The sequence below is a fragment of the Leucopleurus acutus genome, assembly GCF_964270905.1.
Source record: "Leucopleurus acutus genome assembly, chromosome: 6".
Lineage (NCBI taxonomy): Eukaryota > Metazoa > Chordata > Mammalia > Artiodactyla > Delphinidae > Leucopleurus > Leucopleurus acutus.
The window spans coordinates 89,106,256-89,178,344 of record NC_139149.1 but is presented as its reverse complement, the minus strand read 5'-3'; the positions used below and the strand labels follow the sequence as shown (position 1 = coordinate 89,178,344).

The 72,089-nt window shown below is 42.1% G+C and overlaps 2 protein-coding genes across 3 annotated transcripts; both read left to right on the top strand.

The window, feature by feature from the left end:
* Nucleotides 1–22,673: 22,673 nt before the first annotated feature.
* Nucleotides 22,674–67,626, top strand: CMKLR2 (chemerin chemokine-like receptor 2; the record flags this gene model as incomplete). Of its 2 annotated transcripts, none has more annotated exons than XM_082841103.1 (3): nt 22,674–22,768; nt 55,066–55,128; nt 66,531–67,626. In XM_082841103.1, exon 3 carries the CDS (start codon nt 66,559–66,561, stop codon nt 67,624–67,626), a length of 1,068 nt encoding a protein of 355 aa, XP_082697229.1. In that variant the 5' UTR covers nt 22,674–22,768; nt 55,066–55,128; nt 66,531–66,558. The 2 variants fall into 2 exon arrangements, with proteins under 2 accessions (XP_082697229.1, XP_082697230.1); XM_082841104.1 differs by lacking the exon at nt 22,674–22,768 and adding an exon at nt 37,364–37,452.
* Nucleotides 42,151–42,363, top strand: LOC309963333 (DBIRD complex subunit ZNF326-like; the record flags this gene model as incomplete). The annotated part of the gene is made up of 1 exon (XM_082841624.1): nt 42,151–42,363. One exon carries the CDS (start codon nt 42,151–42,153, stop codon nt 42,361–42,363), a length of 213 nt encoding a protein of 70 aa, XP_082697750.1.
* Nucleotides 67,627–72,089: the final 4,463 nt, after the last annotated feature.

The window sequence follows — 72,089 nt, the reverse complement described above, 5'->3', positions numbered from 1 at the left end:
TTTTTTTTCTTTCTTTGTCTGTGCTGCGAGGCTTGCAGGATCTTCGTTCCCCGACCAGAGATCGAACCCGGCCCACAGCAGTGAAAGCGCTGAGACCTAGCCACTGCACCGCCAGGGAGTTCCCAGTGCTGCCATTTATTAGCATGCAAAAGCATCGGAAAGATAAAACTGATGCTACTAGGGGAGTTCCCTGGTGACTTAGTGGTTGGGATTCGGGGCTCTCACTACCATGGCCCAGTCCCTGCAAGGCTGCTGCTCAGAGCAGGAGAGGGACTTACTGACTGTGTGTGTGGTGAACACCCGATGGAGGGAAATGGTGGGGGAGAGGAGGAGATAGAGACTGAGGAACTTTCCTAGATTAGAGAGAATTCAAACTATCCTTAAGGATTTATATCAAAGACAGAAAATAAGGGGGTGACAAATGCCATTTGCAGCAACATGGATGGACCTAGAGATTGTCATACTGAGTGAAGTAAGTCACACGGAGAAGGATAAGAATAAGGATAAGGGTATCGCTTATATGTGGAATCTAAAAAAATGGTACAAATGAACTTATTTACAAAACAGAAATAGACGCAGAAAACAATCTTATGGTTACCAGGGGGGAAAGGAAGGGAGGGATAAATTGGGAAATTGGGACTGACATATACACACTACTATATATAAAATAGATAACTAATAAGAACCTACTGTGTAGCATAGGGAACTCTACTCAATACTCTGTAATGACTTATATGGGAAAAGAATCTAAAATATAGTGGATATATGTATATGTATAACATTCACTTTGCCATACAGCTGCAGCTAACACAACATTGTAAATCAGTTATAGTCCAATAAAAAAAAATTTATTTATTTATTTGGCTGTGTCAGGTCTCAGTTGCAGCACGCGGGATCTCTGTCACACGGGATCTTCGTTGGGGCACGCAGAATCTTTGTCACGTGGGATCTTTCCTTGCCGCACGCAGGATCTTCCTTGCAGCATGCGGGCTTCTCTCTAGTTGTGGTGCACGGGCTTAGTCGCCCCGCGGCATGTGGGATCTTAGTTCCCCGGCCAGGGATCGAACCGATTCCCTGCGTTGGAAGGCGGATTCTTTACCACTGGACCACCAGGGAGGTCCCCAATAAAATTTTTTTTTTTAAGTAAAAGAAAATAAAAGAGCGACTAATGTCAAGGGGTCTCTAACATGGTCTCCGAGCTACGGCTCACTGCCTGGGAGAAGCCGGCATGGCCTGCATCCTAAGGTTCAGGAGGTGCTAAGATCCTCAGACTCTCCACGATCAGGTTTTACACAGCTGGGAAACAACCCTAAAGCTAAAGAGCTATTCAGACTCTCCAGTGATAGGTTGTTTGTTGTTGTCGTTTTTATGAGAGAGCTGTCATCCTCCAATCGTTCACTTTAGTTTGACTAATATCGTCTCCATTCATTTTTACATTTTCCAGTGTATCTTTTCTTTACTTTTGAAATTGGTGTTTTCAATGCTCAGTTTGATGTTGCCATCCTCTGACACCAAGGATTACAGTAGAATATATAAAAAATATATATACACTTTATTCAGTGAATCTTTCCAGGTCCTAAAGACCGAAGGCACAGCCAGCAGGCACGACGCACGGGGCCGTGTGGAAAATCGCTGACCTCGTCAGAAGACAGAAGACAGGAGCTCAGGGGGAGTTTAGGTCCCAGCTTTTATTGGGTTTGTTTTTTTTTTTTTTTTTTTTTTTTTTGCAGCATGTTACCCTTGCTTACATTGTGTACGATCAGGTCTCATAAGATGGCTGCTCCCTTGCTCTCTGTATATCCCCTGCTGGACCTGGCCCTGCCTCACCCTTACCTAGGTATATGATTGCCTCCCCATCCTAAGCTGAAAGGTTTTTTTCCCCTGTTTTAAGGTGATTTTATTAAATTGGCTTGGACATACTGAAGATCAAATAATATTTTCCGAAGATAAAAACTATAGACTTTAGGGGCTTCCCTGGTGGCACAGTGGTTAAGAATCTGCCTGCCAGTGCAGCGGGCCACGGATTCGAGCCCTGGCCCGGGAAGATCCCACATGCCGCGGAGCAGCTAAACCCGTGCGCCAAAACTGCTGAGCCTGCGCTCTAGAGCCCGCGAGCCACAACTACTGAAACCTGGGCGCCTAGAGCCCACGCTCTGCAACAGGAGAAGCCACGACAATGAGAAGCCCGCGCACCGCAGCGAAGAGTAACCCCCGCTCGCCGCAACTGGAGAAAGCCTCCGCACAGCAGTGAAGACCCAACACAGCCAAAAATAAATAAATTTATTTATTTTTTAAAAAAACTATAGACTTTAAAGCTTGACGTAAAATTAGTAGCTTCTAAAGTGTTAGTCACAGCATGATAGTTAAGCAACAGCATGATAAAACAACTATGTAGAAACAGAACTCTGGGACTAGCTGGAAACTCGGAAATCATTTAGCCTATTAGCCTCATTTTGTAAGTGAGAAAACTAGGCTCAAAGATTAAATGATTTGCTCAAGCTCACCTAATAATATTAAAGCTAAAGTAATCAAGCTAAAAATCAAACCAATTTTTCCTAAAACTAAATCCTATCATTGATATTCCAACTGGCTCTCTATCAACTAAAAGTCTAGATTTTCCTCTAATGTTCCACACTCCTGTGGCATGAAAAAGCGTTAAGACACTACAGTAAATCTTAGCCAACGAATTCAGGCCCGAAAGGGGCTTTATCAAATAACTGAGCCAGCCCCTTCTTTGTGAAAAGGAGGAAATGTGTGGGAAATGTGTGACTTCCCAATGGCTTGTTAACAGAGATGTCTGGATTAAAATTCAGATAGTAGCAAATTTACCCCCAAATCCCATCTCTAGTTTCATGGCTCACCCACTAAGTTATGTGCTCCTTTTACATCTCCTTTATACGTTGAGGTTTAGTTATAACCTCACTCAGTATTATCCCTATTCTTAGTATTCTTATTATTCTTATTACTATTATTTTTGGCCGCACTGCGCGGCTTTCGGAATATTAGTTCCTGACCAGGGATCGAACCCATGCCCCCTGCAGTGGAAGCGGGGAGTCCTAACCACTGGACCGCTAATATTATTATTGATTATAAACTGACATTTCCTTCCACGTGAACTGTGTAACTCATCAACACAGAACTTTCTTTTAGATCCTGAGCTGTCAACGTTCCAAGGGGCTCCCAAGGTGCAAACTTTTGCGTTTTTAAGCCTCTGGAATCTTCCGCTTGCAGAATAATGTCGTACTTCTCACTTGTAAAAAGACGACTACACGGTGTAGCAGAGGGTGAGATACTGCATGATGGTCTCGGTCCCCTGGAGCACCCCCCTTGCTGAGTCACTATGACATTCTGTCTGCTGCACATAAGACAGGAGCCCCCCACAGGGAGCAAGCCCCTTGGGTCCAGGTATGGCCATCCTTCCTTGTGAGGATTCCCTACACAGGTATTCCTCCAGTCTCTTTTTTTTATCTTGAGGATGGAGCTCTTATCTTCCAGAGAGATGTGTCTCTTGATTTGCAGATCTGGGTGAGAATCCAGCCCTTGTTATGGTCAAACAGTGGAGACGCCCAGCAGCTCTGCACTGGGTGTGCGAAGCGGTCCTCATGCTTGAGTACGATGCTTGTCCGGCTCTGCTGGGACATTAGGTGCCTCCAGGTAAGGAGCTAAAGTGCCCCAGGCTGTGGACTCGCACACCCACCCTCCCTCTCCTCACGGGACACCCTGTAGGTGCGCTTCCCAGCCTCGTGCCTCCAGGCATCTCTCTAAGCTAAAAGGTTGTTTGTTAGTTTTTTTTACCTTAATCAGCAGAACTTTATCCCCTCACAGTTCTGGAGGCTGGAAGGCCCAAATGAAGGTATTGAGAGTGTTCGTTTCTTCTGAGTCCTCTTTCCTTGGTTCGGAGACAGAAGCCTTCTCACCGCGTCCTCACATAGTCTTCCCTCTGTTTATGTTGACTGTTTCCCTGTTTCCTCTTTTTATAAGGACACCAGTCATATTGGGTTAAGGCCCATCCATATGCCTTCGTTTTAACCTAATTACCCCTTTAAAGGTCCTGTCTCCAAACGCAGTCACGTTCTGATGAATTTGGGGGATTCAATTCAGTCCATAACAAGGACTAACTGAATTTGTTCCTTTACATTATCTTTGGGGAGTTTGTTTGTTTCACTGCGTTAATTTTTTTTATTGAAGTGTAATTGATTTACAATGTTGTGTTAGCTAAGCTGAAAATTTCATCAATAACTGCCCACGTGATTGGCCCAATCCCCAGCTAACGATTGTTGTAGCCCTCGGACCAGAATGGCTCCAATCTGTTCGGTCATCAGCAGGAAACAGCGGCCCTCTCAACAGTTGCTAACCCAAAATGCCGTGGGGGAATGCGTTCCATCAGTCCCCTCGCAACCAAGGAGCCCCTCTGATGTCATGCCCCCCATAAGTGATCACCTCCTCCTCCCGTGTGTAGCAAAGCCTGCTGTGCTTTCCTACCTGCCAAACTCAGTGGAGCGTCCCTCCAGGACCTTTGCTTCTGACTTGTAAGATTCCCTGTTGGATAAATCGTTGATATCTCTGACTCTGACCCTGAGTTCTTTCTTCAATCTCAAGACTGGGAAGTTGCAAGTATTGCGGGACTGCGGGTCGAAGCTTCACACCTTGCTTTGCGTATTCTTTCCCAAGAAAACCTCCCTAAAGGCTCCAACCCACTCGATGTCCCCCTGCCTCTGCGCCCGGTCCCTGCCTGCTGACCTTGCCTGCTACCTCCCCAGGTGGTCCTGCATGACCAGCTGTGGGAGACTATGGTGTCATAAATATATTCTTCCTTCATGGAAATCATTTTCATATCTGTGTGTCTTTCTACCTCGGTTCAAAATAAGTCCAGGGTAGGTCTTTGAACTATTGGTATTTCGTCTTACCACCCGGGGCGCTGGACTCTAGCCTCCAACAGAGTGATAAGAACCTCTCCAAGAAGGTGTCTTTCCCTCTGTTGTCCTGTGCAGTGTAATGTACAAAATAACTTGTGGTGCTGATCAGGGGTCTTGGCCCCTTGACATATACACTGTAAAATGGGGTTGTATGTACCTGTGTCTCACGTGAACCTATCAGCGAGTATAGCTGCCACTTTTGAATTCTCTCTAAGATTGTCCTGAATTTTGCCACTTTGAAATGATGTGCTGAATAATCTCAGCAACCAAAAATCATTATCTGGGAGGATCTCTTGTGCCTGAGCTGATTTATTCCGATTCATTGTATCATTTTTAGCAGATCTTATATCCAGCTAGAAAATGAAATAGAAAGAGAAATAGCATTTCCTTTAAAAATGCTGGAGTGGGGCCATTCCTCGTAGAAGAGGCAGGATGATCAGACCTTGAGCATTTGAGGAAGTATTGTCCTATGCTTCATTTCTGGTGCATTTTGGTTTCCAGTTTTACATTGAGCTCCAGGTTTTCTACATTTGGAAAGCAGAGCTTTGGACCCTCTGAGTGACTCCTTTTTAAAAATATATATATTTATTTATTTTTGACTGCACTGGGTCTTCATTGCTGCGCACAGGCTTTCTCTAGTTGTGGCAAGCGAGGGCTACTCTTTTTTTTTTTTTTTTTTTTTTTTTTTTTTTGCAGTACGCGGGCCTCTCACTGTTGTGGCCTCTCCCGCTGCGGAGCACAGGCTCCGGATGCACAAGCTCAGCGGCCATGGCTTACGGGCCCAGCCGCTCCGTGGCATGTAGGATCTTCCCGGACCGGGGAACGAACCCACGTCCCCTGCATGGGCAGGTGGACTCTCAACCACTGCGCCACCAGGGAAGCCCAGCGAGGGCTACTCTTCGTTGCAGTGCGTGGACTTCTCATTGCGGTGGCTTCTCTTGTTGCAGAGCACGGGCTCTAGGCTTGCGGGCTTCAGTAGTTGTGGCACGCAGGCTTCAGTAGTTGTGGCACGCAGCTCAGTAGTTGTGGCTCACGGACTCTAGAGCACAGGCTCAGTAGTTGTGGCGCACGGGCTTAGGTGCTCCGCAGCATGTGGGATCTTCCCAGACCAGGGCTCGAACGCGTGTCCCCTGCATTGGCAGGTGGATTCTTAACCACTGCGCCACCAGGGAAGCCCCTCTGAGTGACTCCTTTGTAAGTGAAGAGAAAGGCTGGTTTTGCTGTTCTCGTTATTTGTTCCTAGTTATGTTGTTCTTGTTATTCCAAAAGCCCTGGTTTGGAGACTGTGTTCACATGCAGTTACATGCAATACTCAGCCTGTTCAGATGCAGTGTTCTTGAGAGGTGGGGACCTAATTATTACCAAAGTAGCAGCCAAGAGAGGAAAAGGTGTCAATAAAAAGGAAAACATGGTTTTTACCTGAAAAAAAAAAAATTTAGGGAGCTCGAAAAGAACGTTGAGCTCCCTCCTCTCGCTCTTCCTGACAGTGCCATGCAAAGTGCCGCAAAAGGAGCGGCTTGCAATACCTACGGACTGGGCCAAGTACGAGACACGTGCGATGCCATAGATGCCTGTTGCCAGCAATGCAGTTTACAGTGTGGTATGCGGTGTCACTCTAAAACAAAAGTTCAATGACAGTTGTTAAGGTGGTAAAACAGGCTTCATTCAGGACCGCAGCCCTAGGGATAGGGACCTTTACGATTGGGAGTACACTGCAATCAGCTCCAGATACAGCATGGGCAAGTGGGAACTTCCAGCCAAGAGCAGGGTCGGGGGCAGTGGATGTAAAATTATGAGGAGGAAACATCATGAAAAGATGTGTTCTGACTAAACCAATCCAACCGAATTCTTCTAAACACTCAACAGGCTGGTCAGACTCATCCTGGGGGCTGGAGAATGACAAACCTGATCAGATATCTAATGTGATCAGTTATGGAGGGTGGAAAGTTCTAGTGAAACTGATTAGCAGGGTTCTTGCCAGAACAGGATTCTAGAGGAATTGCACAGATGAGTCGAGAAGCTTCAGGGATCTGACTAAAATTAGGCAAAGCAAAGACTCACCAAAGAGTGCCTGGGGAAGGCCCCTCGTACCGAGCAGAGGTACAGGGCGATCCAGTAGGGAGGAAGTATTCAGCAGGGAGAAGTGATAGGAAGTATCACTTAGGGAGCCAAGGTGCAGAGTTCCATGAGACTCCGAGATCTGCACTCGCTCCAGGTGCTGAGGTCCGTGCGACGCTGCAGTTTGGCCGCAAGGTGTCGCGGTGTCCCTTGCGGTGCTGCCGTGAAGAAGAATATTCAGTGATGCTGTGTGAAATAAAATTCATATTTTATGGCAAGACAAGAAAAATTTAAACAAAAGAATTCTTGGGAGTTCCCTGGTGGTCCAGGGGTTAGGACTCAGTGCTTTCACTGCCATGAGCCCGAGTTCAATCCCTCAGGTCGGGGAACTGAGATCCCGCATGTTGCGGGAGTGGCAAAAAAAAAAAAAAAAAAATCTTCTTCTTTGCCCTTTGGTCTCCTCTCTCCGCACTGTCCACTGTATAGACATCATGCATCGACCAAACCTGCTCAACCAAAAAGAGCAACCTTCTCCTAGCATCGAGACAACTCCTCCAAAGATAACATTCCTCCTTGATCTTGTAAGGATCAGTGACCCACCATTGATGATGCTTAGATCTGGATGATATAAACTGTCGATAAACGTCATTTGATGTACAGCCCTCTGTCTCAAAAACGTATGTAACTGTGCCTTGACTTCTAATGGACGGAATAGTTCTCAGAGCTTTCTGAGATGCTCTTCCCGGGTTATAATCCTCAAATTTGGCTTGAATACAATTTTCCACTTCTTTCTTAGATTGACTGATTGATTTGTCATTGACAGCTTGTTAAAATGGGAAGACAAGCATTATTCAGGGCCGTAGCAAAGGTATGGGAACCTCTCCAGCTGGGACTTCACAGTGAAGGAGAGACTGCACTTAACTCTCAATACAGCATGGACAAGGGGAAATTTACAGCTATGGAGCAGGAGGGGGGACAGTGAAGGGAAAATTACTAAGAGGAAACATCAGGAATAAGGAAGGTTATGGCAAAACCCACCTAACATGATTTGCTGAAGACAGGCCAGGGTGATGAATCACCTGAGGGTGAATTCAGAATGAGGGTTCTGATCAGATATCCAGGGTGGTCAGATACGGAGGGCGGGAGGTTTTGGTGAAATTACTTAGCAGGATTCTTGCTAAAACTGGACTTTACAAAGAAGTGCACAGACGAGCCTAGGAGAACATTCAACAGCCTGATGAAAGTTATCAGGATCCTTTAATGAAGGTCAGTACCATGGCCCTCTAATGAGGGTCAGTACTAGGAGTGTCTCTGAGAATGATTAATCCTTTCAGTTCCTTTCTCCCTCACCAGTGGGTTCTCCCCCCAAACCAGGACCCTCTAAGGAGGGTCAAAACCAGGAAGAGAAAACAGGATTCAGACTCATGTACAGAGATACTCACACACACACCCAAGGTAAAAGCCAAACCAATTCCAAAAGGCTCACTTTGATATTACAGCACAAAAAGCCTATGCATAAGGAATTTCATCCCATTTGCTTTCCCTTTTACAAGACAGTTCTAGTTGAAAGATGCTGTTATAATTTAGAGAGCCATTAGGGGCTGTTGTTCTCCACATCCCAAGGAGTACTGAAGCTAAGCAGTGTTATGATAAAATACCATTTTTTTTATTTCATGGGAACCTAGCTGAAGATCCCCCAGCTTTGCAAAATACATGCTAGGGGACTACAAGATGGAATAGAACAATTGTTTCTATTCATGGCCGATATTACTAGAGGCAGAAAAACTGGCAGATCCGTATCCAGCAGCTTCTCAGGGTGGCAAGTTCCCTAGCACTAGAATGGAAAGTTTCCTACCTGCCATTCCAGACAGAAGTGCAAACAAGCCTTGGTCTAACAGGGAGTTTCCCAGTTACCACTCAAGCGGTGCCCAATGGCCAACGGACTCCTCAACCCGGAAGGGAAAATCCAGTTAAAGTGGTGAAACCATGCAACTCAGACTGGGAGTTGAACCCACAGTCTTTTAATTGAGATTACACACCTGGTCTAGGACTTAACGAAGCTCAGGTTCTTGATGTCTCCTCACAGAAAGAATTCAGTGAGAAACGAAGTGATAGGTAAGAAGTGGATTTATTTAGAGAGAAACACACTCCACAGACTGAGTGTGGGCCATCTCAGAAGGTGAGAGTGGCCCCAGGTTATGGAGGTGTCAGTTTTTAATAGGGGTGGGTAATTTCATAGGCTCATGAGTGGGAGGAGTATTCCAACTACTTTGGGGAAGGGGTGGAGATTTCCAGGAATTGGGCCCCTGCCCACTTTTTGACCCTTATGGTCGGCCTTGGAACTGTCATGGCACCTGTGAGTGTGTCATTTAGCTTGCTGATGTGTTACAATGAGCGTAGACTGAGGCTCAAGGTCTAGTGGAAGTCGACTGGTCCGCCATCTTGGACCTATATGGTTCTAATCAGTTTATGTCATGTTCTTGGGCTATGTCATTCTTTTAAAGATTGTGCCCTGCCCACTTCCCTCCTGTTTCAGAAATAGTTACCGAAGAAGAGACCTCTGCCCCAATTCCAACAAGTATCTTGAGAATGAAGTCTCTCAGGGGGGAATTGTTAGGGGTGTAACTGCTCGCCTGGCCAGGAACAATAGTAACCACTTGCATGAGTTATCTTAAAACAGGAGGTCTTGGTAAGGAACGAGGAACTGACAAGCTACCACTAACCGGAAGAATTCGGGAAAGGTCAAAAGGAGAGAGGAGATGCCAGTCCATATGTCCTACCAACCTCTCAGAATCCTTCTCGCTGGAATCCATCTTGGCTGAGAGATGTGCATGCCACCAGGAAGGACCTTGAGTCAGAGTGATTAGCCAGAGACAACCTGGAAACTAACCCCATTACCGTACAACTCAAGACTGCAAGCCACGTGGCAGAGCAGTTCTCCTGAGTTCCCTTACCTTCCTGCTTTCCGCCCGGGTGCCCCTTCTTAATAGAGTCTCTTGCTTTGTCACCATGTGTGTCTCCTCAGACAATTTATTTCCAAGTGTTAGACAAGAACCCGCTCTTGGTCCCCCTTCCTGCAACAGCAGCACTCCACTCAAAATCAGATGACCAAGTCTTTTGCCTTTCTTCCCACCCCCAACCCCCAAAAAAGGAAAATCCAATCAAGGCCACCCAGTAGGGAAAAATACATTGGTGTCATCCCACATGAGCTTCCACCATGCATTAGAAATGTTTCCTTCATCATGGAATCGAAAGTGCCGTGGGCCAGTGATGGTCTGCTGCAGGCACAATGGTGGTGTGCAGCAAGTACTCAGGACTGTCTGTGAGGCAAAGTTGTTGCGGCAGTGCTGGAGAGGATCTGAGTGACACCACCAGCCAGGAGCCTATGTGCCAAGGGTAAGATACTCAGGATAGCTGTCCCTTAGTAATCACCAAAATTTTTTTGGAACTGAACTTGGGTCCTCTTGCGTGCTGCTCAGCAAAGCCAACCTACCTACACCAGACTGTGGCAAAGGAAAATACAGGTTTATTGCAAGGCCAAACAAGAAGAAAGGGCAGCTCTTTCTCAAAAGACCCAAATTCCTCAGTAGCTTTCAGGGCATCATTTGTGGTGAGGGTTGCAGCTCGTGGAATTTCTTCTGATTGGTTGGTGGTGAGGTAACAGGGTGATGTTTAGGGAATTTTAATCATCAGGTTCCACCCAGTCTGGGTTCTGCATGCTGTGGTCAGCGGGTCTTAGTTCCTGCAGAACACTCAAAGATATACATCAGATTGTTATGTAAATCCCTTGAGGAGGAACTAGCACTCTGTTTTATCGCTGAACATTGTTTCAACTATCATTACTTTTCTTGTTTAACTGCTTTTCCTTCGTTTCTGCATTCCCTCATTTCTCAAATTAGTAACTGCTTGAGTCTGCTTTTTGGAACTGGGGAAAGGCCTAAGAGACTAACGCCTTTTTTCTATAAACAAGACATGGGAGATGTGGAGGGGCTTTTGTACCTGAGAAGGCCCCGCACAGTTCTGCTTGGTTTCACACCCCAACCCCCCCACTCCCACCCCCACCCCCCCCACCCACCTCCCCCCCACCCCCCCACCCCCCCCACCCCCACCCCCTGCCGCCATTTCTTTGATACTTCTCAATCCTGAGGGGAATACATGGGTGGAACAAGAAAGGGAACAAAGTTTTGGATAAAGTGATTAGTCATAGACTCAGCAGGGGGAGTCAGTCTCACCCTCATAGCAGCTGCCTAATACCGCCTCACTGAAATAAACTTCTGCATCAGCAGTTCCACGGACACTCTCAGGGACAGAGCCTGCAGTGAGCTATAAAACAGGAAGAGCTGTTTTTCTATCCGCTGGAAAATATTTCTAAGACAAAGCCTGGTCCTCTGAAGCATTAGCTAGGATTTTATGCCATGGGCAAATTAATGGCATTCCTGCACAGTGGGGCTCCGCAGAGGGAAAACTGGGAGAGCCAGTACTTTACCACCGCAGTTCCTGAATTATGACATCAAGATTAAGTCAGAGGGCTTCCCTGGTGGCGCAGCGGTTGAGAATCTGCCTGCCAATGCAGGGGACATGGGTTCGAGCCCTGGTCTGGGAAGATCCCACATGGCGTGGAGCAACTAGGCCCGTGAGCCACAGTTACTGAGCCTGCACGTCTGGAGCCTGTGCTCCACAACAAGAGAGGCCACGATAGTGAGAGACCCGTGCACCGCGATGAAGAGTGGCCCCCCACTTGCCGCAACTAGAGAAAGCCCTCACACAGAAACAAAGACCCAACACAGCCATAAATAAATAAATAAATAAAATTTTTAAAAAAAAAGGTTAAGTCAGATAACAAATTCAAGATCCTGTATGAAGATGGGGAAGGAATTCCTAATATTCCATTATGATTGTTTCAGAGTTTCCGGGCCTGGACTGCATCAAATTTCCCAACCATTTTATTTGCCTTAAACATGTTCTTTGGGACTTCCCTGGTGGTTCAGTGGTTAAGAATCCGCCTTCCAATGCAGGGGATGCGGGTTCAATCCCTGGTCAGGGAACTAAGATCCCACCTGCCTTGGGGCAACTAAGCCTGCAGACCGCAACTGCTGAGCCCACTCACGGCAATGAAGATCTTGCATACCACAACTAAAGACCAGATGCAGCCAAAAAAATAAATAATATATTTTAAAATGTTCTTTGTTTCTTGTTTTTGTTTTTTTAATTAATTTATTTATTTTTTGGCCACACCACATGGCATGCAGGATGCAGGATCTTAGTTCCCCAACCAGGGATCAAATCCATGCCCCCTGCAGTGGAAGTGCAGAGTCCTAACCACTGGACCTCCAGGGAATTCCCTTAAATATGTTCTTTGAATGCTTACCAAGTCCTCTACACACTTCCTAAAGTTTGGAGTGTCTCATCCTGCTTCCTGTGACAAGATATGTAAAAACCTTCTTTGTAAACACAGAAAAAATGTGTTTGTCTAATACATCCCACAATTTGTCCTCTCCATGTTGAGTCAAGTGTATGTAAACCATATACAGTGAGTCAAGAGACAGACTTAGGAGCAACCAAACAACCATCTTGGTGTTTCCAAAGTCCATCTAAGTGGATCAAACATCCAGCTATCTCCCATCCAATTCTTTCTGAGTCTGAAGTTGCTATTTGAGCCATGTAGATCTCTCTTATGATTTTCTTAGGAGTCATCCTAAAGAAGTACTCTTCCTCATGTGGTACATATATACAATGGAATACTACTCAGCCATAAAAAAGGATGAAATAATGCCATTTGCAGCAACATGGATGCAACTAGAGATTATTATACTAAGTGAAGTAAGTCAGAAAGAGACAAATACCATATGATATCACTTATATGTGGAATCTAAAATATGACACAAATGAACCTATCTACGAAACAGAAATAGACTCACGGACATAGAGAACAAACTTGTGGTTGCCGAGGGGGACAGGGTTGGGGGAGGGATGGAGTGGGAAGTTGGGGTTAGTAGATGTAAGCTATTATATATGGAATTGATAAACAAAAATGTCCTATTGTATAGCACAAAGCACTATATCAGTATCCTATGATAAACCATAATGAAAAAAGTATTTTAAAAAAGAATGTATATATATGTATAACTGAATCACTTTGCTGTATAGCAGAGATTAACGCAACATTGTTAGTCAACTATACTTCAATTAAAAAAATAAATGTGAAAGAAGTTTTCTTCCTCAGGGGAGGACGAAAATCCCACCAAAGGTCGAGAGCCTCAAAATGAAACCTAGGGGCATATTCCAGAAGCTTGGAAACTACTTAAATTTTGGGGGTGGTTGAGAAAGAGGCTGGTAATTTAGCATATATATCAGGCATCTGTGGGGAGTTCTCCTAAACTGACTTAGCAGGATTCTTGCTAAAACTAGATTTTGCAAGAAAGAATCCTTGGTGAAGAGAGGGTTCAGGGGAGATGGAGTAAAGTTTGGTCAAGCAAAGAATCTTTGTCAATACATACATATACATACACACACGTAGATACATACATACACATACACTCTATCTTACTGTATGGTCAGACCACTCAAGATGGCTATTCTCTTGCTCCCTGTACATCCTCTGCCCTACCAGTGTCTGCTTCATCTGTACCTTACTCACATGACTGACATTCGTGTGCACTTGCCCCAGGCCCCAGCTAGAGATTATTGTTGTTGTTTTTTTAATTGGGGTATAGTTGTTTTACATAGAGATTGTTCTTACCAAAGGGACAGTGAGGGGCATGCCCCTCTGCTGGTTTCCCTGGTAACTAGTGAACCAACCTAATGTCAATTCCCCCCATAACTGGCAATCTTCCCTTCCCCTGGGTGTGAAGACTGCCACCATGTGCTGCCCACAGGCTGCAGCACACAGTGGGATGTCACTCCAGGACCTTGCTTCAGACGTGTAGGATCCCCCATCCATTAAACCATTGATGTCTCTGTTGCTGACTCCAGGCTCTTTCTTTGGTCTTGAAGCTGAGCAAGTGCAGGCCTTGTAGGCCTTCAGAGTATAGCCCAACACTTACTCAAAAAGTAGCATACTGTAATATAGTTCTGGACCCATCTTTTTTTTTTTTTTTTTTTTTACTGAAATTATCTTGCTGAACACTCTACATCAGTACGTAGAGATATTCCTTTTTTTTAAAATACATTTATTTATTTATTTTTGGCTGCACTGGGTCTTCGTTGCTGCACGCGGGCTTTCTCTAGTTACGGCAAGCGGGGGCTACGCTTCGTTGCGGTGCACGGGCTTCTCATCGCGGTGGCTTCTCCTGTTGCGGAGCACGGGCTCTAGGTGTGCGGGCTTCAGTAGTTGTGGCACCCGGTCTTCAGTAGTTGTGGCTTGTGGGCTCTAGAGCACAGGCTCAGTAGTTGTGGCGCACGGGCTTAGTTGCTTCCACAGCATGTGGGATCTTCCCGGACCAGGGCTCAAACCCGTGTCCCCTGCATTGGCAGGCAGATTCTTAACCACTGCGCCACCAGCGAAGCCCTAGAGATATTCTTTATTCCTTTGTCACCTGCAGAAGACTCCATTGTATGGAGGTGGCGTAATCTCTTTGATTTAGGTGTGTCTCCTGTATATACCATAGAATTGAGTTAGCTTGCTTTTTAATGTCATAAAACAATTTATAACATTAGAATGTGATTACCAGTTCTACACTATCTATGTATGAACTATCTATGAATGGCTGCCATAGAAAATGTTTCCTTCCACTTAAATTAGGCCATTGTTTGGAAAAGCAGGACAAAATGCTGCGAAAGCAGTAGTCTTATGTGCTTTGCACATCATCTTGGACACTGTGGCTTCACAAAAGACGCCTCATGACATGGCCAACAATTTTCAGAGAGGCCCGTTTCCTAAGTCCGGTGAGAATAAACTTAAGATGAGATAAATATACATCGACTGGGCGCTGTCTCTGACATTTTATTTCTCTTTTATAGCTTAACTGAAAAGAGTATGATGCTGAAACAGACTGAGCCAATTAAAAAACTTCTCCTCAGCATGTGAATTGTGACTTCACTGAGGGTTTTTGGCAATGACCATCTGTCTGAAAGTTTCAAAGTCACCCATTAATCACACTGACCACCACAGGTTAGGGAGACAATCTTTGTAGATGTTTCCACTGTTCAGAAACACACAGAGCCACTGAGTTCATTCCTGTTCTGTGTTGTGATATGCTGGTTGTATGACCAGCAAATAGGAGTAAAGCATCAGGCAGTGATGAGCCAAGCTCTCTGGACCAGGCACAGCTGTGCTTTTCTGAATACACATCCTACCTAGACATTAAACTGTGACATAATCAGTTCAGAGCTTAGATGCAGGGTACAAGGATACGTTTTCTCTCATAGACCAGAAACCCAATCTCCCATCAGGAGATTACAAATTGTGGCCTGGCATCATCTTTGACTAGAAAGTCACTCCTTTTGTGCTTCCAGACTCAGGAAGTCTATTGACCCTCCTTTATGACTTATCTTCTCAATCACTCTTGAACTGAAATCCTCTTGAATAATGAATTTATCAGACAAAAAAGATAATGATACATACTGTCAACTGATGAGCTATTAACATAATTGTCCCTGCTTTCTACTCCAAGGACAAGGCAAAGTTTTCTCAAGCCTGATTCCCTTTGGGATAGCCCTATCATGTTAGCCACTACAAACCAAATAATCACTGCATGCCAGGGACTGTATCAGGCAAGTCAATTCATGTGCTTTCTTTCTTTTTATTCCATCTTTACAACAACACTGTGAGGTATATTCCCAAAGTTTTTTGTTTGTTTCAAGACAAACTTACCCGGGTTACCTCACACAATGAGACTTTAATATAATTATAATGATTCCTTTTTTTTTTTTTTTGGCTGTGCCACATGGCTTGTGGGATTATAGTACCCCCACCAGAGATCGAACCCAGGCCCTTGGCAATGAGGGCGTGGAGTCCTAACCACCGGACCGCCAAGGAATTCCCTATAATGATATCTCGAATGATGAAGTTATTATTATTTTTTAAGGATTTTAGCATGGTGTTGTGTATGTGAGTTACAATTTGGTTTGGCAAAATATAATAACAACAAACTCAAAGTAGTAGTGACCCAAACACATAAAGGCTTATATTTCTAATGAACAATAAGTTTGGAGGTGGGAGATTGTAATACAGCCTCAAGAATTTCCAGGCTGAGGTCTCGAGGAGTCTAGGCTTTTTGTAACATCTCTCCTGCACTTTTCCTTCCCTTGTAGTTCCTAAAGAGCTGCTGAATCTTCAGTCATCTGGTCGACCTTCCAAAGCATCCCTCCAAAGCAGAGCCAGCTTTTCTTCAAGCCCCAGCCCATGTTTTCTACATAAATCCTAGTGGTCATTCTCAGCATCCGTGGAAGCTGGGAAATGTAGCGTTTTATCTGGATACAACAACAATATTTATTTCCTAAATAAAATTGTGGTTCTGAAGGTAAGAAAGAAGAAAGGAATGGATTTTGAGGAGGCAGTTATGGTCCCTGCCACAAAGTGGATAGGTAATAATAGCCCTTCATCAACAGATTGTATAAGTGAAAAGCACTTTGGGCAATTCATAGCAAGTAATAATAATATAAATGTTTATTGAGACCTTACTCTTTATGTGCTTTACTATACTGTCTTATAGAAATCTCACAACACTCTGATGTAGATAATATCATGATCCCCATTCTCCAGATAAGCCTGTGGCACACAGGCTTAGTTGCTTCCACAGCATGTGGGGTCCTCCTGGACCAGAGCTTGAACCTGTGTCCCCTGCACTGGCAGGTGGATTCTTAACCACTGCGCCACCAGGGAAGTCCCCAAAAATAAAATTTACTTAATTATGTATATGTAATTAAAAGTCAGAATAATCGTTGCAGGAAGGGGGGCCAATTCCAGGGCCTGAGATTGGGCTCTTGTCTAACGCTTGGAAATAAGTTGTACAAGGAGACACACTTGGTGACAAAGCAAGAGACTTTATTGGGAAGGGGCACCTGGGCGGAGAGCAGGAGGGTAAGGGAGCCCAGGAAAACCGCTCTGCCATGTGGCCTGCAGTCTCAAGTTGTACGGTAATGGGCTTAGTTTCCAGGTTGTCTCTGGCCAGTCATTCTGACTCAGGGTCCATCCTGATGGCACATGCATTGCTCAGCCAAGATGGATTCCAGCGAGAAGGATTCTGGGAGGTTGGTAGGACATATCGACTGGCATTTCCTCTGTCCTTTTGACCTTTCCCGAATTCTTCTGGTGGGTGGTAGCTTGTTAGCTCCTCGTTCCTTACCAGGAACTCCTGTTGTAAGATAACTCATGCAAGTGGTTACTATCATGCCTGGTCACTGGCAGGCAGTTTCAGTCAGTGGTTCCCTTAACATAATCACAGCAATATTTTTTAGAACTTAAAGATTTTAAAGAACTTAAAGATTTTTTTTCAGTTGTTTAGAATTGCTGGCACACAGTGATCACAAAAAGCAGAAGGGCTTTAGTTGGTTTTATTACTGGTTTAAAATTCACTAAAGACAGAGCTCTCTATTATTGGCTGCACGGGGCAGATCTCTTCCATTGCTCTTCCTTTTCACCCACCAGTGTTCCATAGTTAAGCTAGTTGAAGCCGGTTTTGTTGATTTAATCATACTTTATAATGCAGTCAGGTTTTAGAAGGGAAGCACTGGGAATTCATATTTTTTAAATGACCAAACCTAAAATTCCTTATGCAATAAAAATGATTGCCCAATGACTTACCTTTCTGTGTACGCAATTGTCCTAAACTGAAGAAACTCAAGAGGAAAAGAATCGGAAAGGGACATGAGGGTTGCAAGTGCAAACTCCCAGAAGATCCAGATGAATGTGGTCCATGAGTGAGTGAGTGAGGCAGGGGAGAAAAGTGTCGACATGGAAAGAAATGCCCTGCCGGAAGTGGCCAGGTGGCATGAGGCGCGGCCCCTACTCAGCCTCGTCCAAATGTATCCCCGTGGGATGCAGGCCCGTGGTTACCCTGATCTGGTAATTTTTTTCATGAGGAGCCAACAATCTGATGTCTGTGTAAGATCCCTTGATTTTTAAATGATGGAAATTAATTCAAACTCTAGAAAACACTGTGCACTGCAAACAAAACACATCTGCAGCTGCAGTACGCTCGCAGGCTACCAATTTCCTAATGAAAAATGCAAGCAGTGATTGAACCAGTTACAGAAGCCAAGAAAATATGCTTTATTCTTCGATCCTTTTCCTTTCCCCAAATGTGACATTTTAGAAAAATCCGGATACACTTACATCATATCCATAATCTGCAGCTTAACAAGAAAAGCAGCATAATTAAAGAGTCTGAACGTCCAGAGCCCTCCTTTCTCTCGAGTCAGAGCCAAGGATGGTGTCACCCAGATGCCTGTTAACTAAGAGACATACACCAGATTTATTTAACCACTGGCAAACCGCATTTTTTTTTTTCCCTAGGGCAATAAGTTAAAAGATTATTTACCTCCCTTGGTTACAAAAAGAGGAAATACTTCTTCCAAGACTCGGGGTAGCTGCGGCCAGTTCTCCCGGAGAAATTATTTTACCACAAAGATTCAGAGCACAGAGCCCGGAAGCCTTTGCCCACCAGCCTCCCTGCGGCTGCACTGCATGGGCACCTTCTGAGAAGTGAGTGTTTTATTAGCCTCCAAAAGTTTCAGGCCCTGAGCATCTGATAGTTAAGACATCATTCTAAATCCCTGTATGTAGATTTCATTTGATTTGGCATTTGGCATATTAAAAGAGAAGGTTTTTTTCAAATGAAAGACAATAGAAGCTGTTCCCCGCTCCCCACCCCCCATTTCCACAGGGAATTAAAGCTTTGTGTATCTTAATTAAAAAGCTATTTGCTAAATCCTTTAACAGAATTTCTAAGTATCCTCAAGGTTGGGTTCCTGCAGGGGCCAAACAGAATTTAAAGCAAGAATTTGATGAAGCCTTTGTCCTCTGTGCGCATTAAGAATTCTCTGGTTTAAGTTGCATGGAAGCTGCCCGGTATGGCCAGGTGGGCATGGCTTCTCTATGTGACCTCCCAGAAACACAGAGTCTGCAACTGTGAGTCCCGAGGAAAAGCTTTGCATGGTCCCAAGCCTTACTGTTAACCCAGTAAAGACCCCAAAGTCTAATCTCTGACTCTGTCTACCACAAAGAAACAGGCCTAAGAAGGGCATTTACACGTGAAGGCAGTCATCTCCCTGTATAAGAGGAAAAAAACTCAAAAGAAGTGAAGTCTTTCCCTTTTTCACAAATTAGTTTCTTTTAAAAGAAAATGTCCATCTGTATCATATTATCTCTTTTCTAGTGGTTATGTTCTGGGTCAATTTTTTTTCTTTTTTTCTTTTTTTTGCAAACAACAACAAAAAGGCTAGAAATGACCATTAACAAAAACCAATGTGACCTGATTATATTCTCCCAAATGTCTATTTCTGAAATTTCTATCATCAGAGTATTCAGGTGTTTGGGGCAAGTGTGCTATTTTAACATCAAACAAGAAAAGAAAAGAATAAAGATATTCTTGATCATATCGTAAGATGGGAGGCCAAGTTGCTGACCCCAATTTTTTCTGGAGGGGTTGGGGTAGGGAGAGGGGATGATCATCTTAAAATTACCCAGTCCATTCTAACTACTAGAGCTTCACTTGATTAATAGAAAGCCTGTCTTTTAAAATGGAACCTCGGGACTTCCCTGGTGGTGCAGTGGTTAAGAACCCGCCTGCCAATGCAGGGGACATGGGTTTGATCCCTGGTCCGGGAAGATCCCACATGCTGCGGAGCAACTAAGCCCGTGTGCCACAACTACTGAGCCTGCGCTCTAGAGCCCACAAGCCACAACTACTGAAGCCTGCGCACCTGGAGCCTGTGCTCTGCAACAAGAGAAACCACCGCCATGAGAATCCCATGCACCGCAGCAAAGAGTAGCCCCTGCTTGCCACAACTAGAGAAAGCCCCCGCGCAGCAACGAAGACCCAACGCAGCCAAAAATTAAATCAATAATAAAATAAAATGGAATTTCTTCAAAAGAACAATTTTCTAACAGTGAAATTTCTAGCATCAGTGGAGAAAAGCTATTTTTAGAGAAAGATCCCATTCCCCAAAACAATATGATAGAGGCACTGTGTATCTTCCCCTCTGAGCCCAGCTGGCCCTATAGACCTGCTTATACACATGTGCCCCTCTGGAAAGACCCCTTGAAACCCTGACCACACGAGGCTTCAGAGAACTTGCAGTGATTTAGAACGTGCTGGAACCGTCCTGAAAGCCTTTCATTTGGCAGAAGTCATTCCTGCCCCTTCCTCCTAGTCTCTCAATTCTGGAAACATCTCCTCTCATAGAGAGCTGCACAGTCTAATAGTTACGTGTCTTAAGAGCATGGTGTTTGGAGTCAGAATGCTCAGGACTGAACTCCAACTCTGCAATTTACAGGAGAGGTTCCCTTAACAGACCTCCAATGAACGGACTCACCAGCTTAACCAATGCAAGTAAGTTATGTCTAGCACACCTGAGCACTTCAGCTTTCACTACTTTTGAATAAAGGATCAACTATAAGGCAAACGTTAGGATGTCAGAGGGAGCTCCTCAGACACATAGCAGACTATAGACTATAGGGCTGACTAGGAGAGAGATTTTATTTAATGTCCTTGATTTGGGGGGACCAATTTCAAAGCTAAGTAAACTTCTGTTACAACTCGGTTGTTTTAGGTGGTAGGTAAAACGTAAAAATAAAAAGGCTGACATATTTTCCTGGGTTTCAGGGTGGGCTGTGTTTAAACTATGCTTGGCACACAGTAAATGCTTGTGAAATGTCATTTCTTTTGTCTTTCTCCGTCCTTTGCTGCTCAATGCTTCTCACTCCACTACCAGAAAATAAACCCAAAACCATCTAAAGTAACCAAAACTTCCTGAAATTCTCCTCAAAAATGTCTTTTATGGATGAAATTGTGCTTTTGTGTGATTACAGAAGACAGCATATAACTCAGTAAATACTAATATAGCTGATGCCAAGGGGTGGGAACTGGTGACTGGATATCACCTCCAGCAGATGGTTTACTATGACCTCCTTCACCAACTCAGATAACACTGACAAAAGATACGCCTTGTTTATTAATAGTGATTATTTCTGTGGAATCAAGGGACTAGGGGCAAACGTGGGCGAGTGTACATCCTTATGGTGCCGAGGGATATTTGTAATTTGAAGAAGCGTACCCACTCCCTCCCCCAGGGTTATTCTGCTCTGCTCCCACCCCACCCTCAGTGGAGATCGCTGCTTTCGATTTTCTAGACTTTGTCTTTTAGAGGAGGAAAAATAATTTTCCTTCTACCTTTCATTGTTCCTGGCTAAGTACCCCACTCCCACCCTGTAAAAAAGACAGAATAATAGAGGAAAAAACATTTTTTTTAATTAATTAATTTATTTCTGGCTGTGTTGGGTCTTCGTTGCTGCGCGGGGGCTTTCTCTAGTTGTGGCAAGCAAGGGCTACTCTTTGTTTTGTTGCACGGGCTTCTCATTGCGGTGGCTTCTCTTGTTGCGGAGCACGTGCTCTAGGCATGCGGGCTTCAGTAGCTGTGGCACGCAGCCCAGTAGTTGTGGCTTGCAGGCTCTAGAGCACAGGCCCAGTAGTTGTGGTGCACGGGCTTAGTTGCTCTGCGGCATGTGGGATCTTCCTGAACCAGGGCTCGAACCCGTGTCCCCTGCATTGGCAGGCGGATTCTTAACCACTGCACCACCAGGGAAGCCCTAGAGGAAAAGTTTTTTAAATTATATACATACAGGAGCCCCACTTAAAAGGTGGCCAGAAGATTGAGGGTTATATTCCATCCTGAGCTAAGGAAAGGGATGGGGTCTGGGGCTTAAAGGTCCAGGAAGGCAATTCACCAGAAGGTGAAAAGAGGAAATGTTCGGTAAACAAAGGCCGCTGGGTCAAGCAGATAAGTCTCTCAGATGAAGAAGTATAATAGCTGTCTTCCTGATACAGATCCCTTTTCTCATGTAAATTTTCTTTACAAATGTAAAATATCCCTTTACAAATGCGTAATTTCTGTTCTGTTTTCAGAGCTTCTTCTATGCCTGCAGTTCATTAAAATAAACAGCTCAAAATAATTCTTATTCTCCGAAGAGGCATATTTCGCAGTGGCACATTCTGCTAAGCCCTCAGCATTCACAGCAGACAAATGCAAATAGTGTGTCCTTCTGGCTGCTCAGCTAACGTGTTCAATTAGCTTGCCTAACAACGTTTTATGACCCAATAATGTTCAGTTTCTCAAGCTGACGTTAGAAAGCTGACATTAGAAAGCTGACCAGGGCTCGAACCTGTGTCCTCTGCATTGGCAGGCGGATTCTTAACCACTCTGCCACCAGGGAAATCTGGAATGAAATTTAAATTGACTTTTCATAAGCAAAAGTGCCTCCCCCATCACTGGTTTTCAGCCTGCGGCACTGCAGCCAACAGTAATGATTTCTATTCAAAAAACAAACCTCAGTTACACACGTGTACACGCTGAGTAAAAGAATTTGTGCAGTGTGTTCATTGCTTACTTTTCTCCTGGAATACATGATGAATTTTTATGGAGGGTAGGATAGGAAGGGAAGAACCACATTCAAGTGAAACCCAACATCATTCTCCTCTACAGTGTCATTTCAAAAGCCAGATAAAAGCCAAACGAGGAGACTGGGAGAAGAGTGTCCAACGTAGCTGTTCTGAAAACCACCCTCCATTTCATTCTGGAGCAGGGAGGTTACACCACACATCACAAAAGCTTCTCTCCTCGCAGAAAATTAACTGGTAAGTGCTTTCTTGTTTTCTTTGAACTGCCGCGTTTGGAACTGACCTGATGAGGATGCCTGCAGATGATTTATTTATAAAGCAGTATTTGGACTAACTACCAGCTGGCAAAAAAGGAAAAGGACTCCTGGTAGTTTATGAAAAGCTCTCTGTGCAGATTCATATTTTTGGTCCTGTCAAAAGTGTTTAGGAAGAGTGTAACAGGGTTTACAACAGCTGTGATTAAATCTAAAACCCTGAGAGAACAGGAGGAGGTTGGTAGGGTAGGGGTTGGGAGGGCACAATGAACTTTCAGTCATTTCCTCAGCTTTTACCTAGCAAATTACAACTCATAAATGTAGCCTAGACTCAGAAATGTCAAACATCATTAGTGGAAAGCCCACTGTAGTGAAATCGAGTAGGAGGAAATGGTACTCAAGATGAAAATTGACTTTGCCCTCCTTCAATTACAAGGCAGGAAAAAAGTTCTAAATTGAGTTGTAATGTGGCTTGGTTTTCTCCTGTCTTTTTAAAATGAATAGCTTGTGGCTCTTCAAAACAAACATTTCTTTGTTGTTGCTGCGTTTTTTTGAAATCTCCTAATCAATTACCTGTTAGAATAATTGGTATCTGGGCTCATCTAATGAAGGACAAATGGCTAATTGAAGGCAAGTACTTGGAAGAAAAGGTTCAGCTAACTTGACTCTTCTTTTGGTAGTCAGATAACTGGGAGTACCAATTGTTTTTTGTCTGATCGTTTATCCTTCCCTCCAAATGAAAGCTAGTGAAAACCAAATGAAAATTTGATAACGGAACTTTCACCAGCAATTATTCTCTTAAATTGGCCCTTCTCACTTAAAAAAAAACTCGTTCACCCAAGCTTCCACAAACTTGTTGCTAAATTAATCCACTAGTATGTTTTGTTTTGTTTCGTGAAAAATTCAAGGGACTGCTCTCGAATCTCAAATTACCTAGTTCAAATAATTCCTCTTTCTAAATAATTCTCATCATGTTTGCACTTCTTCCAAACACTAAATGATTTTTAAGTTTTTTCACGGCCTTTATTTATGATTTTACCCAAGACTTAAGTCCTTTAGTTTATAAAAGAAGGTCATACATTTTCTGTGTTACTTTACCACTGTCATCTCCCCGAGAGATAGCTATTTAACCCAACATTCCCCTTTCAAAGGCTACAGCAGTTGAAGCTAACTCATGGAAGTAATTTTAAAAGAAGAAAAAGTTTTATGCTAAAAGACTTTTTTCCAAATTGCTTATAATTTTAAAAACTCAGAAGCTATCTAAATATCCAACAAATATGCAACAAATAGCTTTCTAGTGCAACCCAACTCTATGGTTGCACTAGAAAGCTACTTAAGAAACATCTTGTATATTATCTCAATGGAAATATTTAGTAGTCATTAAGTTATAACTTGGAGGGATCATGGATGAGTACTCATAATACTAACAATAATTATAATTATGTAAAAAAGTAAATGGAGTTGAAAAAATTGAAGAAAAATATGCAAAATTGAAAATGGCTGTGTTAAGCTGATAGTGAACTGATGGTATATCAGGGAGGAAAAACTTTTACTCTGTCCTCTTAAGTTCTGGTTCTGAAGGCCTGTGAATTAAACTAACGAATGACAGATTAGCAAGAGATAACACAACAAAATTTAATCATGTATTTTTATTAACATACATAGGGGAGTTCACAGAAAATTGTGACTCAGAGGGAAGGCTAGAATTTGGAGCTTATATACCAACTTAAGGGGAAGGGGAGAGAGAGAAAGATACTTACAGGAAAACAAGTGACTTCTTAATAAGGGAAGGGGAGAGGGAGAAAGGGGACTTATGGGAAAACAAATGACTTCTTAGAAATATAAATGGGCTTTAGGAGAATAGATAGACGATACGATAGTTTTTGTGAGACTTCTCATCTACGGCGATGAGTCAACCTTTCCTTGTTGCTCCTGGGGAGGGGATTTATGACAATTGAGTTCTTTTGGGACCTCAAATGCCTTCTGCTCAAAATAATTTTTATGCCACAGTAGCATATGCTGGACCCCTTCAGATGATATCGCTCTTCTTTTTTCCCCAAATTTTCTCTAATAGTTCATTACTTGTATAATTTTAAAACTTCAAAATTTTGAAAAGTCCCATCTACTTTTTTCTTCAGGTCTCAATTTTCATATAAACCACAAAAAGTTAAACCCTCAATCTGGTGGGGGGTCTTCAGTTCTAATTCACCTGGTTTCTTTGGTGGCATTAACTTTAGTAAAGGTTCCTGCCTCATAAAACTTCTTTTTTAAAAAGAAGATTTATTGAAGTATAGCTGTCTTACAATGTTGTGTTTAATTTCTTTTTTTTTTAAGTTCATTTATTTATTTATTTTTGGCTGTGTTGCTGCACGCGGGCTTTCTCTAGTTGTGGCGAGCAGGGGCTACTCTTTGTTGTGGTGCGTGGGCTTCTTATTGCAGTGGCTTCTCTTGTTGTGGAGCACGTGCTCTAGGTGTGCAGGCTTCAGTAGTTGTGGCATGCGGGCTCAGTAGTTGTGCCTTGAGGGCTCTAGAGCACAGGCTCAGTAGTCGGTGGTTCACAGGCTTAGCTGCTCCGTGGCATATGGGATCTTCCCAGACCAGGGATCAAACCCATGTCCCCTGCATTGGCAGGCAGATTCTCAACCACTGTACCACCAGGGAAGTCCCCTTGTGTTTAATTTCTACTGGACAGCAAAGTGACTCAGTTATACATGTATATATTCTTTTTCATATTCTTTTCCATTACGGTTTATCACAAGCTATTGAATATAGTTCCCTGTGCTCTACAGTAGGACCTTGTTGTTTATCCATCCTACATGTAATAGTTTGCATCTGCTAATCCCAAACTCCCAATCCATCCCTCCCCCACCCCCACTGCCTCATTAAACTTCTAATGAAAGTAGTAAAAGCCAAGACCACAATAAAAACTGATAGTATAAAAATTTTAAAGATAGAAAAAACAGAACTAGCTAAATGAAGGTTAGTAATGCAGCATTATCTTAAATTGGACAATTTCCAAACATGCCCCCAATCTGTGGTCCCACAATATCTTTATATTTGCTGTTTTACTTCCGTCTGTCACCCCAGAGTTTAATCCCAGCTATGCCTCTAACTCGTTTCATGGCTTGAGGCAGAGCAAACTTCATGGGCCTCAGTTTCCTTTCCTCTTAAATAAACCTGACGGGCAAGGTTCCTTCCAGTACTCCAATCTCACCCCCTTCCCCTTTTTTCAACCTCTGCTTACTAAGTCATTGCTCAATGTGCTATATATAATGGGTTCCTAGCACATACAGTGGGTACCTAATAAGTATTTGGTGAGACAAATCTTTTATTCAGATTCTATGCTTTCATATTCTTCCGTTGTCATAGCATGTTCTGATTATTCCAAGATACCCAAATAAGATGAAAAATGCTCTTCATTGTTAAAGAAACTGGTGTCAGTAGGAACAAAGTAAATATAAGTCAGGCACAAACTTTTTGCTAGAAATTATTTGCAAGTCCTTCCTTCAGCCTAATGAATATAATGGGCAAGATGATTCATTAGAAGGTAGAAGGGCAGGGGTTAAATAGACCCTGGCTTTGCCTCTGGAAGAGTTTCTCTCTGTGTGAAGCATACTGACCCAGGCAAGAGCCAACCATCCAACCTTAGTCTCATTGGCCCCTTGTTCAGCAAACGCAATCAACCAGCCCATGTGAACGCGAGTATGTGAAACACTGCACACAGCAAGTCTTTGCAGGATGAGTACAAATAAAGAATTTGCTTGTGATAAAGGAATTTATCACATCAAATAAAGAAGGTATGTTAGGGCTTTCTGAATGATTTAAATTTTGTTTTGTTTTGTTTTGGAAGTTTGCTATTTTCCATTTTGGGGGTGGTGAAGGAGGTTGTTTGTTTATCATTAACTAAGAGAAACCATCTGACATATCACATTCAGTCAAGCAAATATTGAACCATCAGCTGATTTGCTAGGAGAGGACACAAGGATTTTAATGGAAAGTTCTTGCCCTCAGTAAGCTTAGAGTTGTGCTGCCTGGGAGACATAATTAAGTTATTAAACTAAGAAGTTTTAAAACTGGGCTTCCCTGGTGGCGCAGTGGTTGAGAGTCCGCCTGCCAATGCAGGGCACACGGGTTCGTGCCCCGGTCCGGGAAGATCCCACGTGCCGCGGAGTGGCTGGGCCCGTGAGCCATGACCGCTGAGCCTGCGCGTCCAGAGCCCGTACTCCGCAATGGGAGAGGCCAGAGCGGTGAGAGGCCCGCGTACCGCAAAAAACAAAACAAAACCTATGTAATACTTACAGGATATAGAGTTTAGAAAAGGGAGGGATGGAGGTGGATGCGAGTATGCAAGTTAACAGTTTATGCAAGAGGTGACACAGTGAGAGAGGTGGGTACTGGTGTCCCATCATGAGTCAAAGTGAGATGACAAGATTTGGACTTGACCGAGCAACTGATGGAGTGTACCCACCAGAAGTCCTTCTTGGCCTGAGGAAGCTTGTGGAAGAACTTGCTGGAGGGGGATCCCAGAACAGCCTATGACATCTGAGAGGAGAGGCGGTGTAAGAGCAGCATGCAATTAAAAATGCAGAGTTGGGCTTCCCTGGTGGCACAGTGGTTGACAGTCCGCCTGCCGATGCAGGGGACGCGGGTTCGTGCCCCGGTCCGGGAGGATCCCACGTGCCGCAGAGTGGCTGGGCCCGTGAGCCATGGCCGCTGAGCCTGCACGTCCGGAGCCTATGCTCTGCGACAGGAGAGGCCACAGCAGTGAGAGGTCCTTGTACCGCAAAAAAAAAAAAAAAAAAAAATGCAGAGTTGTTTCCACTAAAACATCAGGGCACAAGCAGGCCTATTTGGGGTCTCCTCTAACAAAAAAAAAGATCTATATAATGGAAGCGAATTGAGCCCACTGCCCTCACTTCATCCCCAGTCTCTAGCCAGCTTTGACAAGGCGAGTAGCCAGCACTCTGGCAGCACACCTGATGGAGTCGTGGTACCCAAGAGGAGCAAACCTGTCTACAGACACATGTAATGCATCTTCTGGAGGCCCTGGAAATACTTTTCAGTGAACTCTTCTCAAGTATGATCTCTTTATTGGGCAAACATTAGTGGATATTACATCAGCCAATGGGGACACCTTAATGAATCCTGAATTAAAATTCTAAATACTACCCCATTTGTGCCCACTGTCAACAGGGGAAATTTTCAGGTTACAATAAAAATATACTTACATAGCACTTTACAGTTTTCACTGTGTTATTTCTGTTCTCTAGGAAATCCATGCCTAATTAAATTCTGCATTGAAGTTTCTCATTATGTCCCGAAAACCTGTAATACAAGTGTTGCTGATATACATACAGTATTTCAGGATTTAACCAAGCCAGATAATATAGGTGCAACTCAAAGCGAGGCTAACCCAACTAGGACCAAGAAATTCTCAAGTGGACTTTGCTTGGGGTGTATTTTTTATTTTTTTAATTGTATTTTTTAATTAAAAAATTATTTATTTATTTGGCTGTGCCAGGTCTTTAGTTGCGGCACACGGGATCTTTGTTGAGGCATGCGGGATCTAGTTCCCTGACCAGGGATTGAACCTGGGCCCCCCTCACTGGGGGCCCCTGCATTGGGAGCTCGGAGTCTTTTTTTATTTATTTATTTTTATTTATTTATTTTTGGCTGCACTGGGTCTTCGTTGCTGCGCACAGGCTTTCTCTAGTTGCAGCAAGCCGGGGCTACTCTTCGTTGTGGTGTGGTGGCTTCTCTTGTTGCGGAGCACGGGCTCTAGGTGTGCAGGCTTCAGTAGTTGTGGCACACGGGCTCACTAGTTGTGGCTCGCAGGCTCTAGAGCGCAGGCTCCGTAGTTGTGGTGCACGGGCTTAGTTGCTCCGCGGCATGTGGGATCTTTGCAGACCAGGGCTCGAACCAGTGTCCCCTGCATTGGCAGGTGGATTCTTAACCACTGCGCCGCCAGGAAAGTCCCAGGGTTTAGCTTTTAAATTGAATACTGAAGTAGAGTAGAAAAAGAATTCAGGCCCACCAGGGAGTTAGATGGACTAAGTTAGAACACCAAAAACATGAGACCTTGTTGGTACTGCTGACGAAAATGCAATCACTAGATGGCAAAGTTCAAAGCATGGTGAAACCAGGAAAGTAATTTATTTCATAAAATTTAGCATATGAAGAATTCAGTAAGGAGAGGTCATAGTCTTCGCTCAGGAATCATGCAGAAGCAAAGTTTACGCTGTGTGCTTTGAAAGCCCTCAAGGGTTACTCTCTGAAGTTCTAACTTTGTGTTTCTTTTTATGCAAAAAACAAAAAAGTTATTTAAGAACAGTCCATGGTCAACCAGCCAGTCACTTAGTATAATAACCAAATCAGTTGGGTATTGTAGGGGTGGAAAACTTTTCCCTTCTAAGTTCTTTGGCTGGTGTAATAATTAAATTAGCATCAAACTGATTAACAGGAGAAAAATTTAATGTCATGTGTACGGGAGTCCATATAATAAGAGATTCAAAGAAGTAACCAAGGCAGGCAGATTTTATACCTTTTAGACAAAGAAACAATAAATTTGTGAAGAATTGACAGTACAAAGAAGTTTGGGTTTGGGGTAGTAAATTAGTGAAGAAGTAACAAGTTTTGTTTATACAGCCTTCTTGGCCCTAAATTCCCTATTTCTGGTGATAAGGATATCTTCTACCCTCCTGATACTGGGAGGGTACCTTTCACATAGGAAATTTATTTTCTGCTTTCAGGAGGACAAAGGAGGGTCAGAGTGTCCTTGTACCAGCTGTTTCTCAAGTAATTTTAATTCAAAATATTAACATGCCAAAGTGGCATATTTGGGGGTGGCATATTCTGCTCCCTTTCAGTATAGTTCCTCCATTATAAATGCTTTACACAATCGTGTATAACAGACCCCAGCATTCAACAAAAAGTGATCATTATACACAGATATAATAATTATAGAAGTGTTCGAGGAACACTAGGGGGTGCATCAGGGCTTGGGATAAAGGCAGAGTTAATACCAAAAAGGGAGAACTTCATGAAGAAGGACTTCTGCAAGGAGGTATGCAACCTGGCAGCTTAGAAAAGAGAGAATCAAAGCCAAGTGTAATAATATGTGCTGGGTTCATTTTCATTAGGACCTAAGGGCATGAAAAATAATTTGTATATGAAATTAGATCATTAGACCTAGAAGAAAGTGCTTATAGATATGACACCCTTAATTTTTCATAAAACTTTCTCTTTGGCAGTTTATAATGATAAACCTCTGTTTCAGTGGAAAACATCTGGTAATGGAGCATTCTGCTTAATTATGTAGTTAAGAGTTGACATAGGTTATTTTTTTTGATGAAGTTATACCATATAAAAGTGCTGTTATTTGACCGTGACAATGTCGTATGCTTCAACATAAAATATGGATTACTAATTTAACAAAAACAGTAAGATATATTCATATATTATTTGTTTTATTACATAAGTATTTGTTTGATTTGTGTATTTTATTTATGCACATTATATAGTTAACTATGTTTAACACTAAAACTATACTAAACATACTATAGTTTTGAGGATGAGAAAGTACTTCCTGGGGCTTCCCTGGTGGCGCAGTGGTTGAGAGTCCGCCTGCTGATGCAGGGGACACAGGTTTGTGACCCGGTCCGGGAGGATGCCACGGAGCGGCTGGGCCTGTGAGCCATGACCACTGGGCCTGCGCGTCTGGAGCCTGTGCTCTGCAACGGGAGAGGCCACAACAGTGAGAGGCCGCGTACCACAAAAAAAAAACAAAAAAAGAAAGTACTTCCTCTTTCATTCACTAAACTTTTATTGAGCACCTATTATGTTTCCTGCACTCTGTTCTGTACTTGAGATACAAGGATGAGTAAAACTTAGACCTTGCCCTTAAGGCTCTCACGTTAAGCAAGGGAGATGAACACCTTAACAGATGATTACTACAGAGACGTTGTGTACAAGGATTAAGAAGGAAGTCCCTGAAGTCAGACAGACCCAGAAGTCTTGCCTGGGCTTCACCACTTTCGCTAATTGCCCAACCTCTCTTAGTCTTATAGAAATAATAATAGTACCTCACAGGGTTGTTGTGAAAATGAAATGTGAAAATGCATGTAAAGTTGCTTAGCATTGTAGCGTACTTAACAAGTACTCAGGAGGTGTTACCGTATTACTGTAATGTGTTAAAAGGTATTATATACTTAGGTGTGCTTGGTATTTGCTTCCTCATTTTGCATGTATTAGGTAAACTGGTCTTAATTATAAGTAATACATTATTAGACAATAGTGAAGTAATTTGCTCCTGATAATAGTTTAGAGAAAAACCTCATCATCTTTCCCTGTAAGTGGGACCTGTTGTCATTTAAAAGTCCTGGTCTAATTAAGTGGCCAGACAGATTTAATACATCTCTAAGGAGTGAGATGCAACATTCTTTTAACACCTTTAATAAGACGAGGAACTGAGAACAAGACCTAATGTATTTGATGGTAATTAAGAGCTTAAATTTCCTCCTCAAACTCACCTTTGCCTTCTCAGACAAATATAAATAAATGTTAGTTGCTGCGATGCCCGTGAGCATGAATGCCTTTTATCAAAACCCACTGAATAGCTGTTCTTCTAGTCAATAAATATTATTGAGCTCTATTCTCTGCCTGGCACTGTGCTAGGTTCTGGGAGTATAAGGTAAGCAAAACTACATTCTGGTGGAGGAGAGACATTCATCAAATATATAACTAAAAATTCTGTGTGAAGAGTGTAGAGCAGGGACCCTGAAATAAGTTGGGGGATAGGCTTGTAGAGATCAGGCAAGAATTCATTAGGAAAGTAATATCTAAAAACACAGCTTACCCTTTAGAAGAAATGGTGGTTTTCTCCTTAATACCAAACCATCAGCAAGTTCAGGAAATAAGAGCTTAGTCAAATCAATTGTTTGGTTACTTTACGGGAAATACTAAGTGTAAACAAATTGTTTATTCTGTTACCCAACTGTATAGATAATACTAAACATGACTCTTCTGTTTGATTGTCATTCTGCCCCATACGGGCTTTCATTTCATTAACTCTATTCAAAATAAAACCATTCACCTCTGGGGTGATTTTATGATTATCAACACACTCACACACACAATGTATTTAATTCAGTTCTTTACATGCACCAACCAAGAAGATGGAAAAACTTAGAAGATAGTAAAATGACTAAATTCTTCCTTCCTTGTGTGGGAGAGATGCCTTGCTCTGGAATGATATTTCATGTATAAGCATAGCGTTTCTCCTTGGTTTGCTTTTTGGTTTTTGAGAGATTGAATAAGGAAGGGGGAACTTCAGCACACACCTAAAACTGTGTATCTCTTAAGAGGAATTATAATATACCAAACACAATATAAAAGTGGTATTCTCAGATTTCCTCAGAAATGTATTCTATCCCCCAGAACACGGGCAGGCGTGGAGATGACTGTGGAGAGTGTCTCTTCATTTTAACGTTTTATTAGATTATTTACAAGAATATCCACTCATTTTATTTCAGTCTTAATTAAACAAAAGCTTGATTTGTTAAAAACTACATCTATTTTCAAGCCACGTCAAATGCAATCTGCTCAAATTCACTGAGTGCACTTCAATAATTTTCTTGAAAATGACCATTTCAGGACTTCCCTGGTGGCGCAGTGTTTAAGAATCCACCTGCCAATGCAGGGGACATAGGTTCGAGCCCTAGTCCAGGAAGATCCCACATGCCGCAGAGCAGCTAAGCCCATGCGCCACAACTACTGAGCCTGCGCTCTAGAGCCCGCGAGCCACAACTACTGAAGCCCATGTGCCACAACTACTGAAGCCCGCGTGCCTAGAGCCCGTGCTCCACAACAAGAGAAGCCACTGCAATGAGAAGCCTGTGCACCACAACAAAGAGTAGGCCCCACTCGCTGCAATTAAAGAAAGCCCGCGTGCAGCAATGAATACCCAGAGCAGCCAAAAATAAATAAGTAAAATTTTTTTAAAAGGCCATTTCTTCCTTTTTACACTTTCTCAAGCTCAGTAAACAATTCATTCATCAAACTGAAGAGAATGCCCAAACAGAATTTCTTTGGGAAAGCTCGTTTTTTGTTTTTTGTGTTATTTTTTTTTTTTCTGAGCCAGACAATTGTATTTTCTAGCCAGTTGGATTACAGCAAGTCAGTGAGATTACAGCAAGAAGCTCAGCTACTTCGTTTCCATCTTCATCACAAGAAATGAACTCATCTACATGAATCATTTGATGTAAAATAAAATAAACTCCTTTAAGTAAAACATTATCACAGGGTCAGAATGTCCCCCTTTGGAAAGGAAGGAATGAGCATAATGTAGCTTTACTGTAACAGTAGGAAACCATTATTTTGTTGCTCAGAGTGGTATCTTTCAGCTAATGTTTTCTTTTAGGATGAAACGTAAGTCCAAAATGATATCTAAACTAATTACAAATAATATCATCAAACGAGCTCTCTGATTAGAGCCAGTGATCGTTAAACTAGCTGCAAGCCCAAGAATTCCCTACTTTTCAACAAAGCGATATGTTAGTTATGTGAATTATTTCATGATACACCCTAATGAAAGGATTAATAAAGTGAGATACGACACAATTCCTGAGCTCTTACTAGGAGCCAGGCACTGTGCTAGGCACTTATATACATTATCTTGTTTAATTCTTACAACAGCCTTACAATGGTTTACTGATGGTGTTTCTCCCCAGATCACAGATGAAGAAACTGAAATTGCTTGTAATCAAAAAATATGGTACATGTGACCACTGTCATTGATTTGCTAATGTAGGGGAGGAAAAAAATATCATTTCTTCCTCTTCTAAAGTCTCAGCTGGGGCACTTATAACGAAAGACAGGTTAACAGGGGGAAGGCATACACATTTTTAAATAAAAGTTTTACATGACATAGGAGCTTTCATAAGAAAATGAAGACCCGAGGAAATAGTTTAACCTGAGTATTTTTTTTTTTTTTGCGGTTCGCGGCCCTCTCATTGCCGTGGCCTCTCCCGTCGCGGAGCACAGGCTCCGGACGCGCAGGCCCAGCGGCCATGGCCCACGGGCCCAGCTGCTCCGTGGCATGTGGGATCCCCCCGGACCGGGGCACGAACCCGCGTTCCCTGCATCAGCAGGCGGACTCTCAACCACTGCGCCACCAGGGAAGCCCAAACCTGAGTATTTTTATGTGTACTAGGTTGCATGAAAAGTGGTCATCGAGAAATGTGATAGGACCAAAGGGGTATGTGCTAAGGGTGGTAAATTGGGGGAAACTTAGCAAGGCCTGTTCATTCAGATTCCTCTCAGCATCCCTCCTTCTTTGGAGATAAAGATGCTCCTTTCCTAAGGGTATGGAGAGGGCACCTCTCACATGAGGATCTCACGTCCTGACTCAGGGGAAGGTCAGAAATCCTTCCTGTACCTGTTGTTTCTCATATTTCTTCAGTTTAAACTATTCCAGGGCTTCCCTGGTGGCACAGTGGTTAAGAATCCGTCTGCCAATACAGGGGACACGGGTTTGAGCCCTGGTCCTGGAAGATCCCACATGCCTCAGTGCAACTAAGCCCGTGCGCCACAATTACTGAGCCCATGAGCCACAACTACTGAAGCCCACACACCTAGAGCCCGTGCTCTGCAACAAGAGAAGTCACCACAATGAGAGGCCCGTGCACGCAAAGAAGAGTAGCCCCCGCTCGCCACAACTAAAGAAAAACCCGTGCACAGCAACGAAAACCCAGTGCAGCCAAAAATAAATAAAATAAAATAAATAAATAAATAAAAAACTATTCCATATGCCAAGGTGTCATATTTGGGGCTAGCATGTCTTGAACCTCATCAGTATCTATGTTGGACTGAGGGGAAAAATGTGAAGTAGTACCTACAAATAAGAAAATAGGAAATTGGGCTTCCCTGGTGGCACAGTGGTTGGGAGTCCACCTGCTGATGCAGGGGGCACGGGTTCGTGCCCTGGTCTGGGGGGATCCCACATGCCCCGGAGCGGCTGGGCCCGTGGGCCATGGCCGCTGAGCCTATGCGTCCGGAGCTGAGGCCCGCGTACCGCAGAAAAAAAAAAAAAAAAAGAAAATAGGAAATAGAAGTACACTAGAAACAGAGGTAAAATAGGAAATAGGAGACTGGAAACTGAGAAGAAGGTTATAGTCGTAACAGATGACTGTGTCCGACACTGAGCTTCACTCCATTGCCTCATTTCCTCCTCACAGCTGCCCGATAAAGTACATATTATTGTCCCTGTTATCATTTTTACAGATGGAAAAACTGATGGTTAGAGCTTTTGACTGACTTCCCAAGGCCACACAGGTAGGTGATAAGTGGCACTGCAGTTAGAAGCCGAGGCCTGTCTGACCCCAGGGCTCTCATTCTTAACCACCATAAAATACTACCCAGAAAGGATGGTAATTGTTTCTGGATTACGTCGAAGCACGTGGTCAGGAGGGACTGCTAGGGAAGAGGAAATTTTAACCAAGGGGACAGGAGAGAAAGAAGACAGACCGGGAGGACTGGAGAAGGGAATGTAGAAATAAAAGTCCACTCTGCATAAACACCCTGATGGGTTTAGTTATCCCAAGGGAGAGCTGAGGCAAGGGCAGGAGCCGATCAGATAGTACTGGGACTTCTCTTCATCCCTCTTCGGTGAGGCAGACAGTGTATCCATCCTCAGGCCGAGGAAGGCATTCTGTGTTCTCCAGCTGCAGCGCTGATCAGGCAAAGTGCCATGTCTAACCAATTATTTTGGAGTTTGGTGTGGCTAGAACACTGGCTGGACTCCCTTCCTCTGAGTAGCAGCTGAAGGGATTAAGAGGCCTCAGTCTGACTGCAAAAAAATAAAAGAGAGAGAGAGAGAAAAGGAAAGCTGCACATATTTGAATGCTGTGCTAATATCCTGGCTGTGTCAAACAAGTGTATTAATCTTCCAGCAGTCATATCAAGGGCCTGGCTTTAACATATGGCCTTAAAGAGAGCAGATAGGAATGAAGGATGCAGGGAAAAGAGGCTGGGATCCCTAAAGAAAGAATTTGCCTCAGCAATACAAATGTTGCGGGGGGGGGGGGGGGATCAGAATTCTCTCTCCTTCAGCCCTTCCCTGCTTGCCTGGTATTGCACTTAAACCAAGCCCCCCAGCGCTACCCCACCCCTTTCCCCTAAATGAGTGCTTCCCCCTGTCCCGATGCTCAGTTCCATCATCATCCTAGGAGTGGAAGGTAAATTTAGGTTTTGGAAATTGAGTGGGCCAGAAAAAAACTTCATGTACACTTTTTAAAAAACCACCTCTCCCTACTCATTTGTCCTCCTAAGGTCAGACTAATACTTTTAGACTAAAGGCCTATTAAAAGACCATTTTTTAAAAAACAGGTAAATCATGACTCACAAATATAAAGTTAACCTGTTTCAAAGGTTTTATTTAACTCTATTAATGATAGAATCAGTTAAGATGTTACAATGGGGGGCTTCCCTGGTGGCGCAGTGGTTGAGAGTCCGCCTGCCGATGCAGGGGACACGGGTTCGTGCCCCGGTCCGGGAGGATCCCACGTGCCGCGGAGCGGCTGGGCCCGTGAGCCATGGCCGCTGAGCCTGCGTGTCCCGTGCTCCGCAACGGGAGAGGCCACAGCAGTGAGAGGCCCGTGTAACCGCAAAAAAAAAAAAAAAGAAAGAAAGAAGATGTTACAATGGGTAAAAAGAATTCACAGTCTCACAAATGTGTAGACCATCAGGAATGTTGAAATGGATTTATAAACAGTTACAAAACTGGCAGAACTTGGTCGATATTTACAGGGCAATAACTGATTGCGTTCCATTAGACACAATTCATTTGTATTTCTCTGGATGAGACTATTGCACGATTGCAAAATAGACGAAGACAATGACAAGCAGAGAGAATCTGAAATAAAACCCAACCATAAACCATATTTTTCAGGATTCCTAAATATCATAAGTCATGTCTGACGGCGTACCTCTGTATTAAGACCACTGTACTGATTTTACTTCCAGTGTTCCACCTCAATGTGTCAAGACATGGAGGAGTGTGGTCCTTTTTAAGCAGTATGATAAGACGTCACTTTGAAAACATTTCAGATAATTTGCTGATCTGTTAGTTTAAAAGATAATTTTAAATTATTCAATGCAAAATAATTATAAATTTAAACAAATTATTTTGAATAAAAGTTGCCTAGGGAGAAAACAGCTTTCTAGATTTGCAAATGAGAAGGTGGGCTCTGGATGGGAGGATAAAGATGAAAAATTGCAGGCTCTTGGTGATACTTTGCTCTACTTTCTCTGATTCTGAGCTGGAAGTAGAAAGAGTAAGGGTAGTAAAGAAGAATATAAAGGGTGCCCTGAAACAACAGCAGTGTGTGCCTCAGAGGGACACTTTAGCCCCAGTTAGCCACAAGCACCATCAGCCCCAGTGGTTTGTCAGGAGGTCATGATCATGGGAAGGCTCTTGTTTCATGGTTAACACTTCTACGCAGGCCCGTGTGGGGAAACATCCAAACAGGACAAAACTGATGCCTCTAGCCGCTGTGCCCTATTTCCACATCGGCTTAGTTTCCTCTTGGTTCCTGCTCCAGTCCTAATTTCTGCATTCTGATTCCTGGCTACTCTGTCTCCTGCAGCTTTATTCATTTCCAGTCTCACTGAGTGAGTACTGACAATTTGCTAATAAATGGGCTATATTCTCTGACGTGCGGCTTCATAGAGCCTCCTGACTTCAATCCTCCACATGTAGTGGAGCATTGGTTCTCCTGTTTCAAGTCAGCTCAATCCTGTGTGGTGGGTCCTCTCCTCCTAAGCCCTTAGCTACCATTGCACCTCTTTCCTCAGGGTCACCCTGCACCTGAGCACCCTAATGGGTTTGCATTCAAAAGACTCTCTGCTGCTGCCCCCAGGAACCCAGAAGCACTACTTCGAGCTACTTCCCGGCTCAGCTTCACCCTGATTAAATACTTGTTTGCTGAAATAATTACAAAATTCTGATTCTCCCAACTTGTAGTAAGAAAGAGAAAGTAAGCAAAAACAGTAAAACCAAATTTAATTTTGGCCATAATGATAGGAGTTGATTTGGTAGGTAAAAGAGTTGATTTGATAGGAGTTTGGTAGGTAAAATTATTCATCTATACCCAAATCATAGTTATTTTAGATCTTCCTCACTTGTTCCTTTAACAGGTATTTACAGAGCATATTCCATGTTCTAGGAATTTATCTAGCAACTAAGGACATAGTAGAGAATTAAAAAAGACAAAGTTTTGGTACTCAGAGTTTATACTGTATATCTAACAGGGTTTCTTAGAGTGAGGAGGTAAATAGTTAATGATTTACAGAGTTCTACTTTATAGAGGGGGAAATTTTAAGAGTCTAATTGGTATGCTAATCTGTGTTCTCTAAGTTAATCACAAATAGAGTGACCGAAAGCTCGTGGCAGCAACCTGAAATAAAGGCATAATCTTTTTTCTTTTTTTTTTTTATTTTATTTATTTTATTTTTGGCTGTGTTGGTTCTTCGTTGTTGCCCACGGGCTTTCTCTAGTTGCGGCGAGCGGGGGGCTACTCTTTGTTGAGGTGCACGGACTTCTCATTGTGGTGGCTTCTCTTGTTGCAGAGCACGGGCTCTAGGCGCTTGGGCTTCAGTAGTTGCAGAGCGCAGGCTCAGTAGTTGTGGTGCACAGGCTTAGTCGCTCCGCGGCATGTGGGATCTTCCCGGACAAGGGCTTGAACCCGTGTCCCCTGCATTGGCAGGCGGATTCTTAACCACACCACCAGGGAAGCCCTAAAGGCATAATCTTGCAAGCCTTAAAGAGGTAAGCCACAGCAAACATCCTGGCCTGTATTTTCTTTCCAAATTTTCATTATGAAAAATTTTTAACATTCAGAGAAGTTCAAAGGATAGGACAGAGAACAACTATATACTTATAACATAAATCAATTGTTAACATTTTGCTACAGCTGGTTGATCTGTTGTTATTTATATTTATATATACATATATACGTACATATATTTAATTTTTTATTTGAAAATAATTTCAGGCCTACAGAAAAGTTGCAAGAAAAGTAAGAAGAATCCTCTCACACCCCCTTTACCTAGCTTCACCAGCTTTTAAACTCTTGCCCCATTTGCTTTTTTTTTTGGCCAACCTGTGATTGAACCTGGGCCCTGGGCAGTGAGAGTGCAGAGTCCTAACCACTGGACCACCAGGGAATTCCCTGCCCCATTTTCTTTTACTATATTCTATGTATGTGTGTATGTACGTTTTCTGAACCGTTCAAGAGGAAGTTGCATACAATGTGCCCCCTTTCCCCTATATTTTTCAGTGTCTATTTCCTAAGAACAAGGACATTTTCCTACATAACCACTGTATATTTACCAATTACAGGAAACTGAAAATTGATGCTGTACTTTTTCTTAATTGAAGTATAGTTGATTTACAAGGTTGTGTTCATTTCTGCTGTAGAGCAAAGTGATTCAGTTATACATATATACACATTTTTAAAAAAATACTTATTTGGTTGTGCTGGGTCTTAGTTGAGGCAGGCAGGCTCCTTAGTTGTGGCATATGAACTCTTAGTTGCGGCATATACGTGGGATCTAGTTCCCTGGCCAGGGATCAAACCCAGGTCCCCTGCATTGGGAGCATGGAGTCTTAACCACTGTGCCCAGGGAAGTCCCTATACATTCTTTTTTTAAATATTCTTTTCCATTATAGTTTATCACAGGATATTGAATATAGTTCCCTGTGCTATACAGTAGGAACCTTCTGTTTATCCATTCTATATGTAATAGTTTTGATGCAATACTTTTTAAAATCTCATCTGTAATCCACATTCTAGTTTGTCAATTGATCCAGCAGTGTTCTTTTTGGTCTTTTATTTTCCTCTAGTACAGGATGCAGTCCAACATCACATATCTCATCTAGTTGTCATGCGTTTCTCTAGTCTCTTTTATTTTATTTTATAAATTTATTTATTTTACTTATTTATTTTTGGCTGCATTGGGTCTTCATTGCTGCGCGCGGGCTTTCTCTAGTTGGCGCGAGCGGGGGCTGCTTCTTCGATGTGGTGCGCGGGCTTCTCATTGCGGTGGCTTCTCGTCGCAGAGCACGGGGTCTAGGCTCATGGGCTTCAGTAGTTGTGGTTCGAGGGCTCTAGAGCACAGGCTCAGTAGTTGTTGGTGCACGGACTTAGTTGCTCCACAGCATGTGGGATGCTCCCGGACTAGGGATCGCACCCCTGTCCCCCCAACCGGGGACAGGCGGATTCCTAACCACTGTGCCACCAGGGAAGCCCTCTAGCCTCTTTTAATTCAGAACATTTCCACAGCTTTTCTTTGTTTTTGATGACACTGCTATTTTTTAAGAAAACAGAACTTTAAAAAAATGTTCATCATTTAGAGGTTGTCTGATATCCATCTTGTGTCGCAGATTCAGTTCTCCTAGAAGAAGACTTTGAGACAGGATTTAAGGGTCAGATATTTACTAGGTTGTGCCCTTAGGATCGATACCTGCATGTGGAATGGGGCGGGGCATTGGGGGAACAACACAACCGGGCAGAGGGAGAAGTTGAGCTGTAAGGTAGGACTGACAGACAGAGCCGACTCCAAATGGACCTCTGAAGCTAAAATGGACCCATCAGGATTATCCCCCATTGGTCCAAAGTGACCAGGCCTTTCTACTTCCACCTCAATCATCGCTGACAGTTGGCTATCCTAGAAGGGCATGACCTTGGGCAAAGGGGCTCTGTGTAGTAGCAGCAGTCTCTGAAGGGCTATTAGTTGGATGTGGCCTCTTGACAGCTCTCCCAGGAGTTAGTTTGTCCTTGTAGGGGGATCTGGACAATGCATTTCCACTTACCACATTTCATGATTGAAATCAGATTTTACATTCCCAGCTGGACAACTACTATGTGTGTGTACATATATATATATATATTTCTTTTCTTGTCTTTTGATTTACAATGTTGATTTACAATGCTGTGTTAATTTCTGCTGTACAGCAAAGTGACTCAATTATACATATATATACATTCTTTTTTTTACATTATTTTCCATTATGGTTTATCCCAGGACTATATATATATATCTTTCTGAATCATTTGAAAGTTAAGTTGTAGACTTCAGCCCTAAAAACTTCAGCATGCACCTATAATAAGATTCTCCTACAAAACAATATCATTAACATACCTAAGAAAATGAAAAGATATCTTAATGATATTCAATTCATATTCAAATTCTCCCTATTATCCTCAAAATATGTTTTATAGTGTTTTAAAATCAGTATCTCCTCAATAGTCATGTTAAATTCCTTTTTTTTTTTTTGGTCTTTTCTCTTTTAAACTGGAACAATCCCTCTGTTTTTCCATATCAAAGACTTTCTAAGGAGACTGGGTGTGATGTCTTGAAGAACCTTCCTATTTTTCAGTGTTTTTTGTTTGTTTTTTTTTCAAATTTGAAAGACATAATGTCACAAGAACTGAGGAAAATACCATTTGCTTTTTCTTAGATGATTTTAAGTATTAATACAGATGAAAGAATTTTTAAAGATGTGGACTATCTTTGTTAGAATAATAATTAAAGGTCTGCTTTTATATCCATTATTAATTAAGGAGAGTCAAAGAGAAGTAAAGAGATACAACGTTTTGTTTTTTTTTTATAAAATGGTTTTTGTACCGTTTTCATTACATTTTTATAAAATTGAGTTGTCATTATTTGTGCACGTATGTGTTTGTGTGGGAAAACATAGCCAGATTCTACTTAACGTTCACATCTTCTCTAACAAAATAAAGCAAAATGAAAAGCCACTTAGTTGTTTTTGTAATGTGTTAGTGAGAACAGGAAATGAAAGAATCATATTATCTTATCCCATCATATTATGTTATATCATAATCATATTATATTATATTGTTAGTCCTTTAAATGTAGCACTCTCATTATAAGCAGCTCTAATCCTCTTAATATATTATGACTCATTCATTATAACAAATTAAGAAAGACATGAGACACAAGAATCTTTTCAGATGATTCCCAAACAGGCTTCTTTACCTAATATCCTTCAATTGAGTTAGTTATGAGTTTTCTGATGGAAAATAAGCCTATTTCTGCTAGGTGTTTGTCAAAGTACTTGCAAAATTTGTCAGTGGCCACCACCTTGACAACTGACAAGAATATCTTCCTGTCTCCTCCCTCCTTTCTCCTTTCTTCTTTTTTTTAATGGAAAGAATTTACTGTTAAAACTATATTATAGGCTCTTGGTCGCGTTGACTGGCTGTGTGTAACCGCGGGTCACGGGCGCTCGCCTCCCACCACAGCTCAGCCCAGCGCCGCTGAGGCCGTCGGCCCCGAGCCTCCGCCATGGACTTCGAGGACGATTACACACACTTTGCTTGCAGAAATACTTATCAGAGCTTGAATGGAATGGATCGTGACTATGGCCCCGGATCTTACGGAGGGATGGATCGTGACTATGGCCATGGATCCTGGGGGGGTCCAAGATCCATGGACTCCTACCTAAACCAGTCATATGGCATGGACAGTCACAGCGGTGGTGGTGGGGGTAGCAGGTAAATTGCTTCATCACTTGGCCAAATAATTAGATGACTGTAAGATTCTGGATATTCTAATTTCCTATTCCTTAGGCATGTGATGCTACTTGAACTTGGCTATTTAGAACCACCTTAAACGTTGAAAGGTGTTAGTGGTTCTAAAAATTATCTCAGCATCACTGGCAGACATTAGGAAAATCTCAGGAAAACCTTTACCATTTCATTATAATAGAGTAAGATTTTCTGTCTTTAGCGGTGAGCATTTTTTTTCCTTCTTTTACCTTTAACTGCTTATCAATCAGAATGTCCTGAACAAATGATATAAAAATGTTATTGGAAATATTATTTGTGAAGCTTTTTGTTATGAATCTCCAAAAATCTGTACTACTGTGGGGTACTCTATAAAGCAGCAAAGCAGTCTTTGACTAGAATGGGTTTAACTGAACCAGTCTAGCAACATTCAATTTCTAAGAACCATTTAAAATAGTTATTCTTTTAATTTTAAAGTAAGTTACAAGAGCATATTGTAATTAATAAAAGTGTTCTTTAGGGCTTCCCTGGTGGTGCAGTGGTTGAGACTCCGCCTGCCAATGCAGGGGACATGGGTTCGTGCCCCAGTCCAGGAAGATCCCACGTGCCGCAGAGCGGCTAGGCACGTGAGCCATGGCCGCCGAGCCTGAGTGTCCGGAGCCTGTGCTCCGCAACGGGAGAGGCCACAACAGTGAGAGGCCCGCATACCGCAAAACACAAACAAAAAACAACAACAACAACAAAAAAGTGTTCTTTAAATCATGTCTAGATTATTTATTGGCAGGTACTGCTTATACCAGAAACACTTGTGCTCTAGACTAGGAACATTATATTAAAGCCATGAGTATGATACCTTTGCTTATTTTAATGCAGTAGAATTTAGATTGTACTTATGTTTCACTGTCAATGCTGTGTAAAGCTTAAACCTAGTTGAACTCCTACAGGCTTTAGGGTTGACCACATTTCAGGTCAAGGGGGGTCTACTGTTTGAGGCACAAAGATTCCTACTAGATATAAGTAAAACTAGTTAGGAAACATTTGAAAGTATTGTCCTTCTTCATAAATTGAAGGATCTGGATTCCTTAAGGATGGACCGAAATGATGCTTACTTTTCTTTTTTCTGCTTCAAGTGTGCCATTATGGTTTATAGTAGAGAAAACTCAAGAAGATAGATACAACAATTTTGTTTACGTGATAGATGTTTTGAAAAATGTAGTTGAAAAGAGGAATAATTTTTATATGGTTACTAGGATTCAGAAGTAAATAGTACCTTCTATTTAGTGATCTGTAAATAATTGAGGTAATGTAACACATTTAAATGTTTTACCATATCTCTTCCTGCCCTATTACATTGTAAATGTAACGTGCGTAAACTATGTAGATGTTATCATTTATCTCGTGTAATTGTGGGCCTTTATAAAACGATGTTGTAAGTTTAAAAAAAAGAAAAATCTATATTATAGGACTTATTTTTTACCCGAACTAAGATATATATCTCCCATAAAAACTAAAGGAAGTGGGAAATCTTCAATATAAAAAGTATACAATTTTATGTGGGATAAATATAAATCCAAATATCTAATGTTATGAATAGGATAAGATATAATAGAGAACAGGTCAATTTTGCCTATTTTGAGCCAATCCATTTTGGCTCAGCACTATTCCTTGAGTGTCCGTTATGTTTAAGTCCCTGTACCGGACCCTTTGATGAGTCACGAATTTAACTGATTAATTCATTTATTTATTCATTCACTTTTATAGTCTCTAGGGCTAAATCAAGCTTAAGAAGGAGAAGGAAATGGTGGGAAAATATACATTTTTCCATAGGAATTTAACTATTAAGTAGTCTACATTCCTCCTAGATTTCATAAGCCTAATTTTTAAAAGAACACCATGCTATTTGGGCCAAGTGGTTTCCAGACACACAGAGTATGCCAGTTCAAACTCCCTATCGAGGTGACATCAGCAAAAATAGTGGAGTAAGGACCTCAGAAAATTCTCTCTTCCACAGAAGCAACAAGAAACTGGCTAATGGTCAGAATCAAATGTTTCAGAACTCTGGAAATTTCCCAAAGGCTTGCAACAATCCGGGGAGTGTTTAAAAAGAAGGAGGAGGAGGAGAAGGAGGGGAAAAAACTGTTCAATCTCAGTAAAAGCAATGAGCTCTGTGGCATTTTTCACTTGTCCTAGTCCCATCTCGGACTCTCCTGCTTTGTGATATCCTTGAAAACCAACAGCCTGCATTCATGGTGAAGACCAGCAGCCCGACAGCCACTGGAAGGAACAGAAAGGGGCTGGAGCTCCTTCAAAGCTTCATTCCCAGAGACTTATTATATGACCTGTTTGTTCCCTGGAAAATCTCACTTGCAAGACTGACTTAACTCAGAGCTCATTAAGTGTGAAAAACTTTTTCCCCATAAACATTTGTCGAAAACAATTACAGGCAATTACTTAACCTTGCAGCTGTCTGAGGTGATGGATACCAGTTGGGGGAAAACATTAACAAAAAATTAAAAACAGAATGAGACATACAGAGGGGCTTTGGGAAGCTTCTGAATCAAGAAGGCCACATGCATGTATAGGGTGGTGCACATGCCCAGGGCTCTGTGCATTGACAAGAAAGACCCGAAAAGGCCCTAAGCTCTCACCTCTGGATGACCTTGAGATTCTGTGCAAGGAAAGTGGAAGCTAAGGCAGAGTTGAAAATGCACCCCCAATATGCACACAGAGCCTCTCACCAAAAACTGGGTTGCTTATTGGTTCTAGGCATTTAAGGAAATTACCAGGTCCTACCTTATACCTTCTGAGCTTTGCATGGAGGTAAGAACAAAGGAAAGATCACATGGGTGATAAGACAGCCAAAAACTATGATGTCTCTCTAGATTCCTGTTCCCATTTCAGTTCAGGCCACTAAGGATTTTCCTTACTTTATTGCTAGCTCAGCCATGCATTTAAAAAGATGATTTTTACATTTAGTACAGTGGCTTTTAGAGATTTTGTAGTGAAAAGATTTAAAAGAATATCTATAATACCATATTGCCAGAAACACAACTCCACCTAGCTTTTGAGATATTATTGTCCTTAGGAAGGTTCTACCTACACTGTCATTTCTTATCTGACTATAGTAAGGAGGAAAAACTTACTATGTTGACTGCAGTGATACATTGTTGGGGAATCCTGCTTGTGTTTTTCTACTGTTCAACCTCAGAGCCAGGCTTGAACCAGCTGCCGGTTTTCTCTTCTTATCCTTGAGGAGCCCCAGAAACTCAGCGCTTTCCTCTCTCTCAGTAGCTGACTCTACCTACTTCTCTTGTCACAAATCTCTCCAACTTCCATATTCTTTGCTCCGCAAAAATTTATATTTGTCTTAAGGACTTTCCTATTACTCACTAGAGGAGAATAATTAGATAGCAAAAACATGATCCATATGAGAAATTTACAGGCATTTCATAATTTTACAAATCATGGTTCTCATTTCCTTTTAGGATGATTTTTGTCTTCCAATTTTATTCTCTTAAAGAGTTGTTCTATAGTTAGATGAAGACCACAGGAACCCTTCCTCCTAAACCACAGATGTAAGGGTTTGTGGATGCTCTCGAGACAATGGGGGACCCTCTCGTCTCCAGAGAATATCTGGCACCTCTGAGAACCACCAGATTGAGTGGTACCCAAATCAGTCATCCTCTGTCCTGATTAGGACTGTTATGGGCATTATTTTATAATCCTTTATTATTGAATGATCAAAACATCTGAATATAAACTAGATTCTGATTGTGGATACACTTTTTCTTTTGTCTTTATTTTTAAAATTTTTTTAAAGATCCTTGGCTTTTACTTTCTTTCTTTTTTGTTTATTTATTTAGGTTGCGCCATGCCTTAGTTGCAGCACGTGAGATCTTCCTTGCAGATGCAGACTCTTAGTTGTGGCATGCATGTAGGATCTAGTTCCCTGACCAGGGATTGAACCCAGGGCCCCTCCGTGGGAAGCACGGAGTCTTACCCACTGGCCCACCAGGGAAGTCCCTGTGCATCCACTTTTAACCACCTGGTTAACACAAGGCTTTATCCCCTTCTGAAACTCTGAGTTGATATATGTTAGATCTTCTTACTCGTTGCTCCTCATTTTTTAGCCTTCCTTTCATACCTTTCATATCATTGTCTCTCTGTGTTACATTTTGGATAACTTCTTCAGATATGTCTTCTGGTTTACATTCTCCCTTCAACTGGGTCTAAGCTACATCTTATGCATCCATTAAATTAAATTTCAAGATTAACTTTGTAATTTCTAGAAGTTCTATTTGATTCTTTTTTGGCCGTGCCATGCGGTATGTGGGATCTTAGTTCACCAGCCAGGGATTGAACCCGTGCCCCCTCCACTGGGAGGGCAGAGTCTTAACCACTGGACCACCAGGGAAGTCCCTCTGTTTGATTCTTCATAAAACTTTCTTTGCCCAAAGTCGATATTCTGCCTAAAATTCTAGTGGTTATTGGTGCTTCTGTCTTTCTATTCAGGTCTTTTAAAGTGGTCTGCTAAATTTCTGTTTTCTTGTGTATAAAATGAAAGGACTAGAGTAGATTATCTCTACTATCTCATCTTACTTTAAGGACTATGATTCTGTGGTTTTTAGCCACCTGACTCCTTCCTCCTTCAAAGAGATGAAAGAATTGAAACTGGTCTGTAAAGGAAGAGCTCCCATTCCCCAAGCAATAATGGCAAGTTGAAAAAGAATAAAAGTAATAGAAATGACAACCAGATCTTTGGGGGTGAATATGGGACATAAGAAAATTGTTTCCCTTCACTGTACGTCACATATGAAAGAACTTTTATAGTGTTTTCTCTCCATGCCACCCCATCCCTCTTAGCACAAAATAAAATAAAATAAAATAAAATAAAATGAAGCTACACTTAGCAGAGGCAGCACTGCATATATGCATTGACTGATAGAAGACCATGGCTAAGCCACAGAATCAGAGCCATACATCCTGACCCATGGCCAGGAGAGCCATCAAACTGCATCAAGTGTAACATTAGAGTAAACAAAACATAGAGTTTCAGGGTTGGCAGAACTTTAGACATTAAGTCCAGTCACATGCGATGCCAGAAAAACCTTCAATTAATGTTTGTCTCATTAAACATCTCTAAGTATGAGAAATGGGCCGTTATCTGACAGAGCTTTGTGCTAGGCTGAAAGCTCCATGGCTTCAGTTCATCGCTATTCGCTTCTGTTTCACTGGGGCCTAGAACACGTAGGAGATGCTCAGGAAATACGTATTAAATGAAGAAATGCCAATTTTTAACAACTATACTCTCTAGAAAGTTTTGCTTCATACTGAGCTAAAATTTCTCTTTCCCTCATATCCTTAGCTTTACTCTCTGGCCAGATAAAACAATTCCCTTCTCTGCATGAAAAACGTTATCCTGCTCTTTCTCTTCCAGGATAAATAGCTTCCACCAGTTCATTCAGCACTCCTCCCATGATGTCATTTTAAGCTTTCTCTTCAACCTGTTCCCTCTCTTCTGGACATGCTCCAGTTTATCCTTGTTCTTCATAAATTTAATTCCAAGGAAAGAACACAGCACCCCCGGGTGCATTCTGACCAGCTCAGGCAGAGTTGGACAAATACTCCCCCAATTCTATGAAAACAGCCAAGGGCAAATTCACTCCCCCTCCTTTTATTTTAGGCTGCCACATCCCCTTCTTGACTTACTTGAGCTCATGGTCAAGGAGAAAGCTTGCGCTGAGCAGAAATTTAGCGTGCCCAAAGGTCAGAAGAGGTCACCAAAGGGCACCAATCTCAGTACCTGGGTGAACGGTGCCCATCCCGTGGAAATGCAGGTGAAAGTGGTTGATTGGGATACCTTCTGGGTACATCACATCGACTCCCTTCTCATGGTTGTTGAAAAGGCACTGAATAAGCCATGAGTTCACATTATCTATCTCTTCAATGCAGGCTTACCAAATCCATTTTAGGGTAATAATTCAGGGCCTGTAACTGCTGCCTCAGCACATTACAGCTGGGAGAACCTGTTTGAGAAGATGATCTGCTTTGCACTGTAACAGGCATAAAGTTCAACGCAGGTGTTGCTTAACAAGCTAGTTCCGAAGTGAAAGACAGGTAAATTCTAAAGAACATTCTGGACACTGCCTTTCAGTCAATTTTCCAGGTCGGTATGGTGGAATTAGACTTTTTGGGTTTTTTTGTTTGTTTGTGTGTTTGTTTGTTTGTTTTGCGGTACATGGGCCTCGCACTGTTGTGGCCTCTCCGGTTGTGGAGCACAGGCTCCGGACGCGCAGGCTCAGCGGCCCTGGCTCACGGGCCCAGCCGCTCCGCGGCATGTGGGATCTTCCCGGACCGGGTCACGAACCCGTGTCCCCTGCATCGGCAGGCGGACGCTCAACCACTGCACCACCAGGGAATCCCGGAATTAGACTTTTTTAGAAGTAACAGAATGACCATTCTGAATATCTCTTTCCGGAACCTTCAAAACTTTATCTTGAATGCAAGCAAAACTAAAGTGTTTGACTCAAGATATCTATGGTTACTATTAACATGACTATTCTTAAGTGGCTTTAAAGTTGAGCTTAGAATTGCCAAGATTTTTCTTTTAATAACTAGTCACATGAGTTATTAAACATAGTTTCAGGGAATCAGACTTTAGGCTTGAAGTGGTTTGTCTGACTTTGTCTTATTAGAGAAAATCTGTGATGGACAGAAAAGATAGAGGAATGTGTTCTAAAAGTAGAATTTTTAAAAAGAAATTTTATTGTATCAAGTGATTTGCTACTCAGTTTCTTCCAAGCTCCTTGTCAGGAAATAAACTGCTTGCATTATGTTTCAGTGATGATACATTGTGTTACTTGTATAGGTGCCAGGACATTTTCTGACTGCTTTCTTAGGCTTGAGTGCTTGGAGAAATACTTGGCTTTTGAATTATCCAAAGTACAGACCGTCTCCGACTTACGATGATTCAACTTATTTTTTGACTTTATGATTGTGCAAAAGCAAAGCACATTCAGTAGAAACTGTACTTGGAATTTTGGATTTTGACCTTTTCCCAGCTAGCAATATGCAGTATATGATATAGTGATACACTCTCTCCTGATGCTGGGGAGCAGCGGCAGACACAGCTCCCAGGCAGCCACGTGATCACGAGGGCAAACAACCAGTCCACTTACAACCATTCAACCGTAGCCCCCTGCAGTGGAAGCGGGGGCTTTTGCTTCCATTGACGTCAATGGGCTCAGGTGTCATGGCAGGGCTGGAACTAGGGTGAGGTAATTAAGGCAAAATTTAACAGGCACCAAAAATCTCAGTAAACAAAATGTATGTAACAGATCCATGCTGAACAAACTATCAAAATTTTAAGTGAAGTCAGGATCTGGCTCTGTACTTGCATGACGCAACCTCACTTGCCTCACCCTAATCTTGACCCTATGTCATGCAATCTGAATTTGTGGGTGGACCAATGGGGAAAACCAACAAGAAACTATTCTGGAACCGGGACACCAGGGATAATTGTGAAGGAATCCTGGAATGGATAGAGTAAGATGTCCAGATGTTCAGAGATGGGTCACGAGTATCCACAGTAGTGTACTGAGATAAAATAGCTCTCATTTGTTTTAATAAGAAACATATCTAAGGTAAGAGGAAGATCTCGAGATGTGACCATGGGTCATGCTAACCTCTAGGAGGCACTGCTCCCATGAAGAACCTGGTTCCTGTTGAGAGCTCTGCTAGGTGAGGACAAAATGGAGTCCTCAGAGCCTCACAGTGGGGTTTGGTTGGAGGGCTTTGATCAAAAATAGAAACTGGGGGGCTTCCCTAGTGGCGCAGTGGTTAAGAATCCACCTGCCAATGCAGGGACACGGGTTCGAGCTCTGGTCCGGGAAGATCCCACATGCCACGGAGCAACTAAGTCCGTGCACCGCAACTACTGAGCCTGCGCTCTAGAGCCTGCGAGCCACAACTACTGAAGCCCACGTGCCACAACTACTGAAGCCCGCGTGCCTAGAGCCCGTGCTCCGCAGCAAGAGAAGCCACCACAACGAGAAGCCCGCGCACCACAACGAAGAGTAGCCCCTGCTCGCTGCAACTAGAGAAAGCCCGCGCGCAGCAACAAAGACCCAATGCAGCCACAAATAAAAAAATAAAGAAAGAATAAATTAATTAAAAAAAAAGAACTAGAAACTGGATTAAATTTTTCTTCCTCTTTCTGATTTTCTTCTCTCTCACCTATGTCCTGTGCCTGAAGTATTAAGCCATGATGTGGATATGCACCCTTTGAAAGTACCCTTGCCCATTGTAGAACAAGAAGAAATCACAGTGGGGTCCCGGCAGAAAGAAGAGGCTCTTGGGCAAATGCAGTCCATATATGGCCCAGGTCACCATAAGAGACCACGAGGGGACTTGAGACTTAACCTGCTATGGAGCAGTAAAGAATATGTGTTTGCCTAATGTCCTCAGAATCCAGCTGCCATGGCCGGATAGGAGTCCAGCCATGGTCTGGTAATTTGGTTCCTGGTCTGGTAATTTGGTTCTTCACTTTTCCACATTTGCAGTAACTTTAACAGCAGAGTTAGAACCAGGCCCAGGAATAGAATAGATTCTGGGTAGATATGGGCCTCTGGCACAGCACTACTGTGTAGCCACAACACAAGCTCAAAGATGAAAACCGTTCTCACAAGCTGGGTCCACTGGGCCTTGGGGCGGGGGGCAGGGGGGGGGCGGTGAGGAGTGGTGAGAAAGGGTCTAATTAAAAAACAAAGAGGATTTCTTTATCTTATATCATTCTGAGCTTCCTCCTACGTAGTCTTCCTCATTTGCAGGGGAGAGTGGTTTATTTTTGTTTTGCTTTTTTATTCAGCCACAGGTATAGTTCTAGAAAAGGAAAGTAGAATTATTCTCTAAATTCAGTGTCATTCTCAAAAACTATTTCCTTAAACACTCTTGAGGAAGGATTCTTGTACTTTGGGTGCCCAGAGGGTAAGAACTTGGGCACTTACACATTTCGATAAGAATCTAACCATGGCAACTTGCCAACTGAATGGTTTTTGCAGTTTCCTCACCTTCAGTTTCCTAAGCAGTAAATAGAGAATAAGGGCTCAAAAGTAATGTCTATTATCATAGACTCTTGTCCTTAATGGATGATGTTAAAGACCCCCTGAGTGCAGATGTCAGTGCCATCTACAGTGTCCCCACCAGCAGCCATTCAAGTGCAATGTATACATATCTCTTTGGTTTGTTGGTTGGTTTTCTCTTTTTTTTTTTGGCCTCGTCTCACAGCGTGCGGGATCTTAATTTCCTGATCAGAGATCAAACCCAGGCCCCCTGCAGTGGCGGCATGGAGCCCTAACCACTGGGCATCCAGGGCATTCCAGTTGGTAGGTTTTGAACAGCTGTAAGTTCTTGGTTCCACTAAGCCAAACGTTTTTTTAAATATTTATTTTATTTATTTCTTTTCTTTTTTTTTTGGCTGCATTGGGTCTTAGGTGTAGCACTTGGGATCTTCGTTGAGGCATGCGGGATCTTTTGCTTCAGCGCAGGCTCTTTTGCGGCACGCAGGCTTCTCTCTAGTTGTGGCATGAGGGTTTTCTCTCTCTAGTTGTGGTGCGCAGGCTCCAGGGTGCATGGGCTCCGTAGTTGTGGTGCACGGGCTCCAGAGTGCATGGGTTCTGTAGTTTGTGGCACTCAGGCTTTCTCGTTGAGGCGCGCGAGCTCAGTAGTTGTGGCGCGTGGGCTTAGTTGCCCCGCGGCACGTGGGATCTTAGTTCCCTGACCAGGGATCGAACCTGTGTCCCCTGCGTTGGAAGGCGGATTCTTTACCACTGGACCACCAGGGAAATCCCATCCACTAAGTCAAACTTTTCCTAGCTATTATGCCAACTAATTTTTTGCCCTAGCTCCAACTTTGGAATCAACATAAATATCTTACTATTTATGACCTTAAGACAGCATAAATGTCTTACTTTTTCCTCATCTTCAAGTATCTGAAAACAGCTCTCAGACTCCTTTATTTTCTAATTAATTAGTTTATTTATTTATTTTTATTTTATATTGGAACATAGTTGATTAACAGTGTTGTGTTTCAGGTGTACAGTAAAGTGATTCAATTATACATATACATGTATCTATTCTTTTTCAAATTCTTTTCCCATTTAGGTTATTGCAGAATATTGAGCAGTATTCCCTGTGCTATACAGTAGGTCCTTGCTGGTTGTCCATTTTAAATATAGCAGTGTGTACATGTCAATCCCAAACTCCCAATCTATCCTTCCTCCCCTACCCTTCCCCCTCCATAACCATAATTTCATCCTCTAAGTCTGTGAGTCTGTTTCTGTTTTGTAAATAAGTTCATTTTATCATTTTTTAAAAAGATTTAGCATATAAGTGATATCATATGATATTTGTCTTTCTCTGTCTGATGTACTTCACTTAGTACGATAATCTCCAGGTCCATCCATGTTGCTGCAAATGGCATTATCTCATTCTTTTTAATGGCTGAGTAGTATTCCATTGCATATATGTACCACATCTTTTTTTTAATCCATTCATGTGTCAATGGACATTTAAGTTGCTTCCATATCTTGGCTACTATAAACAGCGCTGCAATCTCAGACTCCTTTAGTCTTCCTTTCTCACTGATTCCTTCAACCATTCCAACAGATATAATTCAGTCTCTGGAGTCCTTTCTTCTGCACTGCTTCTTTTTCCAGTGGTCTCCTCAACATCTGTTTTTGCAGACCTCTACAAACTACACCTAATATAGACTGACCATGATAAAGTGGAATGCTGAGCCTGCTAGCTTTACTTTCACTACTGTCAAATAATTAAAAGTGTTCATGAAGGATGTCTCTAAACCATCGCGATAATGATTGTGGAACTCAACTGTTTGTTTACTGTCAATGGGCAAATCTTTCAAATGGTGCTTTATTTTATCTTCCACTACTACATTTGATCCTATACTCCCTCCTATATCTCCTTCTAAGTGAAAAAAAGGCAGAAATATTTTCAGGCGTAATCTTGTATGAATGGGAGGAAGTTCTAGAATTGTTGTCCCTCCCACCTCCCCCCACTTTTCTGCTTCTGTCTTGAAAAACATTACCGTTGCTACCAAAACAAGTTTCCCTTCCACCTGCTTTACCAAGTTCACTAACTACCTCTCTGGATGATGAATAGTTTTGTGAAGTGTCTGCAACTTCAATACATTTTGCAAATTACTTGAGTGTTGTTCCTTCTTTTTTTTTTAGAAAGGAAATATCTTGATACACATTGAATAAGCATATAATAGCTGCTAATTCAGTTTCTATCCTCAACTGGGAATTCTTCCTAGATTTCTGTCAACGTTATTGACAATATGTGATTAAGGCCAAAACATTTTTAGTGCCAAGTAATGATGAAACAGAAAACAGAGGTATATTACGGTAGCAGCACAAACTTCCACTCGGTGTCCCTGAGTTTTCTGAAGCATATCTTTGCAGAGATTTCAGGTCATGGTTAACGATTTTAGACGCAGACCAACATAGTCACGTACAACCTTTTTTTACTGTCTAAACCATGGTATCAATTTTTGAGCAGTTTAATAATCTGGTAGGTATTCTGTTGTGGCTGCTGCTTCCAAGATCAGTTCTTCAGTGACATAACATTGCCCAGAAGACCCTAAAAAGGATTAAAGCTCTAATTTTGACTGCTTATGTGGATGAAAATATCCACGACATAAATTGAACAATTCAGATCTCCAGTTGCTATCTAGTCATATGCCCTACAAAAATAGAGTTACAGAAGTCCTTTGGCATCAAGGTTTCCAAATTAAGTGCCTACTTCTTGCCAAAAAAATTATTTGCATACGTAGAAACCACTTTTTAAGGAAATTTAGGGATTTCTGCTCTGACCAAGGCTTTGAAACATTACATTGCTAATGGTGGTGATTCTTTCCCAGACTCTAGATAAAATTTGGAGAAAAGTGAGGTAAAGACCTAGACCTTTAACAAAAGATGAAAATAGCTTTTTTAAAAAGTAAGAGAAATATAATGCTTTACAGTGTCTATTTTCTCACCACTCTTGGTCAGATTTGGGGATAATAGTGGCCTTTGGGGGCTCGACATAGGGGTCCCCCAACTGCCTTCAGAAGGCAGGCATCTAACAAGGTGTGATCTCAATACAGATCAATATTTTTCAAAATATAAAACACGCAAAACAAGTTTTAAAATCTGTACTTAAATCTCATTTTTCTCCTGAAGTGATACAAAGAAATCCCGTTACCTTTCTACTTTCCCTCTACCCCCCTCCATTGTGTACTGCTGTTAGTCTTCAACTGGTAGTAATCAATAGCTATCATTATTGAGCATGCTCTCTGTGCCGGGCACTGACCTAGTCACTTTCTGAGGATTTCCTTTTGTGATCATCATTAGCAACCCTCTGAGTTAGAACTATTACTACTCTCATTTTACAAATGAGGAAACTGAGGCTTCAAGGTAGTAGGTGATTTGTCTAAGATTCCACAGCCAGGAAGAAATAGACTGGGATTTGAAAGCAGGCATTCTGATTCCAGAGGCGATAGACCACGTTATGGCCTGATATTTAAATTTTACCCATGTGTTCATTATCTTAAAGTCTTGCAAAGAAATTAAGCCTGAAAGTTTCTCCCTGACCCAAGGTTAATCATTCACTCTGTTTTCCTCCCCACAATCAACAGAGCCATACAGATTGTACAAATCGGGACACAAACTTCTGGGTGGAGCATTAAATCAACTGTTATGTAAGTAGGCGTTGACCTTTCAAATATGTGCTGCGTTCTCTTAAACTGTCCTAGTGAAGCCTGAGGGTAGGACATGCAAATCAGCCTGCAAGTGCCTTTTATGAAAAGACCTTGATCTCAGCAGAGTGAAAATAGGTATCATTCATGTGCACTTGATTCAATTGTATTTTTTTCATAAAGAAAAAATTTTCTCTTCCCCCACCCCATTGCCTTTAAAATGGAATAAAACATTTGTATGCCTGAAATTAGCTATAGTTTTTCTATCCAGGGTTGATTTTCAATGACAACTCAATAAAAAAAGTTATGGTGAAGGTTATCCTAGCTTAGCTAAGCTTCCTGAAAGCTTCTATTAATTTCCTAAATGAATGTCTTTCATCTTTGACTTCAATCGCGGCAATATCTCCCAAACTGCTACCAGATGATCTTTACAAAAACAAAAATTCAGCAATGCCACTCCCTGCTACAAACATTTTTATTTGCTCCCAGCTGACAATGCAATAAAATCCAAATGCTTAAGTAGGACCTTCAAAGGCCTTCATTACCAAAACACTCCCTTTTTTTTGTTGTGTCTTTTCCAGCCAAACCAAAACACTTACATTTATCCTAATAAGCCAAAGAATATTGTCATTTGTCTTAAAGTATGGCATTAAGCAATAAATGACATGGGAGCTACAGATAGGCAAGACGCTTCTCTTATTCAAGGTGAGGCTGTGCCAGGCCTTGGGGTGGAAAGGTGCAATCCAACAATTACCTTTCTACCACCTCCCAACCCCAGGAACCATCAATATCACACTCAACCTTCAATTTCCATTTAAAACTCCCTTGTTTCTCTTGGGTGAATAAACAGGGAATCTTTATAAAATACTACTGTGCCCCAACACCTTCCAAGCAGAGATCATTTTTCCAAAGGGTAGCAAAATATTCTGCTGGTGCCAAACATCTTGAGCACAAACTGGGGTGTGGTATACAGTTTATATTTGATAGTTAGTGGAAAATATTGAGCAATGACCTCAAATAACTCCCCCCACCCTCACACACACACACGCGCGCACACACACACACACACACACACACACATACACACATGCTTTTCAACAAAATCTCTCTTCCCTAAGTAGATGGCTCTTGAAAAGTAAAGTTTGCTGACGATGTATGTTTGCCGGGTAATGGATCTGTGGTTTTCACCAAAGAGTTTCTCTCTCATGTCCATTGATTCTTTCTACTCATTCCTGTCATTCAATCAGAAGCAGAGTACAGGTTCCCTCAAGCGCCCCTGTTCTTTTCACGGGAGATGCATTTTACAGGAGATACATTCTTTTCTTTTTTTCTTTCTTTTTTTTTTTTTTTTTTTTTTTTGCGGTAGGCGGGCCTCTCACTGTTGTGGCCTCTCCCGTTGCGGAGCACAGGCTCCGGACGCGCAGGCTCAGCGGCCATGGCTCACGGGCCCAGCTGCTCCGCGGCATGTGGGATCTTCCCGGACCGGGGCACGAACCTGCGTCCCCTGCATCGGCAGGCGGACTCTCAACCACTGCGCCACCAGGGAAGCCCAGAAGATACATTCTTGAGTTCTTTTTTATCAGGGTATATGGGGAACTCTACAAAGGCAATCCACGTAGACAACTGTCAGCAACACCAAATCCTTCTCTCTGATCAAAGCAGATAAGAGCCTAAATTTTCTTAAGGTTCTGTTAGGTATACATTTCTGCAATGGTCCATGAAAACCCATCTAACTCAACGATATGGAACTAAATTAAACCCCTCTGCATTCACCAAATGTTCTGCCAGAAAGAATCTGTCTTTTGTCAAGGTGGATAAACAAAATGTTTCCCTCTACAGCCAAGCCTCATTTAAAACCACACCTAAAAGTTTAATGATACACATTTCTACCAGACGTCCTTTCCCCAAATCATCTGGATTTTATAGACTATTTATCACTATTCTTTCTGCCAGAACTCTTTGTAGTGAAATCTATTTACTCAGAAAAGAGCTTCAGCTTTACCATCTATTAAATCTGCATAGATAAGAAACCAGCTTGTTTAATTCAACAAACAGTTCTGTGCTCCAGAACTAGATATTTGTCACTTGAGTATCGAAGTAAATGTAACCCAGGAATGTGATAACTTGGTTCCTCACAGCAGCTGAATCCCTGTAGTAAATATGCCTCTTCACATTCTTTGGAAACCAAACCACAAACTTGAGGGATGCTTCTCTGAACTTTGCTCCACACCAAGCATTTTTCACACATTTCTAATGGACTTGGGTGGACCTGTTTATATTCATGTCCACAATGCAGATTGGCATTCACTTCAGTGGCTACTCAAAAGATTTAAGATCATATAGATCTTTATTAGTCTTTATTTCAGTCAGAATTATTTATTTGCCTTTCAGCAACACATATGGTTTAAGACAAGTACAGTAGCTATTTCCTCTTTTCAGTCAAGTCTAAAGCCTCATCCTGGCATTGTTATTGTGCTCTTCTAAACTGAGAAAAATATATGACATCTCAATGAAAAGTCACTGCCAGCCAAGACAATTTGACTCTTCCTATTTAATAAATGACAGTTTCCTTTAAACCTGGATTTAAAGACCTAAGTCTGCCTGCTACCCATCTTCATTTCTGGTTACTGCCTAGCAAGGCTTTTTTCTATTGCCCAGATATCCCTCTAGTTTCACCTCTGCATCTCTGGGAAATTGGGATTGACATATATACACTAATATGTATAAAATGGATAACTAATAAGAACCTGCTGTATAAAAAAACAAATAAGGGGCTTCCCTGGTGGCACAGTGGTTGAGAGTCCGCCTGCCGATGCAGGGGACACGGGTTCGTGCCCCAGGCTGGGAAGATCCCACGTGCCACAGAGCGGCTGGGCCCGTGGGCCATGGCCGCTGAGCCTAAGCGTCCGGAGCCTGTGCTCCGCAACGGGAGAGGCCACAACAGTGAGGGGCCCGCGTACCGCAAAAAATAAATAAATAAATAAAAATATAAAATAAAATATGAAAAAAAAGTAGTGTGTGTGTATATATATATATATATATATATACACACACACACACACACATATATGCATATGTATGTACCTGTGTATGTATATATATAGCCACATGGTTTAACTGAGGGCAAATTTCCCCATATTTTCTTTCTGCACCTCTTTTTGCTCTTTCTCTCTTATCTCATTAAGAATAAACAGATCAGTATAACACATCATGATGGATGATAAGCAGAACATCAGTTTTTAAAAGTTTAAAAATACATGTTCTTAAAAAAAAAAAATACATGTTCTTAAATGTAGGTCCTTAAATTTAAATTGGCAGAAATGCCCAAGGCAGTAACCTTTCTTTGCAGACCACATTTTTACTTTGAGATTGCAGATATTATCTTGAGATTGCATTATCACACACTTCATTTGCACCCTCATATGTGTATAGTTTTATTTTTTTCAATAATTTTATTTCTTTTTTTTCTTTAAATTTATTTATTTTTGGCTGTGTTGGGTCTTCGTTGCTGCGCGTGGGCTTTCTCTAGTTGGGACAAGTGGGGGCTACTCTTCTTGGCAGTGCGCAGGCCTCTCATTGCAGTGGCTTCTCTTGTTGCGGAGCACAGGCTCTAGGCATGCGGGCTTCAGTAGTTGTGGCTTGTGGGCTCTAGAGCACAGGCTCAGTAGTTGTGGCGCACGGGCTTAGTTGCTCTGCAGCATGTGGGATCTTCCTGGATCAGGGCTTGAACCCCATCCCCTGCATTGGCAGGTGGATTCTTAACCACTGCGCCACCAGGGAAGCCCAGTAATTTTATTTCTTACTATATACAAGGCATAGTGTTAGCAAAGACTTCAAATTCAAGTACTGACAGCATCCTGGAAAGTGTCATAAATGAGTAATTTGGAAGTGGTGGTGACCATGGCAAGTCAGAGTACATACCTTGTCTGGAGAGGAATGCAAATGCTGCTACAGAAAATACAGGCCCATAATTACCAGATGATACAAATTATCAAAAGAAGCTAAAAATTGCAATATTTTTGTGAAGTCTATTAATGTTTTGTTTTTGTTTGTTTTGTTTTTGCGGTACGCGGGTCTCTCACTGTTGTGGCCTCTCCCGTTGCGGAGCACAGGCTCCGGACGCGCAGGTTCAGCAGCCATGGCCCACGGGCCTAGCAGCTCTGCGGCATGTGGGATCTTCCCGGACCGGGGCACGAACCCATGTCCCCTGCATCGGCAGGCGGACTCTCAACCACTGCTCCACCAGGGAAGCCCTCTATTAATGTTTAATATTAGCATCTACACCAAACATCTTTAACACTTTTTCAACCACAGACACACAGACCAACACACAGACTAACAGTTTGCACCCTCTATAAAACACAGTTGGTTGGTAGCGGGATAGAGCAGACCAGGCCAAGCCAGGACTCCCAAGATGAAGGTGCCCACGGGAAAACAGCAGATTCAGCAGCAAGAGATAGAAGAAAGGAGTTCAGACTGAGCTCAATGTGTGTAGATCAGGGTTTCTTAACTTTGGCATCCTTGACTTTTGGGGCAAGATAATTCTTTGTTGTGGGGAGCTGTCTATTACAGGGTGCCTAGCAGCATCCCTGGCCTCTACTCACTAGGTACCAGTAGCATTTCCCCCCTCATCCTCCATCCCCTGTTGTGACAATCAACAGTGTCTCTAGACATTGTCAAATATCCCCTGGGAGGCAAAATTGTCCCTGGTTGAGTACCGCTGGTACAGATGTTGGTGGTGGTAATAAGGGATGAGAATTAGTGTCAGAGCAATGCCTCCTGGGGTGGTAAGTCAGTAGTCTAACCAATGTAGGAGAGAAGCATGGATCCTCCCAGAGAGCAAAGGAGCAGAGTCACGGAAATGTGGTAACAGAGGTCAGTGTTTTCCAGAGGACCTAAGGTATGGCAATCCAAAACTGGAACCTGGGAGCAAGGACGAGGGACAAGGCAATAACCCAGTTACCCAAATCAGAGAATGAAGTAGAAAGAGAACCATGGATCAGCATGACTGCCAAGTTACACTTTGAACAAGGAACATATTTGAGTTCAAGTTTGGGGCACAGCAGAGCTTACAGGTAGGAGTTGAAAGGCCCAAGTTGTGGGACTTAGAGCAATGATGAGGCGGGGACATAGGGATCTAATGAGAGGTGGCAGAAGACAGGGTGAGGGTCATTTAGCAGGGAGTTTACTCACCATTCCTCTTGAGAACCAGCTTTGTTACCGCTCCAAGGAATAGCTCTGGTTCTAGGTTATGATCCATTTCTTTGCCTTTCTTATCATCCTCCATAGTAACTCTAACAGAAACCCAGTAAGGTTAGGAACTTGTACGTAGCATCTTTTTTCCTGGAGAAAAAAAGAGTTGTCTCAACTCTTATAGTCAATCTCTTATATCAAACTGGAGAAGGTTAAAATGAGGATCTATGGAGAGGCCCCGAGTAGCATAAAATCTTATGGTTGCCTTGCTGGGACAAAGAGGCAAGTCATTCTCAGAGGCCAACTCAGAGTTTCTATTTCCATTTTATTTTTATTTATTTGTTTGTTTTTTGAGATTATGGAAGTCAATTTTTATTTTCTCCTTTTATACTTTATACTTTTCTAACTTTTCTACAATGAACATTTACTCTGTTTAGACACAGAAGATAAAAACTATATATGTGTGTGTTGTTTATTCAATTCTTTAATTATAAGACAAGCAGAGATCACTTCTTCCAGAAAGTCTCTGAATTTCTTTCTTTCTTTTCTTTTTTTATTGTGGGAAAATATATGTAACATAAAATTTACCATTTTAACCATTTTAAGTGTACGCTTCTGTAGCATTAAATACGTTCACATCGTTGTACAACCATCACCATTATCATCTCCAGAACTTTTTCACTTTCTCCAACTGAAACTCTGTACCCATTAAACAATAAAGCCCCATTTCCAGTCTTCCCCTAGTCCCTAGCAACAACCATTCTACTTTTTGTGTCTATGAACCTGAATAGTTATGCATACAAGAACAATCATACGTTTGTCCTTTTGTTCCTGTCTTATTTAATGTATAGCCTCCTCCTATGCTTTTGAAAAGCTCAGAGTCTTCAAAGAGTTTGCCTTCCCCAGAGGTCACAAATTTATAGCTGGGCTGAATACAGCCCACAACTATTTCATTTTAAAACAGTAGTTTAGGAGTTGGAAACTTTTCACATTAAAAATATAGATATTCAGCCATTTGTCAAAACCTCTGGCAACACTAAGCCCTCATTTCCCACGTGGCAGCAGTTGGCTGGAACTGAGTAGCTGCTCTCCACTGAAAGCAAGTCCACTGCTCTTTGGTTTACCCAAATCCCATTGTCTCCCCAACTTGGACTGTTGCATCCATTAAAGTTCCCTGCCCTTGGGACATTTAAATTATGAAATAAAGGGCAGAGGTTGTTTAACTCTGCCCAAATAACATAGGTCTATTACAACTCTAGATCTGCCCCTCATTTCCTTACAAAGCAGGAGTCTTACCAGCTCACCGTAATCAACTGAATCAATTGCAAAAACTCTCCCACATTCTCTTTTGATGGCTAACAAGGATGTTCGTTAAATGGCTCCCTGACCATTGCTGGGGTAAAAGTCAGCTTTTTCAAAGCTTACAAAGTCAGCTTTTTCCTCTTTCTGCCCTCCCTAAGGGAAGCTCCCCTCTCTTTCTTCCGGAAGCCATGACGATTGTTAGGAACAGTTCCCACCTCAAGAGTTTCTTATAACATCTTTCATAGGAGGTGAGCACTGACAAGTCTCCACCACAGTGCTTAAAGTCAAGGCCTAGAGAAGCTATATTAGTTAGGATACAGGTTCAGCTGCTTTAAAAGAATAGTGGGGGAAATATTTTCTCACTTAGTAATCCAGAAGGAGGTGGTTCAGAGAAGTAGGGCAGCTCTGCTCCATGAGGTCATCCAGAGACCCAAGCTTCTACCTTGTGAACAATCATGTTTTCCTTATCCACCTGGTACATGATGGCTCATCACTGCATCCTCATTCAGCCAATGAGAAGAAGAGAAAGAGGGTAAGGGAAGGCCCGAGACTCTGGCATAGAACGACGAGGTCAAAACATCTTGTTGCATGTACAAGCCAAGAACTGCCAAAGTTTGCCAACAAACCACTGGAATCTAGACAAGAAGCATGGAACAAATTCTCACTGATAGCCCTCAGAAGGAAACAACCCTGCCTACACCTTGATTTCAGTTTTCTCCAGACTTTGAAACAATAACTTTGTTATTTTAAGCTATCCAGTTTAGAGTATTTTGTTACGGTAGCCCTGGGAAACTAATACAGTTAGTTAGTCTCTAGATATTTGGGTAGGTCTAAGTAAGGTTTGGAAATTCTATCTGGAGGTGCCTATAAACTATAAAGCAATATACAAACAAGGTACAATAATTAAGCAAGAATATGCCCTCAAGGGTTAACTGTCTCTAGCCAAGGACTTGGTAGGATAGTTGCTGAATTCTGTCTTACTTCTCCATCCCACCCCTCCCTCTCACCATCACCAGCACACAAAAACATCTACTCAAGTCCGAGGGGAATTCCTAGCTTATATTTGTTGTGAAGGATTCAGCTGGGCAGTATTCAGCTCCTCTTTTTATTTTTTTTGTATAATGCTGTAAAAAGCTGCATTTATTGCAATTTTTTTCTTTTTTTTTTGAATTTTCTTTTATTTTTTTTATACAGCAGGTTCTCATTAGTTATCCATTTTATACACATCAGTGTATACATGTCAATCCCAATCTCCCAATTCATCCCACCCCCACCCCCACCACCCGCTGCTTTCCCCCTTGGTGTCCATATGTTTGTTCTCTACTTCCGTGTCTCTATTTCTGCCCTGCAAACCAGTTCATCTATACTATTTTTCTAGATTCCACATATATGTATTAATACACGATATTTGTTTTTCTCTTTCTAACTTACTTCACTCTGTATGACAGTCTCTAAGTCCATCCATGTCTCTACAAATGACCCAACTTCGTTCCTTTTTATGGCTGAGTAATATTCCATTGTATATATGTACCACATCTTCTTTATCCATTCTTCTGTTGATGGGCATTTAGGTTGCTTCCATGACCTGGCTATTGTAAATAGTGCTGCAGTGAACATTGGGTGCATGTGTCTTTTTGAACTGTGGTTTTCTCTGGGTATATGCCCAGTAGTGGGATTGCTGTGTCATATGGTAGTTCTCTTTTTAGTTTTTTAAGGAACCTCCTTACTGTTCTTCATAGTGGCTGCATCAATTTACATTCCCACCAACAGTGCAGGAGGGTTCCCTTTTCTCCACACAGTATTCAGCTCCTCTTGAAGATCTTTCTCCAGCCTGAACTGTTCATTGCATCTAACCTACTCATCTGCTTTCTGGAAGATTAGGAATTTCTCTGGAACAAGGGTTTCTGTTTGAAGGGATTCTGTTCAGAAAAATCACTCATCGTCAAGGTACCTCCCCCTGCCCCAAGAGAAACGGGATGAGGGGCGGTTGGAATCCTTCAGCAGGCCCTGCGACCATTCCGGCTCAGCACAGTCAGCAATGACTTTGTAAGCTCCTGACTTGCTGAGGATAGTGGTTTTGTGTAATTAGAAGTCCTCCACTGGCTTTTCTATATTTGGGGAATCAAGTTCCATCTACTCACCGCTTAGGGTTTTGTAAGGTGATTTAGGGCCATTTGACCTCAGAATTGCTCATAGTCTAAAAGAATAGGTCATAGGCACCAGGAAGGTAAGGGTGTCTTAGTATACAGGCAGAAAACCAAGACAGGGAGTTGGAGATTAGGCTGGAAAGGATTTGACATGGAGGGGGTTCAGCTACCAGAAGGAGTGAAGAGGGCAGAGTAAGGTCCCAGACCTGAAAGGAAAGGGTAGCGGGAAAGAAGCCAGTCTTGGACACATGAAGGAAAGGACTCAGTGACATGGAACAAGTCTAGATCTTGAGGATAGAACTGTGGGTCAAGGCCAGAGAGATTCTGGCAATGAGAGTGACTTAGGGGTGAACTCACAAACTCTCACCTGAGGATTTAAAATTACATTTGGTTCTGAACAGGCTTTCTAGCAGAGCCAGTTATTTACTGAGCACATGTTGAGCACCTGTGAGTTGTTAAGACCTGTACTAGGCACTGTGGGTTACAGAGATGACAGTCATTCTCAAGGAGTTCACAGTTTGGTAGGGCAGGAATCAAAGAGAAATCAGTGACAGTATAGTGTATTAAGTACAATAAGAGAAGTATGGCAGAAGAGGGGAATGTCGTAGTGGTTAAGAGCCCAGGATCTGGCTTCAACAGATTTGAATTTAATCTTGACTCTCCAATTATAGGTTGCGTGAAACTGGGAAAGTCACTAAGCTTCTTGAAGCTTCAGTATTTTTTCTTGGAGATGGAAATAACAATAGTACTTGTCCACTTTATATGATTCTTTCAAGGGTCAAATTAGATCATACATGCCTGGCATCTAGTAAATTCCCAATAGCATTGACTATTGTGTGTAATAATAGTTGTTATTATGTATTATAATTATATGGGGGAAGGTAATGTCTGAAAATGTTTCCAAGAAAAGGTGGCATTTGAGCTGAATGTTGAAAGATAAAGAGAAGTTAGCTGGGTCTGGGGTTGGGAGAATGCTAATGAAGTGCTTTTGTTTTTAACTATGCTCTGCTAGATTCCTCAAATGATTTTAGGTAGGATGATGAATTTAGTGTTAGTCAAATTGAGTCTGAGCTGGCTGTGAGCAACACAAGATGTTTTGACCTCTTTGTTCTAACCTTACTATAATCTCAAATCTTACATATTTGCCCCATTAATGATTAGAGCTCCATGAAATGAATATAACTATTAGTCTTTTTTCTACTTGATTTTGAATACTACAGATAGAAATAACACAAAATAAATTGATGAAGCTATATTTACACCCAGTAAACAATCTGGTTGAAAAATTGACATTCAAGTCTTCTTAACGCAGGAAACTGGACTGGATAGCAGGGGAAAAAAAAAAAAAAAGGCCACAAAAGAAAACTTACTTTGCATAAAATTATAATAGATAACATTTGGTATGGATAAAAATAAACAAAATAGGGGTGAGATAGGGAGTGTGGGAGGGAGATGCAAGAGGGAGAAGATATGGGGATATATGTATATGTATAGCTGATTCACTTTGTTATACAGCAGAAACTAACACACCATTGTAAAGCAATTATACTCCAATAAAGATGTTAAAAAAATAAAGGGGTTCCCTGGTGGCGCAGTGGTTGAGAGTCCGCCTGCCGATGTAGGGGACACGGGTTTATGCCCCGGTCCGGGAAGATCCCACATGCCGCGCAGCGGCTGGGCCCGTGAGCCATGACCGCTGAGCCTGCGCGTCCGGAGCCTGTGCTCCGCAACGGGAGAGGCCACAACAGTGAGAGGCCCGCATACCTCAAAAAATAAAACTGATTAATAAATCAAATCTTTGTTGTAATGTAGAAAAGAATTACTTTGAATTAATTCAAAACAAAGTAATTTCAGGAAAATAAAAAATTTAAATAAAGCTTAACTGCACTCTATAAGAAATTAATATAGAAATTAAGTGGTCATAGTCAAGTTCATTCCAAAATATATCTTGTAGTTGAAAAGCCTTCCATATTGATATAATTCTGGTGAACATATTTGAATTTATAAACCTAGAATCAAAACATCCATGGGTGCAAAACAGTGGGTCAAAATCTCCAGTGCTTGCCCGTGACATCCAGGTGGGTGAGCCAAAGAAGCAATTGGAACTCTGTCTAGATCTTAAGAAGTCAGGGTACAAATAAGGATTTTGAAGTCATCACCACATAAGTATTCATCTGTTTTCTTTTGCATCTTCCATAAAATAATAATGCCTGGTAAGAACTTAATAAATATTTGTTGAATGTTAGATTCTCTCTAGTCAGCCCTACAAGCATTATGAACATAGGAATTGTACCTATAGAGTCAATCATTTTAATTTAGCACTTACTGAATACTTTACAAAAATAAACTCTCACAGCTTTGAGAATAATTATAGCAAAATTTAGGTCCACTGAGACTTGGACACCTGGAGTGTCCAACAGAAATATACTATTTCTAGTTCATAAGATGAAAAACATTTTTTTAACATATGATATTTCTTTAATGGTTGTAAGTCTATTCAGGTTTTGTTTCTGCTTGTGTCCATTTTGGAAGAGTACATTTTTTTCTAGGAAACATTTTGCCAAATATTTCAAATAAGTATTTTTTTCATAGCTTCCTCTCATTTAAAAAATCTCTACTTCTGCGGTTACGTCCCCCTTTTGGTCCTAAATTGTTATTAGTGTCTATTAAGATAAAATATTTTTATCCTTATGTTCTGTATCATTCACTAAACATTTGTTCTTTTAAAAATTGTTTTCTTTCTTTTTAAATTTGCTTCCATAGATTTCTTCATTCTGCATTTAGCAAGGTCATGGAAGATCTAGAGGAAACATTATTTGAAGACTTTGAGAACTACTCCTATGCCCTGGAATATTACTCCCCAGAGACTGATTTGGAGGAGAAAGCACACCTAGGAGTCATTCACTGGGTCTCCCTCGTGTTATACTGTTTGGCATTTGTTCTGGGCATTCCAGGAAATGCCCTTGTCATTTGGTTTACGGGATTCAAGTGGAAGAAGACAGTCACCACTCTCTGGTTCCTCAATCTAGCCATCGCAGATTTCATTTTTCTTCTCTTCTTGCCCCTGTACATCTCCTATGTGGCCATGAATTTCCACTGGCCCTTTGGCATCTGGTTGTGCAAGGCCAATTCCTTCATTGCCCAGTTGAACATGTTTGCCAGTGTTTTCTTCCTGACGGTGATAAGCCTGGACCGCTATATCTACTTGATCCACCCTGTCTTATCTCATCGGTACCGGACCCTAAGGAACTCTCTGATTGTTATTATAGTTGTTTGGCTTTTGGCTTCACTAATGGGTGGTCCCGCCCTGTTTTTCCGGGACACTCTGGAGTTCAATAACCACACTCTTTGCTATAACAACTTCCACGAGCATGATCCTGACCTCACGTTGATGAGGCATCATATTCTGACCTGGGTGAAAGTTATTGTTGGGTACCTCTTCCCTCTTCTAACAATGAGCATTTGCTACTTGTGCCTCATCTTCAAGGTGAAGAAGCGCAGCATCCTGATCTCCAGTAAGCACTTCTGGACCATCCTGGCTGTGGTCACTGCCTTTTTGGTTTGCTGGACTCCGTATCACCTGTTTAGCATTTGGGAGCTCACGAATCACCACAATAGCTATTTCCACCAGGTGCTGCAGGCCGGAATCCCCCTCTCCACTGGCTTGGCATTCCTCAATAGTTGCTTGAACCCCATTCTTTATGTCTTAATTAGTAAGAAGCTCCAAGCACGCTTTCGGGCCTCAGTTGCTGAGATACTAAAATATACGCTGTGGGAAGTGAGCTGTTCTGGCACAGTAAGTGAACAGCTCAGGAACTCTGAAACCAAGAATCCGTGTCTCCTGGAAACAGCCCAGTGAATTCTTACTCTTGCACAGATCATATGGCTTTTGTGTAGGTCCCCTGACAGATGCTTTCGGATTGTTTGGGTCCAAGACATAGAGCTGACTGTATCTTTTTATTGTTTTTGGTCATTTTATTGGCATCATATTTTTCTATTGATATAAAACATAAGAAGGATCTTCATTTTTTTCCAGCAACTTAAATTATCTGTGTTATTCTTGCTAATTATACTGTAGTGGATTAATTAACACTATTTTTTCAATTTTAATGACTTTTTAAAAGTTCTAAATTTTAATGTTAAATATATGACTAATTTCAAAAATATAAAAATATGTGTGCTTAAGCTCACTTTAATTTTGCACAAGTAACCTATTAGACCTAGTCTTAAAATACAACATATGTACTTAATTTCTTTATTTCATGTAATCTGTATTTGCATTTATGAATTAAAGTAATAGTTGGTTAGAGTAGGTTAAAACTGTCCCAAAATCTAGTCGCTTAAAATAGCAATTTATTATTATTATTATATCTCACAATTCTGAGGATCAGCAATTTAAACAAGGCACAGAAGGGAGGTTTGCCTCTCTGCTTCGCAATATCCGGAGCCTCAGCTGGACCAGGATGACCCAGCTGGCTGAGGTTTAGAACAGCTGGGGACTGGCTGAACGGCTCTCCTCCCTTCTCCCCATCCCCTTCCCTTCCTTCTCCTTCCCCTCTCTCTCCTCCCCTTCCCTCCTCCCTTCTCCTCTCCTTTCTTCACACGGGTATTCCAGCATAGCACCTCAGGGTTAGCCAGACTTATATGGCAGTGTAGGGCTCTAGAGACCAGGGTAGAAATTTCTACTCCTCTTAAAGGCTATGCCAGACACTGGCACAGTATCACTTCCACTGTACTCTATTGACCAAAGCAGTCACTGGCCAGCTCAGATTCAAAGGGAGGGGACATATACCCTACCTCTCAATGGGGATATATGCCCATCTTTAATTCCCCATGATATCATTATAAACATTAATGTTGGGCTTCCCTGGTGGCGCAGTGGTTGAGAGTCCGCCTGCCGTTGCAGGGGACATGGGCTCGGCCCTGGTCTGGGAGGATCCCACATGCCGCGAAGCGGCTGGGCCCATGAGCCATGGCCGCTGAGCCTGCGCGTCCGGAGCCTGTGCTCCGCAACAGGAGAGGCCACAACAGTGAGAGGCCCGCGTACTGCCAAAAAAAAAAAAAATTAATGTTTTTGGAAAATTCTGAGTATGTATATATGCAAATAAGTATAAGATTGCTATAAACATGAAACACTGACATCCAGATAGTAGATAGGCCAGCTCAATATCAGAATGATTTCAGGAAAATAAAGCATGTATGACGTACTGATATATTTCTACCTTCTATTCCTATATTTATAAGACCAATAAAGTATACCTTTAAGTCAGTGACCTCTTCATGGTGCAAATCTGTTGCACTTAAGACTAATAGTATTTTGACTTCTATTCATTTATGCCTTTAGCAAATAGATGAATAAGAGTTATACAGAACCATGGTAGACAGATACTGTGAGGGATGCCAAGATGCATAAGGTACTTATAGGGGGTGAGATTAAACTTGCATAAAAACAATCCTAAAACAAGGTAGACAGTAGTAAGTGCCGTAAGAGAGCCAAGACAAATGTAGACCGTTCAGAGGAAAGAGATGGCCTCCAATGTGCAGGTCAAGAAACACTGGAAATCTATGTCCTTGCAGTTGGGGTTTCCTAAAGATCCTGCTCCTTTTTCACGTCTCTGTTTGTACCCTGTCTTTTATGAATACAAACTCTGCTATTTACTGCAATTTTAAAAACATTTAATTTTCTATAATTTCTCGGTTTTATTTTGAAAGGCGTGAGGGGAGCTATGTTATTCCTTGAATTGGTATCCTTTTTTATTTCATCTCATAGTTTTTAAAAATGCTAAGATCAGATCATTTATTGGCTTTTCTTTACTGTTAGCCCCATGCAACAATCAGATCTGGTTTGGAAATCATTCCAAGAAAAAAAATGTGTGGCATAGCTCAGCCTATCCCAAATTTCTGTCGTTCCCAAGATTCCTGGCTTCCGCCATACTCAGTATGGGTTAAGGGAAGACAAGGAGAGAAAGGCTCATTGTGAGTTTCCAGCCCTTTGTGCAGCCTTGAACTCCGCCCCTGCACCACCAGGGCTTGCGATATTCCACTCTGGTGTCCCCCTCGACCCTCAATGGACAGGCTCTCAGGATCAGGAGAAAAGCTGGAGGATCCAAGAAAGAAAAGAGAATTCTGTAGGTTCATCCCTAGTTTGGGCAAAGGGAGACACTGACTCTGAAGGCTGGGGGAGAAAGAGGAAGGCTGAGGAGCAGGAAGGAAGGGGATTAAGCAACCAGGGGCAAGAGTACATTACAGAGCTGGTGGTGGTTGGGAAGTTACATTTCAGGGCGGTGCTTCCTAAGCTTTGTGAGTTAGGAACCCGGGCAGAGCTGTTCGTTTTTCCCACGCTACGGGCTACAGGCACAGTATCTAGGGCCTGTGAGCTTTCCAGAGGCCTATGAAAATATTTGAGATCCTGAAAAGTATCATTGGCTCTAGAATAGAAAAAGAAAACTTGAGGGAATTCCCTGGTGGTCCAGTGGCTAGGACGCCAAGCTTTCCATGCCAGGGGCCTGGGTTCGATCCCTGGTTGGGGAACTAAGATACAGCAAGGCTCGCAGCGTGGCCAATAAATAAATAATAAATAACTTGAAAAGTCAGAATTAATAAATACTCTGAATTCATTTGAAAATCGATTGAAAGTTATGGGTCCTTTCCCCAGAAAAATGCTTTTAAATAAAATTTCAGGGGATCCTTGTACCCTAGGCTAAGAACTCCAGTTTTAGTGGCTTTTTAAATAGCTGAGAGTGGGGCTGTGACTTACAGGAATCTACTAGTAGAAAGTAGCAACCAGGGCACGAACTTTCCAGCAGAAACAGGAGTTAATTTTTTATTCTCAGCTTGAGGGAAGATCTAAAGTGTAGCATAGGACCCAAGCTTGGACCCAGCATTGGAGACTCCCCAGCCAGCTTCCTCACCTGGCAGCTGGAATCTGGATAGTGGGGCTCTCCAGGGGTCTAATGACCCCTAATGGGCAGGATGAGTGACTGAAAGGACAGAGGGGCTGGAGGAGAGGAGGGCACTGGGGCAATTTGAGGAGGAAGCAAGGAAGCTCAATGCCTAGTTGGCAGGAGAATAAAGAATCTCAGGGCTCCCAGGGTCTGGGGCATAAACCCAACAAGACAGACCTGGCTCCCTCTCGATGGAAGGAAGCTCTTCGAAACAGTGGGCAAGTTTCAGGGACTCCAGAGGCAGGATATCTGGCTTTGCATTATGGCTCCAATATATCCTAGCTCTATGACCTTGGCTAAATTAATCCAAATTTCTAGACCTCAGTTTCCCCCATCTGCAAAATGGGATCACAATAGTAGTAACTGCCACATAGGGTTATTATGAAAATTAAATGAATTGACACAGGTAAAGCACTAAAAGTGGTGCTTAGCCCTATAAATACCTATTATTAATATAATATTACCTGGTATTATACTTATTCAGTGAAACTCTTGGCACCTTCTGACATAGTAATTACCTAGTAAATGTTAGATCCCTTCTTCCTCTTGAATGAATGTAAAACTCTCATAGGAAGAATAAGGGAACTTACACAAAGAACTTCAAAATTTATACATTTTATTAAAAAATTCATAAAGTTTATTGGGAATTCCCTGGTGGTCCAGTGGTTAAGCCTCCATGCTCTCACTGCCTAGGGCCTGGGTTCAATGCCTGGTCAGGGAACTAAGATCCCACAAGCCGCGAGGTGTGGCCAAATAAATTAATTAATTAAATGTTTTCTAAATTTTTTTTAATTTACACAGTTTATAAATACAATAAAAGGATATGGGCTGAGAGGCTGCAAGGGGCAGGAAAAAGTAGACTGAAAGACTTCTTGAAAGAGGTAATTTAAGTGCATCTTGAAGAATGACTATAATTTTAACAAGTGCAGGTGAAAAAACGCTATTTCAGGTAGGTGGCATAGCAAGAGCAAACGTTCAGAGGCTGGAAAACAGGCTATGTTCAGAAAAGAGAGACTAGTCCCATTTTATAGGGACAAAGTGAGGATAGAAGATTCCCAGGTTGGAATCAGGCTTGAATAGTAATTCATAGTTCTTTAATATTCTCACATATGAGCAGTAGTTCTTTTTTTTTTTTTTTTCCCGCACTACGCGGGCCTCTCACTGTTGTGGCCTCCTGAGCAGTAGTTCTTTAGGTGATGCATACTTAGAAGTCTACGGACAGTTTCCTTTGATTTTTACTTTACTAAAAGCTATTCAGGCCAATAACATTCCAAATGACAGACTTCCATTCGGGACATTTTCTAAATGCAACTAATATCATCTATACAGGGCATGTATTGAGAGAATATCTGTTTAACTGTCTTAATTTTCATTTTAG